At 47.5% G+C, this 71,167-nt stretch overlaps 3 protein-coding genes and 1 long non-coding RNA gene across 5 annotated transcripts; 3 read left to right on the top strand and 1 right to left on the bottom strand.

The window, feature by feature from the left end:
- Positions 1-9,093: 9,093 nt before the first annotated feature.
- LOC119402831 (uncharacterized) lies at positions 9,094-10,647 on the bottom strand. 2 transcript variants are annotated; one of them, XM_037669895.2, is made up of 3 exons: positions 10,414-10,646; positions 10,088-10,353; positions 9,094-9,250 (listed from the first exon to the last, which is right to left on the bottom strand). In XM_037669895.2, exons 1-3 carry the CDS (start codon positions 10,541-10,543, stop codon positions 9,242-9,244), a joined length of 405 nt encoding a protein of 134 aa, XP_037525823.1. In that variant the 5' UTR covers positions 10,544-10,646; the 3' UTR covers positions 9,094-9,241. The 2 variants fall into 2 exon arrangements, with proteins under 2 accessions (XP_037525823.1, XP_037525822.1); XM_037669894.2 differs by having other exon boundaries at positions 10,088-10,647.
- A 19,903-nt stretch (positions 10,648-30,550) lies between these two features.
- On the top strand, positions 30,551-31,956 carry LOC119402830 (cell surface glycoprotein 1). Its single transcript, XM_037669892.2, has 2 exons — positions 30,551-31,590; positions 31,681-31,956. The coding sequence occupies exons 1-2, from the start codon at positions 30,775-30,777 to the stop codon at positions 31,759-31,761; spliced, it is 897 nt and encodes a 298-aa protein (XP_037525820.1). The 5' UTR covers positions 30,551-30,774; the 3' UTR covers positions 31,762-31,956.
- Positions 31,957-45,466: 13,510 nt separating this feature from the next.
- LOC119402125 (uncharacterized) lies at positions 45,467-49,240 on the top strand. Its single transcript, XR_005185636.2, has 4 exons — positions 45,467-45,507; positions 46,405-46,697; positions 48,854-48,980; positions 49,109-49,240. It is a non-coding gene; the product is annotated as an uncharacterized LOC119402125 (long non-coding RNA).
- Positions 49,241-50,011: 771 nt separating this feature from the next.
- On the top strand, positions 50,012-68,579 carry LOC119402124 (zinc finger protein 239). The gene is made up of 5 exons (XM_049418509.1): positions 50,012-50,018; positions 56,113-56,171; positions 57,950-58,064; positions 64,321-64,483; positions 67,886-68,579. The coding sequence occupies exons 2-5, from the start codon at positions 56,151-56,153 to the stop codon at positions 68,412-68,414; spliced, it is 828 nt and encodes a 275-aa protein (XP_049274466.1). The 5' UTR covers positions 50,012-50,018; positions 56,113-56,150; the 3' UTR covers positions 68,415-68,579.
- The last annotated feature ends 2,588 nt before the right edge of the window (positions 68,580-71,167 follow it).

Below are 71,167 nucleotides of genomic sequence, written 5' to 3'. Positions count from 1 at the left end.
CCTAAAAACTGCGTTCGGCAGTGTCACTTTCGCACCGCTGGTCTTTTATTCGCCTCTTGTGCTTCGTGCAGTTCCCCTTCAAACATGCATACCAAGCAGCAAAAACTTCTGTGATGTTGCTCATGCGCTCTATGCATGTAATGCAAATCTTCAACTAAAACTCGTACCTGCCAAGGTGGTCTAGTGGTTATGGTGCCCGTGTTCATCCGTTCGCGTCTTCACTTCGTCCCTGTGCGTTTTGCGCCTCGCCCATATTTGTCAAGTTATGAGCCAAGCAGCTCAACAAGCCCTGTTGCATTGCTGAGCCGAAGGTCGCGGGATCGAATCCCTGCCGCATTTTCGATCTAGGCGAAAATGCTTGAGGCCCGTGCACTTAGATTTAGATGCACGTTACAGAACCCATGGCAGGCTGCCGAAACTTCCGGAGCCCTCCACGTACGGTTTTCCTCATAATAATGTCGCGGTTTTGGGACGTTAAACCCTAACATTTATAACTAAAGCTCTTAGGTGAGAAGGGTGTCCTGTCACCATGTGACAGCCCAGCGAGACATGCACCAGGGAACTAATAGGTCACGGTTACGTCAAGGCATGAACTTGCCCAGCAAAGCTTGAGCCAACTCGAACTGCACATTAGCTGATGAAACGAACAGTTTGTTTCAGTATTACGTGTTCGCTCGCTCTACATTGATCTGACGTGATACCGGCATGCGAAGCGGCCAAATGAATGCGGTGTAGGAATGTATAAGCCGTGAGCGAGCGTGAGCATGTGTCGGACGTCGTGGTCAGCAGGGCTTGCTTCGGACAGCTTCAGCATTCGCATACCTTTGGAACCCTCTACCGTTCGGATAAGTCTGCGGCATTTCCTCCTCAAAGGCGGATGCACACAAGCCTGCACCAATGGTCTCGCACTCCAGACTGACGTCATGAGGCGAATGGCCGCGGTGACCCCGCCTTCGACGAACATTGCCGAGTGCATGTGCAGGATTACTTCTTTGGACGCGGAGGCCATAGGCTGCCACGCTTCGGTCATCTGGACATGTCCAGATGATCTGGACATGTATTCTTGCCAGGCTGCAGGAGTCAAAGTGCTGCTCTGGATGTGTCCATCTGCATGAACATGCAGCTGGACATATCCAGAGGAGCACTTTGACTTCTGCAATCTGCCAAGAATACTTCCTGAAGAACTGATGATGCCAGTGGGACGTTTCCTGCATGCATATCTGGTGAGTACGGCGTAGACAAACGTGTTGATCGCCAGCTCTTGCCACGTGACCGACTTTTGTCTTAATTATGTGCTTACCGCAAGAGGCTCACCCCCATGTTCTAGAACGTGGCTCCACTCAAAGCCCCTCGTTGAGTAGAGAAAGTCAATAACAGCGACGGCCCTCTGCACGAGGCGTTGCTGTGTGCATGGGAGCGACAGACCGTAGCAGTTATTTAGAAGCGGGCTGTCATTTTCATTTGACTTCTATTCGGGGCTTTTTTGGAGATACAGGAGGGCTAGTATCCGCGTAGAGCATTGTTTTTTCAACCTCTGTGGTAGCTTAACGGTTAAAGTGTGCTCTGATAAGGACGCGGGTTCGGTTCTCGACCACGGCGGCCGCATTTCGATGGGGCGAAATGCAAAAGAAAAAGAAACACTGTATTTCTAGTTATCCGCAGATTAAAGTTTACACGGTAAATTGGGGTGTCCTTCCTTACGAAGGACACCCCACTGCGGTGTCCTTCATAATAATATCGCGGTTTTGGTGCGTAAAAGCCTATAGAATTTACTTTAACGGTGTTTGTTTACAAAGTCAGCTGGACATATCGTCTTTTTATAAGGTGCAGCGCGTGAGCCGTGGTCGGGGCAAGGCTCCCGAAAAGGAAGCGCTGCAGGTCTCGCCATTCCGGCTTTCAAATGTAAATATTTCCACGCGTTCTGCTACGAACCGGCTGTCTGTTCCGTATGCTTGCGTGTTTTGATAACGATCCTTTGGTTTTAGTACGGCGTTTCCTTCTGTGATAAACGGGGCACATCGGAATTGTAAGTCTCTAAAATAAAGTAAGCCTCTAAAAATGACACATTACTGAATGTGTGCGTGTCTTTTGTGCGCTGCTTCATGGTCATGGTTCACCAACTAGGTCTTCAGTACATTAAAGTATGCACCAGCTATTAGTTTTCCTCTTGTGGGCATAAGTTCGCTCAAGGACTTTCCATGGTTGCTTCATTACGCTTTGGTGTCTGCTTGACTGCATTTCACCACACTCTAGATAGTTGGCTATCCATGAACACCAAAAGAGTAAGCGCTAAAAATCGGCGAGCACAAAGAAGGTGAGCAGACAATCGACTGGCGCTACTAACAACTGTATTTTCATCACCACTACTACGTGACAATATATACTTACGGAGCATGCAGCGGCGCGCTTAGACTATAAGCACGCTGATCTAGTAGCCAAGACATACCGCGCTACATGAAGGACCATATGGGTATTATCGCTATATACGATGAGTAAGCACGGGGGTATGCAGGTCTCTGGAATGGCGGATCTCTCTCCACCAGTTTTTTTTTTCTTTTTTCGCGAGCTGTGCTGCAGCCATGGAGTACTGCATCCATGATAGCAATTACGATTACGATTATTCTGTTCCCATCATCATTAGGATGGCGCGGCGGTCTCGCTTCACATCGATTCGCGCAGTGCTTCACATCACAATAAGTTGTCCAACTTTCGGCCGCTCTTTTTTTTTTTTTCTTTGGCGAGTCATTCCGAGAAGTCCGGCCGTTCGGCGCCAAAAAATTTGCAACAATCCCGGGGACCCCCCTGCCGTGATGTAATCACGGCGCTGCAGGAATACTTTTGTAAATAAATAAAAATACATAGCCAGTTCCGCGCGCCGTGAGAACCATCGGACGGCGTAGCTGTAATGATTATTATGATGACGAATTTCGGTACAGAAAATCACCATCAACACCGTCACATTTCATTAATTTCTTTATTCACTCCCCACTATGGTCACGTGATCTGTGTGACGACGACTACTACTACTACGACGACGACGACGACGGCACAGGGTAGATTACGACAGTGCAAATTAGTTCAGCGGAATGAAAGGAAAAACAGACAATCCACCCGTTTGTAGCACGAAGCCGCATAGAAAACCATGCGAATTTCTCAGGAAGAAAGCTTCTTAGTTGCGGAAATATTCGTCCTCGTCCGGAGAGCAAACCCAAGACCAATGCCTTACCGGGGCTGTCGCTTTTACTTGTGGCTTCGTGCTACAAACGGGTGGTTGTCAATTTCCCATTCGTAACCCTTCCACCACCTTGCGGGATTCCGCTGAATTGATTTCCAATATATGTGCATAGGCATGCACAGGGTTCCCCTTCATGGGGGTGGGGGGTGGGGCTAAGGTTCGTCGCAGCGCCCCCCCTCCCAATTATGCCAGTGTATGGCGCTGAGATTGCGCCCCCTGTCCGAGTCGCAGCGCCCCCCCCCCTCCCTATTATGTCAATGTGGGGGAAACATAATGAGTGGTTTTCAGCGCAAACGACGAAACAGAGAAGAAGGAGGAACACGAACACCAGCGCTGTCTCACAACTAACTTTATTAGCAACGAAATCGCACATTTTTATAAGCACAACCTATCCCACGTGGGCACACGTCGATGACGCCACGCCAAAGATAAAGTACGAAATCAAAGGTGTAACTGTAAACGTAATGTATCACGAGGCAAAACAGTTCAAGAAAGCAATCTATCTGTCATGGAAGGTGGCAGACGGCACACTTACGCACCTAGGGCCTTTTTTGAATATATAAAACGTCTCCATTATCTCCCTGGTGGCCTGGTCCGCATGCGCCGTGAAGATACATACGGTGTGTTGAAACATCGGTGGGCATGCATGTTCTGTGGAATGCGTAGCCAAATGAGAATACGGATTGCCTACCAGTGAGCGCTTATGTTCCATTAGTCTAATATTAATTTAGGCAACGTACGACACGCTTGGCCTATATATACGTGACCACATGAGAGTGGGATTTGGTAAACAATGCCCACTCTGCATGGGACTACCGGAGAAATGTGTTTCACCTTGCACTTTTTTTTTATTATTTGAACCTGTTCTTTTTTTCAAGCAACTTCCGATCAATGATTCAACAAATGTTCATTTTGTTCGGGGCTGATAGGAGAACTTTAACGTTGAAACGCGTGCAACGTTTTTTAGACCATGTGACAGTCTGTGAGCATAAGGTATTACGACACATTTATCTTTGTTCGTTGGCGCTGGATTTATTTCTATGGTGCGAGTTAATTTCGTTCTTTTTATGAGCTTCTGCACACTCATCCTGAGAGCATTATCTGAAAATCCCGACGCTCTGAGACGCTCAATCTGTGTTAAGCGTCTCAGAGCGTCGGGATTTTAAATTAAAAATATAATTCCTTTTTTTATGGGGCAAAAGCATGCTCGTTGCCGCCGATGTGACGAACGATCTCTCCTTTTCTCCACAATCAAAAAAACTTTTCCCAGCGGTAGTCCCTTTAACAGAACAAGCATTCACTTAACAGAAGCTATCTTGGCGTACGTCTCCTTTTCTTTTATTCAATGTGTTTTCAAAATCATAATTGAATTGTTATCGCAAGTTCTTTCTAAGCTGTCCTTTTCCCTCCCCTACATTACCTATGTCTCTGTATTGCTTTTTTTGGGTCTGCTTATGGCAATATGTCTTTAACGCGCTGGCAACGTAAGCTTTCTGCTTAATTCTTACTGCATAGCTGTCTGCATTATTTCTGCTACTGTTTACAGACTTATATTCTACTTGAGTTTACGGTTACGTCAAGGCGACGTTGAGAACAAATATATGATAACCTGCGCGTGCTTGGAGTATACAGTAACAAAAGTTCTGCTTACTGCTTAGTAATATAGCGAAATTGTGTTTTCGTGATAATAACGTAAATTATTGGGCGCCATCTCAAAGATGTCAGCAAAGCGATTGGAGAAACATTGTCATACAAAATGCTCCGTTTTTCTAATGAGCGTCTCAACGAGTCAGTTTACGCTATTTTACATAGGCACTGAATTTTCTGTGGTCTTACCTTAAATGCCTATTGTCATGGCTATTAAGGGTTACCCGCCGCGGCGGTCTAGTGATTGTGGTGCTTGACTGCTAAACCGTAGGTCTCGGCGGCCGCAATTCGATGCCCGTGTGCTTATATTTATGTTTTATAACACACGTGTTCGAAATTTCCGGAGTCCTCCCCTATGGCGTCTATTATTATCCTGCCGGTGTTCGTGGTACGTTAAACTCAACAATTATATATAATTATTACCTCTTGGGAGTGCCGCCTATATCGTGTTCCTATAATTATTCGCTGTGTTTGATACAGAAGCGCTTTTCAATTTTATTTAGTTATATTTGTTCTTCCTTCTTAGTCTTCTCTAAATATTTTTACTGTTAATAATCGCCAGGTAATCGGAGCTTGAGTGGCAGTGGCGGTGTCCCGCGGCACTTCGTGCAACTATAGAACACCTCTGACAGGTTTTCTGGGCTACGGATGTTCTCTCATGAAAGAGAAATTGTTAGAGGATCGCGCATTACTGAGTACGTCGCTAACGAACGATTTACGCCAGCAGATAAGTAAAATATAAAAGTAAATGCAGTTGTATGTTCTCTACGTAAACAATTAGATGCGTCGTAAAGAATGTCGCTACCAGCGTTCTCGCTGATGTACACCTGTCCGATGATCGGGTATTGCGAAAATCCTGATACGTTTAGGGGTAAAGTAGAACTTAACAACGGTATTTGTACCATTGTGCAGAGGCGTCTTATTAAAGATGGCATCCCGCTAGCTGGCCGGCAAGCTGAGCATCTTAGACCTTTTTCAAGCAATCCCAGAGCGCCCCGCGGGCGCGCGGAGCACTATGGGAAAAGTGTGTACGAGCGAGCCGGCTGTTCGCTCGCCTGGCGCTCGTTGGCGCCGTGATATCGGTGGGACCACGGAACGAAAAGAACACGTCGCCGCTTGACTGTTCTTACGCCGTAAATGCTGCACACATCCGGACGCTTCTGCATGTATCTCTTCGCATGAAATGCGAAAGGGTTAACACAGTGCAGTGTCGGTATTACCGAGCGGATATGCATCGGATGTAGTATAGTTAAGCAGCATGCGTATTATCGCGTGCCGATATCATCAAGTTGTATTAAATATGAGCTGGAACACCGAATTACTTCTAAAAGAAAGGGCGTGCAAACACGGACACAAGAAAGAAGTCAAGGCACCAGAGACGCTGACTAATTCAACTGCAAAGGCCCACAACGGCAAAAAAAAAAGAAACTAAATCTTATCTGCGCATGCCCGTGCAATAGGCGAACCTATCAATACGGTACGCGTGGGGGTTTACATGACATATAACTGTTAAGGCATTTGATTTCTTCTTATGCAAGTTAATCGACGATTAACTCACGCATGTGCTATCACTGCTATCGATATACCATGCCTCAACCATTGAACGCGTTTCTTCATTCCTGTGCCGGTACGAAACTGTGCATTCGTCGAACTTCGACGTGCACTTAGATTCTCGGCAATGTAAAGAAAAATTAAGAGATGAGCCTCCGGTTAGCAATCTCTTATGTTCTAACACAGCGTCTGTCCTACGTGGAAGCGGCCGCAGCTAAAAGGAACCTTATACACCACACCTGTACGGCAATCAGTGAATTTGTGTTTTACGAAACAAATGTGGGTCCACATCTTGTCTATTGCTCGCTCATTCTTTCTCTGCACAACGGCACAAATCTTACCTAGCCTGTGAGATAGGCAATGAATGTAAGGAATACTTATACGACACGTTTCTTCCTATCGAATTTCTACTACCATGCTCGGACTTCACAAAACCGACTTTCAGGGGCGAAGCTCCTTAAGGCGGCACCCGTTCGTCCCTCGTAGTTGTCGTAGTCGTAGTGCGTAACCAGTCGTAACGCTAGTACCAGATCTTGACCTCCAAGGTGGTGCCGGTGGGAGATTTTTCCTGTGCGTTGTTGAACAATAAAAAATTCGCAGCGTGCGCGTTAACTAAAAGCCGAATTCTTCTGTCTCTCATTCCCCATTAGCAGTCGTTGGCATGTTCCAGTAGGAAACGTTAGTAGAAGTAGAAGTGTAAGTGTTAGCTAAAAGCCGACTTCTTCTGTCTCTCATTCCCATTAGCAGCCATTGTTTACCTCCAAGGTAGTGCCTGGTGAGATTTCTCCTGTGCGTGATTAAACAATAAAAATTTTGTTCAAAACGCCGTTGATTGATGAAATAAACCAACGAAAGACGCCAGTTGTTTTCTAAAAGCAAAAAGCAAAACGAAAGAACGCCAGATGTTTCTAAAGCAAAACGAAAAGGCGCCAGCTGCTTAACGAAAGACGCCAGATGTTTTCTAAAGCAATGATTTTCTAAACAATGAAAATTCACAGCGTACATGTAAAATTAAAGTGAGCTGGAAGTCGTCATAACTCTCATCGAACCTTTAGTATAAACGCGCCCGATCTCACGTCGGCGATGATGTACTGGGCAGAATTCACGGAAGATTCACGGTTTACCGATGAACCTCCGCAGCTTCGCCCGCTCATCATCATTCACTCCGTGGATATGCTGTGATTTTTTTGAAACGTTCAGCAGCAGTGGCCACTGCAACACGAGGATAACCTACATCTAAAAGATGTAGATAACGGCCATCTAACCGAGCTCATGCTTATTCAACGATTACTTGTAATGTACTGATATCAGCGAGACGCATCGTATTGCCAGAGCCAGTTTTTCGCTTGAGCATTTATGAACACTCTCGCGCTTGCCTGCTGCACTTAGTCGCTATGGCCTTAAAAAGGTAATTTCGTATTGGTCCCGAGCACGACTAATCATATCCATAGTGGTGGTCACATTTGAGGCAACACGCGACAACGCAACCATCGTTTGTAAAATATAACATTTGCCGTAAGTGTCAAGGAATGGTGAGAAAAGCGTATCTTTTGTTACCTGCGGTACGAGCGATGCGAACGCTGTCTAATCAATTTATCTTACTTTGCTAAGCGCATACTGCCTCGCGCAATCTTTAAATATTAGAGCCTGACATTGTGCTCGTTAACAGTGTCGGTGGGCGTTGATTTCGAATGGATCCACGATTCACGAATTGTAATGACCGCTCGCAGAATTCGTCTAGGAAATCAAGTTGTATCTTTTTGTTTAATTTATGCCGTAGGGCATGCTGAGGCCAAAATAATAATCATCCTAATAACGACGCTTCGGAACCGCTCAGGTGGTCTGACAGTGGCACGCAGGAACACTAGACAGATGGAAATCGTAGAGAGGCCGTCGTAGTTAAGCACAGAATAAGTTCACGACTGATTTACGCAGTAATATGGTACATCTTGTTGCATTCACTTGATCTGACAAGTGCTGGCACGGCGTAAGCGGAAAGCTAAAGTGCGAGGCCCGCGCGCTCGGTGCGGCGACTGCTGCGGCGTACACACTTTTCCCATAAGCACTTGCGCGCCCGTGTGTGGCGCTCATGTGCTTGGAAAGGGTCTATTACGAAAGCGACAAGCAAAAACCGTTATCAGCGAAGTGATTAAAGAGCTGTCATGGTAAGCAGCTAAAGGAACCCCAATAAGCTGTTTCGGAACAAAATATACCTTCAGCAAGAAATACAAAACTTTGGAGCTACTAACAGACATTTCATTCAAATGAAACAAAAGTGGTCGCAGTGAATAAACTTTCAAGCGAACATTTTTGTGCATCGGCGTTTAGTGCCACATTACCGTATATACAGACATACAATAACATATTTCCGAAAGTATCGAAATATCTTAAGATACAATTGGAATGTATCGTATCGGATATAATCGGCGTTGCGCTACCTTGTTTCTGTATCTCAAATACTTCTTGCCTGAGTATCTTGTATCGTATCGCGATACAATTTCAAAGTATCTTTGCCCAGCCCTGCCCACTGGAGCCGTGTCCACGAGAGCATTTGCAGTTACTTCATATATGCATAATTGCACCCATATGGTGGGGCTAGTGACCTGTAACGTAGCAGAGATGCGTAAGATGAATGCACAACAAGGTAGTTCTACAGAGGTAAAAGGATGGTTTATTTCAAAACATCGTTAAGACTTGTGCAAAGCTTATAAAGGTACAGCAGAGCCCACAGTATAAAAGTGAGTGGATCCAAATGAGGCTCGTTCCTCTGGGCAGGAGAGAATGCTCCTTCAGGTCGGGCAGCAGCGTCTACGGAGGCTGTAAGGAAAGAAGACAGTAAGTGAAAGCTACGCCTGGCGGGTAATGACAGTAACGAAACGCCGCCATATTGTTGCGTATCGGTTTGAAGGCAATATATCGCGGAGTAGAGGGGAAACAAAGTTAACGGTGGCGCGAGCATCGTTAAGATGCTGTTGACCAAGCGGGAAACAGGCAAACAATATCAAAGTCTGACGGAAGCTGGTCTGGTCCGGGAACAAACAGTGAAATAAAATAACAGAAAATGATCGTTTTTTTTTCCTTTTATACAAGGATCTACGCTACGCGTTTGATGCAAATCGCACAGGTGACCAGAATCTACTTTTAATGGCGACACCGCGCATGTCACGCAGATCCGATTGCCAGTGCTGTGGCAGTCGTATTAGAGTATACTGTGTCGAGGGGCTGCGTAAACAAGCTCGAGAGCATGACGGCCCCGACTTGCACAGAAAGCCAGATCAAGGACAGCAACGATGCGGCTAAAAGCGGTTCAAAGCAAACAAAAAAACTGTGCCTGACAAACTTATGCACGGACGTAATCGGCTATGTCAGTACTATTATGGCGGCGTTTTACGTGCCAAAAGTATGATACGATTTGAGGCGCACCGTAGGGGAGGGCTTCGGAAATTTCGAAGCCCATCGGAACCACCGAGGAGGACGCGGTGGATCGAAGTATCGTTTATCTTTAAATAGTTGGGTGCTTTGCTAATACAGTTTGAATTAATTATCTTTAGTGTCCCTTTAGACTCTCTTACAGACGAACTGTAACGCAACTTCCTAGCTTCCCTTTCTATCAGTCCAAAGAGACATATCAACGAACAGAGTGAAAGCCCTCACCGTTTCCGAGTCCTCGCTGGTAGTGTAGTCGGACGGGACGTCGTGCACGACGTGGGTGAACGGCTGAGTACCGCTGGGTCCAGGCTGCGGGGAGTCACTCACGGGTGGCGCCGGCTGCACGACCTGGGAGAAGGTGGTGTCCTTGCTGACCGCCGAAGCCTTGCTGATCGTAGAGGACGAGTAGGACGAAGAGGCCTCGTCGTCGGCCGAGCTGCCCTTGTCGTCCGCAGGGCCTCGAGTAGACGAAGGCTCCTGGGTGACGGCACCTGGATGGAGTGGAAGCAAGGGATGAGCCTCGTCGTATACCGGCGACTCGGCGGGCGGACTTTGCTGCGGCTGCTCCTGTTCCTCTTCGCATTGTGGCTCGCCACCCAGGCACGACGGCAGCCGGGAGCGCAGAGCCTTCTGGCAGTCATCGCACGACTTGCAGCTACACAATCCGCACATCTGAGACATGGCTGTAAGTACACGGCCCTGGTACACTTGGAAGCAGTGGGGACGAGGAAACGTTTCAGTGTACGCTCAAGATGCTGAACTGAGGAGACTACCCCTGTCGTCTCGTTATTTATAAAGTGTGTAACGGGGGAGCGGGTTGATCTGCCAGCTATATCAAAATACTATAGTGCGAGGGCATTATTCGTGATAAGTTAGGTAGAGTGGGGACCACGTGGTGACATGCGCAACGACGATTTAACTACGCATTGTGATCGATGGTTACACGACATATGTGTTGCGATGTGCCCTTGCACTTTATTTTTTTAATAATATCGCGCGAGCGTCGACCCATGGATACGGTAGCTTCTAATATGTGCGAGAAGTAACGAGATCAGCGATACGACGATCAGCGTCATACCGGCGTTCTGAACACGTGATTGCACAGAGAAGGCAGATATTATGCATACATCTCTAAGCAAGGCGGAGGAAGACGAAGTGTCAATATGGTAGAACGGCGAGTGTTTGAGTTCCACGCTTTTTCGTGAATAATTTGAATTTCACCAGTCAAGTGCGGTTTCCTGCTGGCGTGCGATGGAGGTGGAGCCCCCCGCGCGACCATCGGACACCGGAGTGCCCGCGGGTGTTGCTTCCAGGAAGCGCAACAGCGCCGAGAGCGACACTGACAGCGATGACACCGTACACTACTATGTCAGCAGTGAGGAATCTGGCGACGACACCTTCGAGCTGGTGAGGAGCCGCAAGGCAAAGAGACGATTCCTGAGCACGTCAGCCAATTCGAGTGTGTCCACCATGGGATCTTCGCGGAATACCGAGGTATTAACCATCCTCTTCGCGCCAGTTCTCGCCTGTGACAACATGACATGTCTGAACCGGCAAGCCGTGTCTGTACAGCTAGAGGCACTGGCGCCAAACGAAATAAAGGAGGTCAGAGTGAACAGCCGCAAGAACATTCTAGCGATTGACGTCAATCGCGTGACTGCGCTAGACGCATTGCGCGAAGTCACAGAACTTAATGGAATGGAAGTCCGCTATCATATACCATTGGGCAAAGAAATGAGCACTGGGGTAATTTATGATGTTGACGAAGCCATTACCAACACCGACCTACCAGTCCTGATCATGCCTGCATCAGAAGACACCATTATAGCAAGTGTATGTCGTATCGGGACGTCACGATGCGTAAGGATTATACTTAAGGGCGAATCACTCCCATCACACGTAAAAGTGGGCCACTTCCGACACGCAGTTCGCCCTTTTGTACCGAGACCACTTCAGTGTTGGAAGTGCATGAAGTTAGGTCACGTGAGTAGTGTGTGCAGGAACGCTACCGTTTGTTCCCAATGTACTGAGCACCACACCACGGACAAATGCGAGGCCACGATACTCAAATGCTCAAATTGCAACGGGCCCCATGATGCATCTTCGAAGGATTGCCCTGTTATTCGAAGGGAGATAGCAATTCTGAAGAAAAGGGTTAAAGATGACTTGTCACACCGAGAAGCGGCTGCATCTATTACGCGACGACGGTCCCGTCGCCGGCGGTGCACCAAAGCCTCCAAAACCTCGTTGCCACACGAACCACGTTCAAAACCACCTCCAGCTCTTCCACTCAGGACAAGCACTGTCGGGTCTAAGGACAAAGACACTTCTGCTAGCAATGGAGCTGGCGCTTCGTTTCTACCACCCAGGCCAAACGCAGCCGTGTCTATGGACAATGACGCTTCTACCAGCAATGCAGCTGACACTTGGCCTGAACTCCCAAAGCTGCATGCACCTGATGAGCGACATCAGACTTCGACAGAAAGGGACACTTCATCGGTACCTCATGAACTGACGGACGAAGAAAGACAAGTTGTCGGCATGGTCAACACCCTAGTGAGTGCTATTCGTGTGCTGCTGAGCAAGATGCAGACACCGATAGCTCGAAGCGTGTCGCAACTGCTGGACACCATCACTCCAGTTCTCGCAAGCCTTCAGAAGTCTGTTGCATGAGAAAACTAGCAGCACCACCATGGCTTCACCGTCAACAAGATTTTGGTTGCATGGGACCGCGCATACAAGTTGCATAAAGCAACGAATGCGCTGCTCTGGTTTCAGCAATGGGATTGACACATCGCCTGTGATGTCAAGCGCAGAACTGCCGTTACGTCGACGCCAACAGTGACTTTTCTCTCCTCCTATCTCCAACTTTCATTCCCCCTCCCCCTTTCCCCAGTGCAGGGTAGCCTACCGGGCACAGCCCTGGTTAACCTCCCTGCCTTTCTTTCATCCTTATTCTCTCTCTCTCTCTAAGCAAGGAGCGTAGCAGACGGACGTTGCTTACAAGTGTGCTCTTTGCGTTTGTGCATAACGCAGGAAATGTCGTTACTTCTCGCTATACTGCGCTACCGTGGGGTCAAAACCCTTGCAATTAAAAAAATTGCAAGGGTGTTCGCAACGGCTCCGTGTCGCCTAACCATTCTCAATGTTGCCTTGGCGAGGCACGTGCCTTGCCCAAGGACTTGGAACACTTAGCTGGGCAGCGCAAACACACACGGATAAAGAATGGTAGTACACCTAGAATATACACCAAGTGGCCCCAACGAAATCTTTACTGACTTACCTTCCTTTGCCGGTGAAGCAGTGACATGCGGGGAAGCACTGAACATGCTCGAGGGTCTCAGGATCGCCGCATCTGCGGCAGGAAGGAGAGTCGCTGCTGCCCTTGTCAGGTGGGAGGAGACGCGGTGGCCGGAGGCACTTTGTCCCACAGTTCTACGATACTCATCAACCCATCATCATCCGTACGTCTGTCCCAGCACTACCTGCCCCGCGGTTTGTGACAGTGCGGAGTCTCAGCAGGGTGGCTCTGTCGCGCCTGGCGAGGCCCGTCTCCGGCAGCAGCTTTGGTTCCCGGCCGTTTGCCATGCTTGCGTACGGGTGCATTGCTACGAGGAGGAGCTGCTAGCATCGCATGTGATCATCCTGAGAGATGCCAGACGAGAGACCGTCTCCTCGTCCGGTGGACTCTTTATAGCTTGTTGGCTCATTGTTCTGCGGGGAAGGGTCGTCTCCCTCGCAGAGTGACGAATAACCTTTCCCGCGCTCAGGAAAACGAGAAACCTAGCGCTAACTATTGTGTGAAGAGGAAAGGAGAACCTGCTCCCCACAGCTTCTACCTCTCCCTCCTCACTCGTTCGTCCATTTCTTTAGCGTATGACAGCCCTCGCCGGGTGAATGGACGAACACGAAACAAAAGGACAACACAAGGGCTGAACAGTGACTTCGTATTCGTCCTTTTCTGTTCCTCTATTGGACCAGGCTCGACATGTGACCGATGAGCCTATCTCACGGTATCCCAAGAAGCCGCACATGTTAGAATTGCCAGCGCGAGTGCAACCTTTTTCTCCGTTTCGTCGCGGGAACGGTTGAGATTAACTTTTGTGTTGAGTTCGCAGAAGAAAGCCTGTTCCAATTCTCATAAAGAGCCGTGTATTTGGTGACCCACGCGAGGGGTGTACTGAGAGAGCACTGTCATGCTTGCTAACAGTGAATTCGGGTTCTTCCGTCGGCAGCCATAATCCGTGCAGGTGCGTCGTTGAGAGGGCCATGCACCGACCTTGGGACAGTGTACTTCTAGTTCACTGTACCTGCGGAGTTCTTGGTATTTTGTTTTCTCACACGAAAGCCTCGACCACAGACTAGCAGACATGACTATGTTTTCCATTCACCACTAATCCCTGTCTTTCTTTTCTTTCGTTTCCCTTTCTCTCTGTGCCCAAGAGGGAACTTATGAGGCGTGACATTCCTGCAGTATGTTTTGAAAAGTCTCTTGCTGATACCGTCCCTTCGAAGAACGAGAGGTCTTGTGGGAAAAGACTCTTGCTGGAAAGCCAACTTACAAATGTTTGCAAAGTGAGCGCCAAGGGACGCTCACTATTTTGCAAAGTGTCACTTAATAGATATCACCAATGGGTACAATCTAGCGTCTGTCCTCCCACACTTTTTTTTTTTTTTGCTAAGAGACGCTGCAGAAGGGTGTAATGTACCTTCGCGAGCTCTGGATTGCGGAGGCGAGGAATGTCCCAAACACGCGGCCCGCGGACGTTACGCTAGTGGCCCGTGACTTCACATGGAATAAAATGTCTCGTACTTTGCTAAATAGTACTCGCTTTATTTACTCGCCCATTGCGATGAATGACGCTTTGTTCGGGTAAGCTACAGCGATGGGACTGGTATCAAGCATTTTCATCCTCAGGCACCCCATGCCGTCACCATATGTGTTTAAACATAACCGCGGGACACAATCTTTATATTTTGACAATCGATGTTCAGATGTGAGTCATTCTGGAGGTCAATGTCGATGTGTTTCTCGAATGCCGATGCCACATTCCCTTGAGAAATCATCCACGCATGAGATATGGGAAATATGCTTTCTTTCAAATGGCAGCTTTAGGTGACATTTTCTCCCTCGTCCCCGCCCACCCCCGCTTCAACCTTTTGCACTGCCCCGGCCCTTCAGGACTTACGACTGCGGCCCGCTAGCTGACTTACAGTATTCATAATCAAAAATAGGTTCGCCGCGGCTGGGGCGTCTCGTGGTGGGATCTTTGTCTCGTTACCAAGACAGGGCACGTGTCCAACGACCCCAAGGCGTGACGAACCGGTTTTCTGGTGCACGGGAAGAAATTCCCGGTAAATCGCTCCAACAACGCATAGGTCGGTCGATGGCTACATGCCTCTTCGGGGAACACAGACGGCCGGTGCGTGTCCGTGCAGACGTGCGTCCTTCTCCTACGCCGTAAGTAACCACGTAGCAATTTGAAAGAGGGAAATTCCGACGTTATTTGGCAGCTATTCACACGAGAAGGGTGGGAACGTTGACATAGCGCTGTGTTTGTGTACGAGACCTTCGTTCTTTTGATTTTGGTTGACAGAGGCGTAGTTTTCAACGAAGAGGTGGAGTGCTTCCTTTCTGGACTGCTCTGATTCCGGCTCTGATTAACTACCGAAAGAGCAAAAACGAAATAAGGAGGGAGGCATTTTATGACAATTCAACTGGAAGAGCTGTACTGTTGGAAGCGAGGTCAGGTTTCCTTAGAGCGCGGAGTTATAAAGCGAGATTCAGTAAAGAAGAACAATGCACATGCTGTGGGGAAGATAAGGAAACGGCGGAGCATGTTCTGACTGAATGTGGAGATATGCACCCAGGTGCACGTTTGGGCAGGAGCAGCCTTGGGTCTTAGGGACAACAATGGAAAGCTGAAGACACCCGCGATTGAAATAAGTAAGAGACGGTTAGAGGATTGGTGCCGGAAATGTAGAGAGAAGGGTCACCAATGTGACAGTTTGGGCACGTTGGCAATCCATTTTGAATATGCGTGTATAGACCTTTTCACAGACGGCTCCCTGGGCACCGCTATAGGGCTGACGCGCTGGAGATTTGAGTACTGTGGCGGAGCCTGGTGGCGTGCGCCGAAGTTGCTTGGGTAGTCAAAAATGGACGCCGACCGGCGAGTTACGCAGTTCTCAGTTGCTTTAAGCGTTTTACTTAATTTTGCGCCTAGTTTTCAGGCTCGAAAAGTGCTTAAAACGTACGCAGGAACTTGTCCGCTATGCCTGCAGAGTCTCACATGTCTGACGAGCGATCCCTGCTTCAACAAACCGTGCCGAAAGCAGGTGGTCTGGGCGACGGCTCTGAGCAGCGCGCGGTCCCGAAGCGCGGTCGCCGCCGTTATTGTTGCGTGGTTAATTGCCTCGAACATGGGGGTAAGGATCCTAATGTGCGGTTTTACTGGTTCCCCTGAAAGCCGTACGAAATGGAGCGACGGAACCACTGGATACGTGCCGTCCGACGCGTGAAGTGAGTACACTCTAAAAAGTAAAGGAGGAAATGGGGGGTCGAGGTTACTCCTTCAGGGGTGTAACTAACCTGCCACACCCATTACTCCTTTTTGGGGGTAACTGCGACGGGACGAACCGTTACTCCCCGTAGAACTTGCTCCTTCAGGGAGTAACTGACTGGAGCAACGGATGCTCTTTGTGAAAACTCCCACGGGAGCAACGGTTACTCTTTCTCGATACTCCTCAAAGGAGGAATGGATAGTCTTTTTCGATACTCCCACGGGAGGGACGGTTACTCTTTCCCAATACTCCTGAAGGGAGGAACAGATAGTCTTCTTCAATACCCCCAAGGGAGCGACAGTTACTCTTTTCAATTACTCCTCTAAAGAGCAGCCGTTGCTCCTTTCCTAAACTCCAAAAGGGAGGAACGGATGCTCTTGGTCAATACTCCTATGGGAGTGACACTTGCTCCTTACAAATACTCCCGAGGGAGGAAGAGATAGTCTTTTTCAATACTCCCAGGGGAGCGACGGTTTCTCTTTACAAGGAGGAATGGATGCTCTCTGTCAATACTCCCACGGCAGCAATGCTTGCTCTTTCTGGACGTCTAAATGGAGTAACAATTACTCTTTCCCATTAGTCCCGCAGGGAGAAATGGACATTATCTCTCAATACCCTCATGGGAGCGACAGTTACTCTTTCACAACATTCCTCATCGGAGCAGCATGCAGTTAATCATCCTCAATGCCTCTCGATGGAGTAACGTTTGCTTGTATTGAGTGCTCCTCAAGAAACCAGCAGTCCAGCTCTCCCATCGGCAAATGAAAAAAAGTTTTGAGGAACATGATTTTCATCGGGTTGCGCCAAGTCTGACACAAATGCTCCAGGAGAGGGCAGAAATCCAGATCTATTTGTGAGAAAAATACTTTATTGAAATCAGTCTGGCTGTTCACTGGCTCAAGATGGTTAGAGCCACACGGACGAGTGACGTCGGCCGCAAGACGCTCTGAACTTTCAGAACTTGACACAGGAGATCGAAGGTCCACTGAGCTTTCTTGCTGAAAACAATGTTCAGCGCCCAGTATAGCGCGATTTGTGTGGCAATGGCTGCCAAAAGGCTAGTCTCCTTAATAGCAAGGCCCTCCAGGCGCACAATAAATTCCCTTGAAGTCAACAAGCTTCCATTGTATGTCACTGTCGGCACATGATGCGTCTTGGTGGGGTCCTACAAAACAAAAGGCACATTTTAACACAAGGCTTGTTGCTTCATTATTACAGCAGCTGCTTCATGTAGCAACAGATAAAACTTAATGCTTTACGACACACTGACAAATAAATGAAATTGCAACTTATTTGCAAAACATGGTTCGACACTGGTAAGAACATTCTTAACAAGTCAAAGCACTTGCAGTAAGGCTACAGGTTTATCCACAGGTTAGAGACTGGTCTCGTTTACACGGAAGCCAATTAATTGGTTCTGAAAAAAAAAAAACAGGGGCATTTGCTGTTCGCAGGCAGCACGTCATGCTAGCATACTTTATAAAGTAGAACCCTGCTGATACATTTTTCAAGGCCATGTGCAAAAAGAATGTAGGAGCCAGGAAATGGGGAAAAAAGTAAAAGTGAGAGTCGTAGTGAAATCGACAATCATATCTCAGTGGTTATTGATGAAAAACAAAAAAAAAATGTGCAGCGTTGGCTCCTGTACCTTTTTTCCATGTGATCAGCACAATGCGAGCAAATTCGTTGTGGTAGGTGGGAGTTGAGCTGTTAGAATGAATTATCGACTTGAGAGACTTACTTTCCTGCACTAATTAGATACCCATTGTGCCACGTGGCTCCTACCATGATAACTTGAGTGTACATTTTTTCCGAATAAACCCAGTGTCTTTGGGTGGCCAGCAAGCGACCTTCCGTCGTGATCCTTTCACATCCATAAACAAGATTATCGCTGGATGCACCGGCGGTAATGCAACGAGCAATGACGTTCTCAGCTCATTTGCTCAGCATTTTCGGCATAGTGCCAGGTTGGTGTGGCTTGTAAATGGCCGCATGTCTCGCAACAGTGAAAGACCAAAAACACAGCCCTTTCTCCCAAACTTCACCACCACTGCACGCATTGGCACACTCGGCCATGATCTCATCAATCCACAGAATTGTGGAGTTAAGAGCTGCATTATCGACGAAAACATTATTGTAAGCGATTCCATTGGAGGCATAAAAGAGCCGAGCATGCACAGCAAGCTAGCATGACTACATCAATGACTTGCAAGTAAACAGAGTGCGAGAAGACCATGCCGTCTCTGGTCTTGGTGGCCTTAATTTTGCCAACACCTTGCACAAAAAACATTTTAGAACTATGTGACCTTACAGATGGCTGTAAATTGCAAAAGATTATTGAATAATTGATGATTGAATAAATGTTTAGGGGTAAAATAGACTTCAAATATTCCCGAAAAAAATTGTGAAGTTAGAGAAAATAAGCGATTTGTCGCATGTTTGACCGTATTTTTCATACTGATGCGGTCCAAGTAAAAATACTCGTCATGCGGCGTTTGATAGAAGACTTGTCGTTAAGTAATGAAGAAAGTCTAATGAAATCATTTTTTGTTTTAAGGAAGAAAATAATTTTTGAATTTGGCGCTCCATAAGTGCCCGGCATTCTTTTTGTAGCCACTTCGCCGCAAAACACGTGGTCGCCCTTGCAGCTAAAACTCGTCACAGTCAGCGGCAAGATGCGACATGTATGTCAGTGGCTCGTGAGTGCTCGAAAGTCTTGTCGCGTTGATCTCAGGGCGACGAGTAATCAATTCGCGTTACAATGTGAGCTTGCCTGGCGGGCCCAATGGGAAGTATGGACGCCCGAGAGCAGCCTATGGCGTCGTTGGCACAATGTGCTAGAGGCCGTCTGCACAACTAGCATACACATACTGAAAGAAATAATGCACATTGTATACACGTTTTTTCGGGGTATACGTGTTGTGCAGACGGCCTCTAGCACATTGTGCCAACGACGCCATAGGCTGCTCTCGGGCGTCCATACTTCCCATTGGGCCCGCCAGGCAAGCTCACATTGTAACGCGAATTGATTACTCGTCGCCCTGAGATCAACGCGACAAGACTTTCGAGCACTCACGAGCCACTGACATACATGTCGCATCTTGCCGCTGACTGTGACGAGTTTTAGCTGCAAGGGCGACCACGTGTTTTGCGGCGAAGTGGCTACAAAAAGAATGCCGGGCACTTATGGAGCGCCAAATTCAAAAATTATTTTCTTCCTTAAAACAAAAAATGATTTCATTAGACTTTCTTCATTACTTAACGACAAGTCTTCTATCAAACGCCGCATGACGAGTATTTTTACTTGGACCGCATCAGTATGAAAAATACGGTCAAACATGCGACAAATCGCTTAAGTTCACAATTTTTTTCGGGAAGATTTGAAGTCTCTTTTACCCCTAAACATTTTTGTACTATAACACACTTTCCTGAAAATCATACTACTATTAAGATTGGTTAGAGGGAGTTCGAGATAACACAAGAAAAAATCACGAACATTGAAGAGTTTTGTAGTTTTTGAAGATACGTAGCTGGTAGTGAAACACAAAAATTTCGGAATTAGTGAATAGGACATCTAAACAGAACCTCTGCGATAGCGCCAGCGTGGTTTCAAAGCTGAACACAGAAAAATAGATTTTATATACATTTTTCTATTAGGCGCGGTTTAACAAATACAAGCGTACTTCGCGGGGGCGCCATGATCGTCAAAATTTTTATCGAGCAAAAATGTTTTGCCACAATACTCTATGTGGCATAGGAAAAAGGCACAAATTTTATCAGCAAAATCTGCGATGTGCGCGCGCCACGTCTGGGACACTTGGCATGGAATGACCCAATAATAATATCTGGGGTTTAACGTCCCAAAACCACGATATGATTATGAGAGACACCGTAGTGGAGGGCTCCGGAAATTTCGACCACCTGGGGTTTAACGTGCACCTAAATCTAAGTGCACGGGCCTCAAACATTTTCGCCTCCATCGAAAATGCAGCCGCTGCAGTCGAGATTCTATCCCGCGACCCGAAGGTCGCGAGATCGAATGACAGGGTCAGCAGTTGAGTGCCATCCATAACCGCTATACCACCGTGGCGGGGCTTATCCATTGAAGTTGCAACTAGCAACTGAGCAAAGAGGCTTATCCATTTGAGAGGCCTGTTTTATAAAGAAACTGACTACGAGCAAGACTTCGATTTGGGCGAGTTGGTACATGCTTAGCTGGGGAAAAACAGCGCAAAAAAGGACGAGGACGCAGGAACACAATACACTGTACGAGCGCTGAACTTACAACTGACATCTTTATTGCACCAACCGCTCGTTTTTACAGCGCATCAAGCCGAGCACGCCATTCCAATCAAACCGCCAATCAAAATCATCAGGTATGCAAACTACATTGTCACTGAAAGCTATCACATGTGCATGAATTACACCGTGCGCATGCATCTTCCACACTCAGATAAAATGAACAAACCAGCTCCTAACAAGGATGAACAAGCAACAACAACAACAACAAAAAAAACAGCAATATCTTCCACGTTTTCTATGATGAAAGAAGTGAGGGCTAAATTCGGTGCAACAATGTTGTCATCAAGGCTTAGATGGGACCAAATTTGGCAATAACGTAAAATTTAGCGCTGCCGGATTTTTATAGAGTATGGACGAGGCTCAAAAATGTAACCCAACGCTGCAGTAATCGATGACAAACGCTGCTGCAACCGCTAAAACATGAAGATCAAGCACTCACCGTTAAACCGATGGTGGAGACGTCAACTTCAGAGAACATGTCCAACTCCTTTATATGTTCCATTGAATCCCGCCCCGTCCACGGCTCGTCGAAAGTGACGACGGCATTTCTGTCGCCGTATGTAACGAGGCACTTCGATGACATTGGGCGACAACGGCGCAAGACAAAGAACAGTTCTCAAGCCTGCCGCGGTACATGCATTCGCTCACACATACACGGTGTAGTGTCTCTACGACTCGATTGCTCTAGTCCTGAAACACCCAAAAGTGAAACGAAGCCAGTGATTAAAACAAAACGAACTTATTTACTGATACACCAAAATAGGAAACGTCCATGCAGCTCAAAAGGTTCGCTGGCGACTGATGTTTTCCCGGTCCGCTGGGCCTGGATTCTCCTCCTTGCACCACAAACACACGCACACAAAAACAACCACCGACACTGGCATGGGCGTCAACAGGATTTTGCCTTGGGGGGTGCAAACCCTTGTTACATCGCGTCTGGGGGAGGAGGGGAGAGAGAGAGAGAGAGCTGGCATAGCTTGGGGTGGGGGGGGGGGGGGCAAGTGCCGGTGTGGCTTGAGGGGGGCAAGTGCCCCTTTTGCACACGTGTCCCCCGTTTTATGGCCCACTTCGAAGGGGAGAACAGTAGCGGTTTCAGTCAGGCGCGCTTTCAATGTTCCAAGGCCACGGTCGCGGGGGCCGTATGCTAGACGCGTGGCTTCCCAGCACTCCGAAACAAACTGTCCGCGCCACACGGAACGTATCCACGTGCGGTCCTCGCTGCCATGACCGCTGATTTATCAGTAGCTCTACTGATGTTTGTAATTTCTGCTGATTCAGTGAAAAGGCGACGGAATCTACTGCTTTTTGGTCTTTTTACAAAAATGAAAGGAACCTCTACGTTTTTTTTAGTAAAGTTTACATTGATGCGATATCACCAGACAAACAAGAAATTTCCTTCTTTGCGATGTTCTCAAACGCAGCACTACTTTTGACTGACGAGCCATAGACACCATAGAGTTTCATAGAGTAAGTATTACAGGAAGCTCTATGTTATGAGAAAATACCAGCAAGTCGTGAGACAGAAATGTGAATGCACAACGCGCCCCACAGCACAGGTCCTACCTTTACCGTTCAATAAAGGTCATCCTGTCATCTCTCTTAACAATTTTATTTTAGTTATTTATTAATCCACTTATTGCTTACAAGAAACGAACGAGCATTGTTACGGCCACTGATATACATTTTCCAGGAACTGACACTTCGCAATGCACTTAACGTGAAAATATGCTCAGTAGTGAAAGGAGATCTACCCGCTCACCCCCTCACCCCCGCGTCCCTCCCTCTCCTCGAGGCATGCGGGAGTAAGTGTTGCCATTCGTCCTCCCGTTCCTCTCATTTTGACAAAGGACCAAGCAGTTACCCTCCGAACTTTGCGCACGGCACGCATGCTTCTGCAGTTCGTCCTTCGAGGGAGTAAAGCGCCCTTTTTCGGATGAAGTGCGCAGTTGCTCCCGAAAACTTTTTAGAGTGTACGCGAGCAAAACGTGGTTTGCAACGTAACGTGCTGATTACTTTTCGTACGCGCGTGCACGCGTTTATGTATGTATATATTCCCTGTGTTCAGTCCAGACGGCACGCCGTGGCTGCCGACGGCGATCACGAGGATATGCAGCCGGCATTTCGTGCGAAACGAGAAAAACGATGCCATGAGTCACCCTGCGTATGTGCCTACGATTTTTCCGGCAGCTTACAGCCGGCTGCTTCCAGCGGCCGGCTGTAAACATTGCGCGCCGTCGCTTCTCGACCGCCACCGCACGCTGACAGAATTTGACGAATTCCCTAGAAGCAAATGTTGAAAATTACGACCGTGCATGGGGAAAAAGTGTGTTTGCGACTGAATGCTGCAGAAAACGGCACACGACGCGAATGCGCTCATTCGGGCCGCCGACGGCTAGCCTTCGTCACTGGACCTTTCTTGATTCCGTTTCGTCGTGTAATGCAAATCATGTCGGCTTTCTTAACAGCAATCTTTTCGTTTATGCACTGTCGTTAATCGCGCGAGCATGTCTCGTAAAACTTAACTCGAGTTCAACGTCCTATGAGATTCGCTGTACTTGCGAGTTGCAGCGCGCCGAAATGGTTCCTTCAATCTCCTGCACGTCGTAAACATACTTGACGTTGACGAGCTTCTTGCGTTTACGCAGATTGCTTGGCCTGAAGAACTCAGCCACGCCAGAAACTGGCCGAGATCCAAAGCGCAGCACAACCGACAGCGGCGGCTCCATTGCGCATCTGCGCTTAGTGCTGCATGCGGCCGCCTGTCTGACTACTCGAAACCAAAGAACTTGTCGTAGGGGGCGCTTTTTAGCACCGTTTTCGCAGCGCCGCCTGGACAGCCAGTCAGGCCTATAATCCTCGCTGGGCTGCGCCCCACAATGCACTGCAAATAGTGGGACAAATAAGCTGATTCTGCCGTAAGGGGCAGAGGGCTGGGCTGTGAATTTATGTTTTCTTTCCCTATAGTAAGATCGATTTAATCGAAGTAGACAAGGCATTAAGCCATCTTTAAAAGAAAATGTGTGTTTTTTTTTTTTTTGTCGAGCCTCGTCGCGCACATGTCATCGCTCCGTTATAAAGGGGACGCTCACGGCATCCATCCATCCAACCTACAGCATAAGAGTGCAAAGGTTGACTCACATTGACATCGCTGCTTCGGCAGTGCAGTATTATTGGGGGGGCGGGGGGTCACGTGTATTTACACAGCCCAGATGGGATTATGACGGCACTCAGGAAGCCTTCGTTGAAAAGGTGTACTCCTTTTCACAGAAGGTTCCCTGGGCGCCACCATAATTCCCTCTGGGCTGTAGTAAATAGGCGGGACCCTCGAAAAACTCACTGCCAAGGCAGTGAAGTCAGCATCTGTCACAGGCGTGCGCAGGGTTCCCCATGAGGAGGGGGCGTTGGTTGCGTTCGAAAAAAGCAAGCTTCCAAATTTCACAGTGCTTGCAAAAATGAAAATGAAGCGATGGCGTGCTCCCTTCATTAGCCTGCCTTTGGTCCCCGACTTTCCGGAGGTGAACATGGAAACCATAGTGAACTAAACACTATAGTTAATTATAATGGGAACTAAACAGCTCCTGGAATGCTTGCCCGTGTCTATTATATCGTCCGTATTCCTGGCTTGCGCCTATGAATTCCTTCCTAGCAACATCAGTGGTTTTTGGCCGCCATTATTAAGGCGAAAGCCTTATATGCCTTACTAAACACGCAATAGACCCTCGGCGTCAACCGTAACCGAAAGACCACGGGTATACGGCCCTCCGTCTACTGCCAGGGCTTGCTACAATAAGCCTCTGCAAACCTCGTACGTGCGTACGCAGTGCATCTCGGGCATGCTCGTCCCTGAATAAGCTGGTCAGGCCTTAAAACGTCGGGTGTTTTAAAGGACCCCTGAGATCGAAAGTTTTGTTTGCGACTTTTTTACCGTAATTTGTAGCTTTGTGTCTGCTAATCCCGAAATTGAATCGTAAATGATCAAACACATCGTATAATTAATGCTAGCGTCGTTAATTGAGAACGATTTTGCGTCAGTTCGAAGAGGCCGCCTAAATGGATGGATGGATGGATGCTATGAGCGTCCCCTTTATAACGGGGCGGTGACATGTCTGCCACCATGCTCGAAGAAAAGGAAAAACTTCCTTGTTTCATGCTGGCCTAATACCTTGTCTACATTGATTAAATCTATCTTATTATACCAAAAATATTTATAAATTCACGGTCTATCTCTCTGCCTCTTAAGGCAGAATGACCTTATCCCCCCCCCCCCCCCCATTATTTATTTTTGTACTTTATCTCTACTCTTCTGCCACCAATACTCTAACCGTCTCTTACTTATTTCTATCGCGGACGTGTTCAGCTTTCCATTGTTGTCCCTAAAACCCAAGGCTTCCTGTAGACTCGTGCCCACACGTATACCTGGGTGAATATCGCCACATTCAATCAGTACATGTTCCATCGTTTCCCTAGTTCCCCCGCAGCATGTACAGTGTTCGTCTTCGTTACTGAATCTCGCTTTATAGCTTCGCGTTCTAAGGCAGCCCGATCTTGCTTCAAACAGTAAAGCGCTTCCCCTTGAATTATCATAAAACCTTTCCCTCCTTATTTCGTTTTTTCCCTTTCGGTAGTTACTCAGAGCCGGCTTCTTTCCCATCGCTGTCATCCAATAAGTCCTCTCCGCCTCCCTGACCTTCCGCTTAATGCTCCCTGTTGCCATATCGCCCGCACTGCTAGCCGTATATTTACTGGTGAGCCTCCTAGTTCTCTTTCTCCACTGCGTGTCAACGCTTTTTCTATACAAATACCTGAAAACCTTGTCTGCCCATCTACTCTTCTTCATTTTCCTCAGCCTCTCTTCGAATCTCATTTTGCTCTGAGCTTCCCTCACTTCAAAGCCTGTCCATCCCATATCACCCTTTACAGCCTCAATTGTCGTCTTCCCGTGAGCGCCCAACGCGAGGCGGCCCACCGTCCTTTGATTTACATCCAATCCTGATTGTACCTCTGACTTCATGCAAACCACTGAGTTCCCAAATGTAAGCCCCGGGACCATCACACCCTTCCACAGCCCTCGAAGCACCTCGTACCTATTGTATCCCCATAAAGCTCTGTGCTTCATAATTGCAGCATTCCTCTTTCCCTTTGCTACCACTGCTTTCTCTTGTACCTCCATATATCTATCCCCCTCATTTACCCATACTCCGAGGTACTTGTACTTGCTTACCCTCGGTATTTTTTGGCCCTGTATGAAGACCGCATGGTCTTCGTGATCATTGAATACCATCAATCCACATTTGGTTGCACTAAATCCTAGTCCTAGAGCCTCACATTCCCTTCCGCATATATCTGCCAGTCGCTGTATATCATCTTGACTGTCCGCAAATAAGACAATATCATCAGCATAAAATAGACCTGGAAGCTTCTGCTCAACCATCGTGCCGACCTGTTTGTGTGACAAATTAAATCCAATGTTGCTACCTTCTAGCGCTTTTTCCATCCTCACCATGTACAGCATGAATAACAGCGGGGACAAAGGACATCCCTGTCTCAGCCCCTTGCTAATTTCAACGCTGTCCTTGCTACTTATTCCTTCCCATTCTATACAAACTGTATTTTCTCGGTACATTTCCCTCAAAAGCTGTATACAGTCGTCCCCTATGCCCACTTCTTTCAATATATCCCACAAAATTTCCTGATTAACGTTGTCATACGCTCCGGTGATATCTAGATAAGCTATGTATAAGGGCCTCTTTTCTATTTTCGATATTTCTATACACTGGGTAAGAACAAACAGATTATCGTCTAACCGCCTGTCGATTCGAAATCCATTCTGAAGTTCTCCCAGAATATCATTTTGTTCTACCCACGCTTCTATTTTTAATTTTACTGCCTGCATCGCCAACCTGTATAGCACGGATGTAATGGTTAGCGGTCTATACGAGCGAATGTTATCCTTTTCTCCCCTGCCTTTATAGATTAAGTTCATTCTACTTTTTCGCCAACTGTCTGGTATTTCCCGCTCCTGTAAGCACTTTTCTACGGCTTTCAGCAGTGCTTCTTTAGTGTTATGTCCGAGTTCGTTAATGAGGCTGACGGGAACCCCATCTAAGCCCGGAGTAGTGCGCTTAGGAATTTTTCCTTCGGCCTTCTTCCAATTGAAATTCTCTAGTACTACACCTTCGTCAGTTGCACTCCTTTGCGTACTATTACCTACCGGGGGAATCCCCTGGGTGACCTTTTTAAACGAATCGGCTGTTATCTTTCGGATGTAACCTAGCGCTTTATGCCCTTCCAATTGATTTCCTCCTTCCTCTACCAAACGTTGTTGCATTGTGACAGACTTCCTACCTAGCGCTTTTAGGTGGCTCCAAAATATCCTAGGCGCGGCCTTCTTCTTTTCGCGAATCTCTGTCATCCAGCGTTCACTTTCACCTTTAATTTTTGCCTCGACTAATTTCTGCACGATGGATTTTTGCTCTAAATATATTTCCCATATTTGGTTGACTTCGTCCTGTGGCCGCTTCTCTTTTTTTGCCTGTCTGTGCTCCCGCGATGCCTCACGTCGCTTCTCGATCGCCTCCCGGATTTCTTTGTTCCACCAACTTTTTGGCTTTCTCTTTCCTTTCCAACAAATAGTTTTCTCCTCTTTTTCCATTTCTTTTGTGATTATATGTAGCAGCTCACTATACTTCCAGTCTTTGCCTGGCAGTTCGTCTACTTTTTCTTCGACTCTTGCGGCTACATTCGTTATTTGTTTGTCATTTAGATACAAGCTGCCAAATTTTGATTCTATGTTCTTATTTTCAGTTTTATATCCCATTTGTAATATTATGCGTTTATGATCACTACCCAAGCTGTTAATGCCTTCCTCGTCTATTCTCATCTCTCTAAGTTTGTCATATATTCCTTCTGTCATGAGGCGCTAATACCTTAAGGTATTAGCGCCCCACGGCGGGGGAGCACCCAAGATCACGTGAACTCAAGCTTTGGTGTCGTTGAAAGCGCTTTTCTTTTTTCAAATCGGAGCTCCGCGCGCGGTAAAGAAACGATGCAGGTGCTTCGGTGTGTTAAAGGGGCCCTGCAACACTTTTCTAAATAGCCATGAAATAGTGAAGCCATTCACTAAAGCTTCACTAAGGGAACTTATTGCCTCACGAATCGAATGCCGCAAAAATGTTTAGAATCCGTCCAGTACGAGCGGAGTTACAAAGATTTGTCGCACGGTGTAAATGCTTTCTCTCCACTTCCCCCGACGAAAGCACTGGAAGCTAAGCAGGGGAGGATGGCACGGGGGAAGAAGGTGCGTCACGCGCGCCTCCTGATGTTGAGCAGATTTTTTTTTTTTTTTTTGAGCGAGTGGCGTCCTTTCAGTGCGATCACGTGCGCGCGAACGTGGGCGAGTGGCGGTCTCTTGCGGTGGCCGCAGTAACTACCGAGCGTACCATGTTCAAATCAGCCAATGGCGTGGAACCTGCCTGTGACGCCGTAGGCATCATTTTTTGTCGAGAGAAGAGGAAGCGCTTTTTGGCTGACTTTGCAAATTTATTGTAAATCCCGGGCCGTGTGCTGTGCTATAATGTTTGGCTCGCGTGTTCTCGGGAGCCTCGACTACCGATCGGCAGCGTTTTCTGACCATGCTGAAAATGTGTTGCAGGGTCCCTTGAAGCGCCCCCCCCCCCCCCCTTCATCTTCCACCTCAGGAAAAAGAAAAAAGTATTCCTGTCCGAAGCAGCTACAACTACATTAAGAGCAGCCCGACAACATACTAGTTGTCGTCATACATACTCCGTCATACTAGTGGCGATGTCGCGAGGTGCTGGAATGATGAGCACTCACGCTTGCTTTAAAACCAAATTAAAATATCTTAAAGGGAACGTTCGATGCTCATAATCGGTCAGGAGTGCCCACGCATGCAGGACTATCAAACAGCACAAGTATCTCGAGTTTCCAAATTTGGTGTCTCTTGTCTTCGCTACACTGCACGTAACAATTCTAGTGTGGAGGAGAGGCACCTCCATCGTGCACGAATTTTTGTTGTGCAGGTAAGCTGCCATGCAGTTTTGTGCAAATCGTCCATTGTCGCTAGTTTCGCCGTAATAGGCTCACTATTAGAATGAAAAAAAAAAGACGAAGTTTCACTTTCGAATTTCATGCCCTAATTTTAGCACCTGAGCTTCAGTGTGACGTCAGGAATTTCGAAGTCGCTTTTCGTATTTTGGCCACATTGACTTAATGAGATTTCCTTAAACTTGCTATGTTAAGTTTCTGGTTCCCTTACACCGCAATCTGTAATTAATTATCGCCTATAGGCGATTTTACGTAACACATATGGGCGCTGCCACCTTGGGCTGTTAAACAAATGTTTTCTTAATTTTGTATCTCGTGACGTCAATTGATAAGGTCAGGAGACGTCAAATGCACTAGCCCAACTGTTTTCATGAGTATATGCCCACCGTAACAGTGCTCGTTTAGTTGTTCAAGATACAAAAAAGGCGAGATTAACAGCCCAGTATGGCGCCACCCCGTCAACATCAGTGACGTCACGGTGAGTTGGCTCAGAAATCTCAAGGTGGCCTGGCCGCCTGAATTTTCTTTTTTTCGCGCATTCTCCCTCACGAACCGTCTCTCTGCGGCAAGAGCTGTGTTTTGGCGTTGTGACAGCGTGATTTCTTCACACGTGAAAAACGGGAGCTGGATATATAAAGACCTCACACTCTTCGCTCCGGACCAAAAAAAAAAAGTCTCTTCTCTCTCTCTTTGGTGCTTGAGGGACACTATAAAGGGAAACAATGAGTCAATGTAGACTGATCTATTATTCTTTGAAAACTATACTGTCATTCATTTGGCCGTTAGAGGTTTGTTGTAGAATTGAAAGTGAAAATCACAGTTTTTATTCTTGAATTTCGAGCCGTAATGTCTGCACATGAATGTGAGCTTGACGTCACAGATTTCAATGTGTCTGTTTTCGCATTTTGGTCACGTTGGCTCAGCAAGAACTACTGAAGCTTGGTAGGTTAAGTTTCTGGCTCCCAATGAGGACAACACACTTCATTTTTACCGAGTGAGAACTATATGTAGGCGCAGAAGGCGCCGTCAAAGTCTGACGTCACAGCAAATTGGTGCGCGATCATCAAGGTGTCGTCACCACGTGCATTTTCTTTTCCCGCGTTTTATAGCAGCAAGAGCTAGAGGCCCGGCCCTAACATGACTGTCTTCGTCTCATTCTTTTTTTTTTCTTAGTATGTCCGTGAGCTACACAGACGAGTCCTGTCTCAAATTTTTTTTTTTTTTTTTTTGTGTGTGTGAGGCACCCCATGCGGTTCCCATGTTTAAAATGTAACCACGGAGGAAAAATTCGGTATTTCAGAATCGGCGTCCAGATTTCACTCATTCTAGAGATCAGTGTCAGCATGTTTCTCGAATCCTGACGTTCCATCCCCTTCAGAAATGATCCATATAAGAGATATGGGAAAAAGGCCTTATGGCAACGTTAGCTGACATTCGCCCCCACTCCCACCTTCTTCACTGTTCCGGCCTTTGCGGGAGTCTAATTTCGTGACTGCTAGCTGAGGCTAGTTTGAGGCCCCTGTAAAAAAACAACGTTCTACTTGTTCTGCCAAACTGTGACGCAACCGCAGTGGCGGAGCCGTTGCATGACATGAGTCCGCTGCATAAAAAGATCGTTTGATAGGAATAAAGATTTTGCACGCGCTTAGACGACGGATAACACAGCTAAAGATGGACCGCGAAACGTCATCGTCGCCAGCACAAGTGTACAATTCGATGATACGCCACGTTACGGCATGTCAGAGTGCCATTCGCGCGATGCGCCACGTGTTTCTCTTTTTGGTCCTATAGTAAGTCACCGCGTGAGACGTGTCGATTTTCGCACCGCCCATAAACGTTTAAAACACCTCCGGAAAGTGACAGCTGTTCCCACTTAGTGGTCACCCTGCGAAAGCCATCCGCGAGCTTGCGTTTCCGCGCAAAAGGAGCATTTCGTGTCGACGAAAGAGCGTGCGCCATCGAAGTCCACCCGCCAGCGTATAATGTCGGAGGAGGCAAGCGGTGAGCGGCCACCCATGGACGAGTCATCGCCGAGCAAAGAGGACCCGCCTTCTAAAGACGACGTCTCGCCTGGAGAGGAGACGCCGCGACTCACGGCGTCTCCGAGTGGTGACGGTACGCCCAAAACTACTTCTTCGAGCAGCCTGACGACTGCTCGTAGCATTTCCCTCGGCGGAGAGCTGTCGTACACGAGCGGCGATCCGTCGACGTCCAAGAGCGGCGGCGACAGGAGCAGCGACACGTCGCCCACGAGCCAGGGCAGCATCAGCCCCAAGAGCCCCGAGAGCAAGCGGCAGCGACGTAGCAGCGTTGCGTTCGCGAAGCAGCCCATCATCTACCCAGTGCCGGCCAGAAGCCGAAGCGCTCCCGTTTCCCCTCCAGGGCCCATCGACAAATTGAAGAGCGCTATGGACCGCATGGCCACCAATGTAAAAAAGTTCGCGACTAAACAGAAGCCGACACCCCCCGTGAACACTTGGATGAAGGAGGTGAGGACAAGGCGCTACCGATGCGTTTGCGGCCGGCTTTTCAACCGGGGCGAGTGCCCGAGCTCTTCGAGCGAAGCCGCACCCAGCGGCGCGTGCAACGACTGTGGCACGGTGCCAGATCCTACCAAGTCTGCACCGCTCGCCGAAACCGAAGACCTGAGCTCCCCGGAAGACGAAGCGTCGGAACAGCAGGAGCAGGTCTCTATCGTCGTGGAGCCTCCGTCTGATGAAGAGTCATCGCCGGAAAAAGGTTCCCCAAGTCAAGCCGACCCAGAGGGCACTTTAATCGAAGAGCTTGGCCCGGACGAAGTTGACCCAGAGGGCCCTTTGCCCGAAGAACCTTGTCGGGATGAAGCTGAGCCAGAGGACTCTCTACCTGAAGACCGTTGCCCGGACAAGGTTGAGCCAGAGGACACGCCGCCTGAAAAGCCTTCCCCTGAAGAAGGCACCTCGGAGCCGCCTTCCGACGAGAAGGCTTAAGTTTCTTGTCCGCGGGGAACCAGTGAAGGCATCAGCAAGGCGTTGAGAGACCGTATCTTCGTCTTCAGTTGAGACGCGGCGAACGAAAGCGGTCACGAGATCTGCTTTTTCGAACTTTTAATTCATGTCTGGGTTAGATAGCTATGTGACCCGAGAAAATTGTTCTGGCCTTTTTATCGCCATTTTACGTACTCCGCCCCCCCCCCCCCGCCCCCCGCTCTTACATTGAGACTGCACGCCTTCATTGTAGTGAGCGCGCAATCTGTCATTTTTTCGCTTTGAAGTTCACTTCTATCCGTACTCATCTTTTACAAAATTTGCACTCTTTATCAGTCTTGCCCTTACATTACGTGTATCTTCGTCGGATCGTGAACACGCGTCATATCATTTGCTATCTCGTTGTCTCGTTTATTGTCGCCGTCCTTAGAGGACGTCTATGCTTTGAAGTGTCCTCGCGCTTTGTCTGTTCGTCTTCGTAATAAAAAAACATCAGAACTGTACCTCTTGCTGAAATAGCCTTTCTTGTGCCACTTTAAAGGAGTCCTGACACAAATTTTCACCCCGCGTTTTTTTGCTACAATGTGTTGCTGGGGGCCTGTTAGTCATAACACGGCACACCGTTTGCTGCAGCGCGCGACCGTCAATTACAAGCTCCTCATTAGCGACACAACCTCAGTTTCCGTTTGACAGAGCTCCAAAAACGACAAGCCGCTGGGTTATAGTGTTCTAGAATTTCTAGAACACTTTAGCTGGGTGCAACTATCACCACCTGGCGAGTGAAACGCTCGGTCACGTGAGCACACAGACCAGTGACGCATTTCCGCGCGGTCTGTCGTAGTCGGGCTCATTGTCGTCTGATGGCGACGATTTTCTTGCGGCGGGGATAGAAGGAATTTTCGACGTGGCGAATCACTTCAGGTTTGACCCGCTGGCGAGGAGCGATTCGTCGGGAAGCGCGTCAAAACAGAAATGGCGGCTACGACGTCATCATAACTTGTACCGGCTGAAACGTTTACGTAGGGGAAGTTTACGTAGGGGGGTCACCTCCGAGGGTGTGAATAGAGTCTTTAGCAAGTTACGGAAATACGGTAAGGCAGTACGTACGGTACCGCTCCTCCTTTCCTGGTCGTTGAGCGGATTGCGCTCGCGAACTTCGAAATTCATATACAATACCTTCCAAGCTTTATTCGCTGTCGATATTTTGCAGATGGTACACGCACGTACACGGGAATCGATCCAGCAGGCTATCTCGGCCGCGAAATAGTGTCAGTACCCATTTAATTTGCTTTCTGAATACTTAAAAAACGCTTTGAAATGACATACTTCATTAGTGCGATGACATATAGTAACGCCTATACGTTCAGCATTGAGATGGCCGACACAGCAGTCTGTACACTGTGGCAATGAAGAAACCGTTGCACCTGTCTTTCGCGACTGCCCACAATACAGTGCACAGCCAGCGACTATCCCTTTGCAACGCGCTGAATAAATTAGACGACCAACCTCTGTCGAAAAAGATAATTCTACGACATCGACATGACCCAACTTCGCAGAAGGCCCTGCAAGCGCTACTGCGCTTCATGCGATCGACCGGTCTTTCTGAACGACTGTAATCAGGACGCCCGTCCTGCTTAGTTATTTTCCTTTATCCTGTGTTTGCGCGTATTTTTTAATCACGAAATGTTTTATGCTCGGGTCCATAAGACTTCTGACTTATTTCCGTGACTGATGTGGCGTTGGTAAAATGCACACTAACGAAATAGAAAGAAAAAACAAAACTAGAAGTGTTCCGCCGCCGGTAATCGAACTCACAACCCCTCGGTCCACGACGATAGGCGCAAGGCGCTCTGCCGACTAATTTACCAAAGCATACGCACTATCGTTCCCCAAATATGCCTTATACCTCTCACGCATCATTATCTCTCTCGCATGGTGCTTTTTGTTGGCGAGGCTAGGCAGGGCAGGGTGGCAACGCCGTGTGTGAGCGGAGAAGTACTGCGTCATGACACTAACGAGCGCCGATAGGGAGCCATTTGGCAACGACATAGTCAGAGCGTCTCGATACTAGCGAGGAACGCTCGCCGCGCTGGCATCGAGATGAAACTCTTTATTTGGCCGAACTTGTGGCCGGGAAACTGAAAGTCAAACTACATCAATACACTGATAGCGGCGAACAGAGCGTCGACCGTCGATCAACTGACAAGCGGTCAAGCGCGTCGGCTTTTATACAGGCGCTATCGAACTTTCCAGCGATATCGCGGGTGGCGGCGTTATCTCTCGACAAAGCTAGAACATTCGCGTGCGGCGCGCAATCTTAACAAAACGATGTACTACAATCGCGAAGCTTCTCGAACATTGCTTCGCGGACAGCGTCGAGCGTTGATAACCGTCCTTGCTGGTCAAACCCGAATACTTCAAAATAAAACTTCAAGTGGGCGTGGCAATATAGACCGAACATCGATTCTTAGCCAATCAATGAACAACGCACGCGGGCCAATGCATACAGACGACCTTATGCATATCCACCTAAGTATCCACCTAACTAGTACAATAAGAAAGTTGCCGCACAATTGCCGCGAGCAACTGCGCGGCGGACCGCAGCGTTATGCCGTGGCAGCAGACGACGCGCCGATAGTGGCGCAAGACGGAACTGCAGCGCTGCTAGTTCTCGCGACCGCCGTTCGGACCACCCTCCTCCGCTGGCGGAGATACGGAGCTTTGAAACTGAGTTTGTTCTAGTAACGTTGGTCCAGGGAGCCTGTGAAGCGATCGGGAGCCTTTGGCCCCCGACCCCTTTGCGGGCGATGCCCTCCGCGGGTTTTTAGGAACCCTCGTCCCAGGACACAATAAAGTTCCTCTGTCTGTCTGTCTGTCTGTCTGTCGTCAAAGATATAACGCTCCTGCAGGAAGAAGCTTTCTCTTTTGCTCCGTAGATGTGTAGATAAATCTCATGAAGATGAAGGTAATTTTGCCTTCATCAAACACGTAAACATTGGTTCATTCGAAGTAACACTTCATCGAAGAATGGTTTCATTAAGGAGGCTCGAATTATGCCTGGTTGTTGGCTGCCGAAAGCTTCGCACTAATGCCGTGATCCTTGAGTGAGACAAAAGTGTATTGGCAATTCGTAAAAAATGTTTATGTTTATAAAGCTCTTTCACTGGCGAAAATCTAGCAACGACCGACGCGAGTGCATGGTCGTTGGCAGGGGGTATTTCCCCCGCCTCCCTGAAGCCACACCAGCATTCCCCTACTCCACCATACGCGATGCAGCACGGGTTTGCACCCCTGAAGACAAAATCCTGCCGACGCCCATGCGCGAGTGCATTACCAGCATTACCACAGCGCAAGCTGGCAGCGCCTCCGACTACAGCGCCACCGCTGCGGGATCGCGAATGGGGCCCAACTTAGAGCGGCCGGTTTTCACACCTCCCAATTCTAGCCACCCTACTGTGGCAGACGACACATCGCGTTTTGCTGACGTCACCGCTTTGGTACCTCACATCATGTCGCCATCACGCGATACTGGTTCGTCACTCGGAGGTTTATTACCTCTGGCGGGAATTTTCAAATCGTGACACGCTTCATGTAAATTGCGTCAGGCATGTAGCCCCCCCCCCCCCCGAAATTCGCCCATTTTATATTTCCGGGCAACTTTTTTCTTTTTGCCATGGGAAGACTTTTTCTTGGAACAATTAGGCCTTGCCCCCTCCCCCCCCCCCCTCCCCCGAAAGAAATCCTGGCTACGTGCCTGAATTGCGTAATATTAAAATACTGGGGCACACTGTCGTGCACTTGTCGGCTATTATCAGGATCCCCTATAAACGGCCTTCCAAATAAGATATTAACTCATTATGAAATATTTTGGTGTCGAGAAGCCGCCAGGGTTCAAGGACTCCTGGCCGTCTCCTAGGCGGGGCCATAGGCCCGCCCCAACAACTCGCAGGACTCGGAATAAAGTTATTTCCTCCTCCTCCTACCCTCCTTTAGTTGTAGCATGCTCACGATAAAGAACGGCTTCGTTTGAATTCAATGTATGCCGCACTCACGCGCTCCTCGTCGTCTCTATTCATCCTCTGTGGCGTCCCTCTGGCGGCATTCCCATAATGCCCAAAAATCCTAAAAAATAAGGGAAAGGGAGTTCGCTGCCTTCGTAATTATTTATTTGTGTAGCGGCAGACATCTCAAGATGGCTAAAGACATAAATCGGGGCAGTAATTATTTATTATTTTGTTGAGGTATACATTTTAATACGGCTAGAGACATCAATTATTGTACTAATTAAACAAGTGAAATAATTTATTTGTGTCTTGCCTCTTCGCCGCGAGGCGGTGAAGAGGCAAGACCTCGACGTCCCCACGTGGGAGGCCTAGGCCAAGGAACTTAAATTGCTAGTTCATAATAAAGTTTATTCCTCCTCCTCCTTAATTAATAGAGATAGACGCTCGGGTCGAATTGGATAATTGGAGTTCTTTCTGCGAAAAGCCCATTGCCGCTTTTTAGATTTCCGAAAACTGGCCGCTGGTAATTTTACTAGAGCGATTAAATCTGATCACTGTCGCCGGCGATACCGAAACACGGAAGAGCGCAACTGCCATATTCTTCCGATACCCTCAGATGAGCGAGAGTCATATCAACGATCGATCGACTTCGCTTCGTGCGTGTGTAGTCTGCATTTGGGATTATAGGACACATGGCGCACATAGGTTAAATAATGCAGACTAACACCACTGCGTTTGTTGTCTTCCTCCGTAGTTAACGTGAACAGTGACGTCATTTCGGTCGTCTGTTGTTTTCGCACACTGGCGCTTCAGTTTCGCTTTCGCTGGTGAATTTGGTTGAATTTTATTACTCCGCAATGATTACTAGAGGCCGGTTTTTCGGGATACCAAAGCGGGAATGGACTCTTCGCAGGAGGGTCTTCGATTCTCCCATTTGATCCGACCACCTGCGTCCACTAATTATAAAGTTAATATTATAAAGTTAATTATTTCACTTGTTTAATTAGAACAATAATTGATGTCTCTAGCAATATTAAAATGTATACCTCAACAAAATAATAATTACGAAGGCAGCGAGCAAATATTTCATTTCCCTTATTTCTGAGGATTTCCGGACACATTTCCTGAAAAACCCTGTATGCTATCCAGGGATGTGTACGCAATCCCCCACACGCTGCCAGGAGGTTCCCGACCCCCCAAAAAAGAAAAACCCCTCCTCCTCCAATATCTTAGACAGGCACCCCCCCCCCCCCTCAATCCATATCAAAATTTGGTATAAACATCTGGTACTATCTTGTTCTGTGTTGTTGCCCATGGGCGTGCGCTGCAATGTTTTTCATTAGGTGGGGCCAATTATCGCCACGATGCATACGTAACACAAAAGAAGCTATTTGCCGTCTAAAAGACGTCTTGAACGGCTACCAAAAAGGGCTAATAGACGTCTTGGTCAAGACATTCCCGTAGCCGTAGACGTCTTTTCGACGTCTGATAGCTGTGCTAATGTCCCGCTAGTTAATTGACGTCTTTAAAAGACGTTTTGAGGAAACCAAGTTAAAACGTTTTCTAGACGTTTTTGTTTTTTCGGCGTTTTCGAAATTTTGGACTTCCGAAACATAAAACAAACTATTGTAACTGTCTTTGCAGCATGTTTGGTCGGCAAACAGATGGCTACCATAGGAAAAGAGATTGAAGGGACCGAAAGAGCTCCCGCGAGAGCACTTTCCTATTTTTTCTCCCACTTCCTATGTCAGTCGTCGAGCAAGTGACCAAACAATCAAGCAAGATCACTAACATACGTACATACCTGTTCACCCACGCATGTCCTCACTGTTGCATATATAAATTTTCGACGCTGAGTTTACTCGCGTTTATTGCGGACCGAATCAAGTTGTTGCGGTCACTCATATATGCCGCGTGAATTATTGGCTACTTCAGCACACCATACATATCCAATTTTCATATAAAAGACATCGGTTTATAATAAATTTGAACACGTACGCAGGGGATCAACACGTATACTGTACTACATAAATGACGTTTAGCGGATGGCGCGCAAATAAATAATCGTGCTTCTCAGCAACAATAAATTATCCCATGATGTTATCAAATCGGCTTTATTAATGAACAAAGCACAACCAAATGTGGCACAAAACACGTCGGAAGGTGACCGCACAAGGTGAAGCTGAGTGGCACGGCAGCAACGTAAATAAAATTCTGCATGAATGCACTCCAAGTCTCGTCAAAGAAACTGCACTGGCTTCCGCATTAGCTGGCGTGGTCTCAGGCCCAATATCTTGCACAAACAGCAGTGAAGAAAAGCTGCATACAGAGAAAGCAAGTAAGCTACGCAGGTTTTACAACAAATAACAGATCATCAAGTCACTCTAAAGAAACATTTCCAATTACAGATATGATAAAATGCTGTCATGTATTAAGAAACGACAATCAATCATAACCACACCCACAGGCGAGGCGCCTATACGGTAGAAGCTTTGCACTTTGTCAGCGACAGGCCGGTTTAGTTGTAAGCATGCTTGCTTAAACTATGTCGGCCTGTCACTAGCGTGCGTGCGTGGAGCCACGAGCTGTAACGCGCAAAACATAATTACTCAAAATAGGGCGAGTCGCACCGGCGCGTATAGTTTCGCGTTCGACCACGCGGTTCAACCTAGCAAAGAACTGTTCACATTTTAATCACAATTCTAAAACCTTTCAGTAAAAACGACGAAAAGTCAGGTGCACTTACCGAAAAAAGCACTCTATCCGAACGAGCACACGTTCTTAGCTGTTTGTATGGCTGCAACGAAGGTGGTGAGCAGAACAATCGCTTCTTGAAACGAACGTACCGACGAACGTACCGTCGCAAACACACAGTAAAGCTTGTTTCACGAAACACTGATGGAAAATATGCGACATACAGTATGTATGATCACCGTTACTTGATGCCAAACAGCCCGTAATCCGTTCATCCGTTCACAAACAAAAGCTGACAACGCTACACAAAACGCAAGTGACCGCCGGCCGTCGCCTAGCTCTGCTGCCGATCGAGCCGCCGCTGCCGCCGCGAACTGGCGGCTGGCGCGAACTAGTGGAGGAAGAGGGGAAAGGGGGAGGAAGGAACAAGTATTCTGAAACAAGTCTCACCCTTCACTTGACCGAGCTGAGCACAGCGTCACCACACAACAGAAAAGACACAACGGTTTTCACAAAGTGATCCCGGCTATTGTTCAATACTTAGTGAACATTCCTGCCAATAGGTGTATCTGCCATCGATATTGAGTCAAGGTGGAGCACCGAGTGAAAAGATGTTTTCCAATGCAGGGGTAAACCACTGATCTCCGCTAGGAGCATGCGCTGGCATGCGCGCTTCGACAACACCCGCTTCGAGCCTCTGACTGCGTAGCATCAGTAGCATGCTTGCCTGGCTTGCCTGCGTTTGCTTCTGTTGTCGTTCGCTGTTGCGTGAGCGTTGCGGGGCCTTAGCCGCCTGCTCATAGAAATCCGCGTTGCGGAGCGAAACCAATTATTTTGAGGGCTTTGTTTTCTGCGTCTCTTCTTTCACTAAAGCGACAGTCACCGCTCTTTAGACATGCCGTTTTGGCGTCTTTGCGCTCGTGGACAAAACTCTCTCTCTCTCTTGGTGGTTCGGGAGGAAAAGGAAAAAGGCACCTAATTTCTGTCTGCCTTTAGGCGACACGACGCAGTGCCTTATAGGGGTGGGGTAAGGGGGGATAAAAGAAAAGTAGAAAGAAATAGGGAAGGAAGTGATCGAAAGTCGACACGTGCGACGAAGTGAGAAGAGGACAGGAAAGATTGGGGAGCAGGTCACAAGAGTTAACGGACGGGACCACGATTCAGCCAGGGGCACGATGCGTGTCGGTGACGAGGCGGCGAAGGCCCCGCCGATGAGAGGCGCACGGCATGGCGGTCGAGGCAGCCGTCACGGAGCGCCGACGGCGAGAGGCACGAGCGCGTCCTGAACGGGCGAGTGGGGCATCACGGGCGACACGTCCGCTTCGCGTGAAATACTCCGAGCAACTTGACAAAACATTTGAAGGATCATTTAAATAGTCGTTGCGCGCGCACTTTCCCCCACAATGTCTAAAAATGTCTCAAAGTAGACGTTGTGGACTTCTTTGGCAGAATACACTCTGGCTATGTCGTAGCTCTTGAAAACGGTAATAAACAGTACGCAGGCATATTTGAGAGGCGAGTGCTTTATTTTGCAAAAATGTCTATTCTTGATCTTCTCGTAAACCAAGGCGTCTATAGCCGTCCGTAGCCGTTTCGAGACGTCTTTTAGAGGTTTTGTGTTACATGGGCACCCTCCCCCCCCCTCCCCCCTTTGGTCAAATCCGCAAGAAAGCAGCTTCGCAATGGAAGCAAGAAATGAAACCTGAAGTCACTAGATTTTTCCCTTTTTGCCAAAGTACGGACAACTGCCTCCTCTCCCGGCTCTCTCTCTCTCTCTCTCTCTCACGCGCAGCCGGCGTCTGCCGCCATGTTCTTCCTAACTTGAAATATTTTCAAAGCCACCGTGCATCTAAGTACATTAACCACGTACCTTTCAGTGAACAGTATGCGAACGCGCCTTTATCCTCCCGCTAATCCTCCGTCATTAGTGAGCGGGGGACGCGTTTCACCAGGCGCTGGAAAAGCGTTAGAAAGAACATGGCTACCGAAAACGAGCGCTAGCCAATGAGATTCGTCGGTGGTGCTTCAATGGTTGTCGGAACCAAGGAAGAGAAAAAAATCTAGGGGTTTTGATGAAAACAAGCGGTGACGGGCTTCCCCCAACGGCCGGGGGTAAAGGCGCGAAGTAACAGATCTTCAAATGCAATATCGCGAAATCGGTCTCCATTATCGTAAAAACCGGCATGGGCGTGTCCGACTGAGTATAAAGTTATGTATACATAACTTGCAACTACGTCACGTCGCGGAACTCTGGGATACGATCTCGGCATGCGCCGCCATTTCGGAGCACATGACAGCAGACGACATATGGTTGCATAATGTCCTGAACGATTTTTCTTCGTCATAAGCTCAAGCGATCAAACCACGGGCACTACGCCAAACGATCCGCCGCGCGAGTGTAAACACGGCGCGGTCATTGAAACGTAAATGTGGCTCGGTGATGGTCAGAGTAATCTAAAAACGGTGGTGATGGCGCACGGAAGATAGAAACTGACGTCACGTGCAAGTTATGTATACAAACACAAAAGCTCTATAAAACGTCTTTAAAACGTTTAAAACCTCTATAAACCTCTATAAAACGTTGTATAGAGGTTTTGTGTTTCGTGGGTGGGGGAAGTGCGCGCGCAACGACTATCTAAATGGTTCTTCAAATGTTTTGTCCACGAGCGCAAAAACGCCAAAACGGCATGTCTAAAGAGCGGTGACTGTCGCTTTAGTGAAAGAAGAGACGCAGAAAACAAAGCCCTCAAAATAATTGGTTTCGCTCCGCAACGCGGGTTTCTATCAGCAGTTTGGTAAGTATATTCTTTTCAAGCCAAGGCGGCTAAGGCCGTGCAACGCTCGCGCAACAGCGAACGACAACAGAAGCAAGCCAGGCAAGCATGCTACTGATGCTACGCAGTCGGAGGCTCGAAGCGGGTGTTGTCGAAACGCGCATGTTTACCACTGCATTCAAGAACATCTCTTCACTCGGCGCTCCACCTTGACTCAATGTCGATGGCAGACACCTATTTGCAGGAATGCTCACTAAATATTGAGCAATAGGCGGAATCATTTTGTGAGAACCGTTGTTGGTCAAGTGAAGGGTAAGGCTTGTTTCAGAATACTTGTTCCTTCCTCCCCCTTTCCCCTCTTCCTACACTAGTTCGCGCCAGCCGCCCGTTCGCGGCGGCCCGATCGGCAGCAGAGCTAGGCGACGGCCGGCGGTCATTTGCGTTTTGTGTAGCGTTGTCAGCTTTTGTTTGTGAACGTATGGACGGATTACGGGCTGTTTGGCATCAATTAACGGTGATCATACTGTCTGTCGCATATTTTCCATCAGTGTTTCGTGAAACAAGCTTTACTGTGCTTTTTGCGACGGTACGTTCGTCGGTACGTTCGTTTCAAGAAGCGATTGTTCTGCTCACCACCTTCGTTGCAGCCAGACAAACAGCTAAGAACTTGTGCACGTTCGGATAGAGTGCTTTTTTCGTAAGTGCACCTGACTTTTCGTCGTTTTTACTGAAAGGTTTTAGAATTGTGATTAAAATGTGAACAGTTCTTTGCTAGGTTGAACCGCGTTGTCGAACGCGAAACTATACGCGCCGGTGCGACTCGCCCTATTTTTAGTAATTATATTTTGCGCGTTACAGCTCGTGGTTCCACGCACGCACGCTAGTGACAGGCCGACATAGTTTCAGCAAGCATGCTTACAACTACGCCGGCCTGTCGCCGACAAAGTGCAAAGCTTCTACTGTAGGCGCCTCGCCTGTAGGTGCGGTTATGATTGATTTTCGTTTCTTAATACATGACAGCATTTTATCATATCTGTAATTGGAAATGTTTCTTTAGAGTGACTTGATGATCTGTTATTTGTTGTAAATGCTGCGTAGCTTACTTGCTTTCTCTGTATGCAGCTTTTCTTCACTGCTGTTTGTGCAAGATATTGGGCCTGAGACCACGCCAGCTAATGCGGAAGCCAGTGCAGTTTCTTTGACGAGACTTAGAGTGCATTCATGCAGAATTTTATTTACGTTGCTGCCGTGCCACTCAGCTTCACCTTGTGCGGTCACCTTCCGACGTGTTTTGTGCCACATTTGGTTGTGCTTTATTCATTAATAAAGCCAATTTGACATCATGGGATAATTTATTGTTGCTGAGAAGCGCGATTATTTATTTGCGTGCCATCCGCTAAACGTCATTTATGTAATACAGTATACGTGTTGATCCGGATCAACACGTATACTCTATTACATCCCCTGCGTACGTGTTCAAATTTATTATAAACCGATGTCTTTTATATGAAAATTGGATATGTATGGTGTGCTGAAGTAGCCAATAATTCACGCGGCATATATGAGCGACCGCAACGACTTGATTCGGTCCGCAATAAACGCGAGTAAACTCAGCGTCGAAAATTTATATATGCAACAGTGAGGACATGCGTGGGTGAACAGGTATGTACGTATGTTAGTGATCTTGCTTGACTGTTTGGTCACTTGCTCGACGACTGACATAGGAAGTGGGAGAAAAACAGGAAAGAGCTCTTGCGGGAGCTCTTTCGGTCCCTTCAATCTCTATCTTCCTATGGTAGCCGTCAGGCTGCCGACCAAACATGCTGCAAAGACAGTTCTATTAGTTTATTTTATATTTCGAAAGTCCAAAATTTCGAAAACAGCGAAAAAACAAGAACGTCTATAAAACGGCTCATCTTGGTCTTTTCAAAACGTGTTTTAAAGACGTCAACTAGCGGGACATTAGCACAGCTATCAGACGTCGAAAAGACGTCTACGGCTACGAGAATGTCTTGACCAACACGTCTATTAGCCCTTTTTGTAGCCGTTCAAGACGTCTTTTAGACGGCAAATAGCTTCTTTTGTGTTACGTGGGTAGTTATAAGGTACACAGCGCCCCCCCCCCCCTTGCCCCATGTGCGCACGCCCACGCTATTGCCATTCTGAGGAATGACACACGTGAACTAAATTTATAATAACATAAAATGTTAATTGAATTAACATTTTTTTCCGAATCGTCTAGTTATCATACGGGTCGATTTGGAAAAATTACACCATTTCCCGCTAAAGGGGAGCATGAGGCGATGCGAAGCCGGAGCACTTGCACGATCGCGTTCCGTTGGCGTTCTTTGGGCATGCTACCGACCTCTCGTCGTGGAAACCGAAGAGGAACGCTACGCGCGTCTTGTCTTCCCTCTAGCCTGGCCGTTAAAGGGGTACTGACACAAAATTTCGCGGCCGAGATAGCCTGCTAGATCGATTCCCGTGTACGTGCGTGTACCATCTGCAAAATATCGACAGCGAATAAAGCTTGCAAGGTATTTTGTATGAATTTTGAAGTTCGCGAGCGCGATCCAGCATTATAGGCCGCACCTAGCGCATTGACACCCTCGGACAGGGGCGTAGCCAGAATTTTTTTTCGGGGGGGGGGGGGGGGTTCAACCATACTTTATGTATGTTCGTGCGTGTGTTTGTATGTGTGCATGCCTATATACGCAAGCAAAACTGAAAAATTTCGGGGGGGGTTTGAACCCCCCCAACCCCCCCTCCCCCCCTTGGCTACGCCCCTGCCCTCGGAGGTGACCCGAGGTGACCCCACTACTTCCCCTACGTAATCGTTGCAGCCGGTACAAGTTATGGTGACGTAGCCGCCATTTCGGTTTTGACGCGCTTCCCGACGAATCGCTCCTCGCGAGCGGGTCAAACCTGAAGTGATTCGCCACGTCGAAAATTCCTTCCATTCCCGCCGCAAGAAAATCGTCACCGTCAGACGACAATGAGCCCGACGACGACAGACCGCGCGGAAATGCGTCACTGTTATGTGTGCTCACGTGACCGAGCGTTTCACTCGCTAGGTGGTGATAGTTGCACCAGGCGGCTTGTCGTTTTTGGAGCTCTGTCAAACCGAAACTGAGGCTGTGTCGGCAATGAGGAGCTTGTAATTAATTATCTGTCGCGCGCTGCAGCAAACGATGTGCCGTGTTATGACTAGCAGGCCCCCAGCAACACATTGCAGCAAAAAAACGCGGGGCGAAAATTTGTGTGTCAGGACTCCTTTAATTCTCACAGGGCGAGCGGGGAACGCAGCCGGCAGGCGTGCGAGAGGGGGGTAGCGTAGGAGAGGAGAGAGAGAAGGGGAAGGGACGGGCATGCGCTGGTGCTCATCGCGGCGTTGCGCAGGAGAGAATTTCGGCATTAGAGTGCCTCGATGTCCTCCTCGCCCCCCCCCCTCAGCGGTGGGCGAGGAGGACATCGAGGCACTCTATTCGGCATGTCTAGCCAACGCCACCTAGAAGTTTGTCTAGGTGGCGTTGGTCTAGCCCGCGTTTCAGAGGAAGAGTGGAAAGGGGGAGGGGAGAGGGGGAAATGGGAGAGGGAATGTGAAGAGGGGGAGAGGAGATCTCCTCTCCCCCTCTAGGGTATGCGCATGCGCAGTAAGGGTGGTCACGCCGCACACCACCACCACCGGATTGAACTCCGCCATAAGATACTTCGCATCTAAAAAATATTTTGGTCAAACTTTCCCTAGCTTATGGAACCTTACAGAAATTTCGACAGGGCCTGGTGATGAGCCGTTGAATTACTAAGAGCCTTCGTATGTAGCGTGCACATTCTCAAAAGCCGTTTAACCGTTGTGACATCTCCACCAAATGTTCTGCCTGCGCTGCCGCGATATTCGGTCGTAAGCGACCAAAACGCGCTCTTTCGTTCGCCTTTTCGCAAGGTATGCCGGCTTGATTTCGGTTAGTTTATGGTTTAAGTCATCTTTGACAACCACGTCCTCTGTAGCTTTCTCTCGCGAAACCGACCCAGCCAAGTTTCGTTTCCCCATGACTGCACGTGGCATCGCCTGTCGACTTGTCTAGGGAATTTCTGGGTACATGAAGGCGCTAGTTTTATAGCACAGGGTATCCACCATGAAACGTCCGTAGACCGCTAACAATGGGCGCGTACACCACGTACTGTTCGGGCTGTCTTTTCCAACGCGAGTCGGTCCGAGCCAAACCAGGCAAAGTCGGTTTGAGCCCCACCTTGTAGACGCTGACGCTGTTGCGTGTGTTGGCAGCCATAGAGTTTCCTACAATACTTACTAGAGGGAACTCTGGCGCTAGTGTCTATGGGAGCTGCAACGCATGACGCTTCAGCCAGCATGGGAATGATGGGTAGTACACAAATTTGTCTGAACTTCGTTCTTTCGGCTCCGTTTGGCTCCGCGTCGGCTACATCCGCTTTGTCGCAAAACGAAGTTCAGCAAAAGTCAGCAGTTCCACTTCACCACTTTAACTTTTTTAGGCTCACCAAATCAAACCTGGTCACGAAGTTCACAACGGTCTATTCTTTTATCCGAAACGAACGCCAAAACACAGTAATAAACAAAGCCACAAGTACATTTGAAGCCGCAAGCACGAAGACTAGGCAAATTTGTGTACTACCCATCATAGAGTTTCCTACAATACTTACTAGAGGGAACTCTGGCGCTAGTGTCTATGGGAGCTGCAACGCATGACGCTTCAGCCAGCATGGGAATGATGGGTAGTACACAAATTTGTCTAAACTTCGTACTTTCGGCTCCGTTTGGCTCCGCGTCGGCTGCGTCTGCTTTGTCGAAAAACGAAGTTCAGCAAAAGTCAGCAGTTTCACTTCGCCACTTTAACTTCTTTAGGCTCAGCAATTCAAATCTGGTCACAAAGTTCACAACGATCCATTCTTTTATCCGAAAGAAAGCCAAAACATAGCAATAAACAAAGCCACAAGTACGTTTGAAGCCGCAAGCACGAAGACTAGGCAAATTTGTGTACTACCCATCATTCCCATGGTAGCTGAACGATCGCAGCGCCAGAGTCCCCTCTAGTTAATTTTAGGAAACTCTATGCTACCCATCATTCCCATGGTAGCTGAACGATCGCAGCGCCAGAGTCCCCTCTAGTTAATTTTAGGAAACTCTATGTTGGCAGCCTTGCAGCGCTTGCAGCCCTACTTTATAGCTGGCCTCCGTTAACCCTACCCATGGTTACGTTGCTCTGTGTAAAAAGTTCGCCTTAGTTGTGTCGCCGTTTGCATTCAAAGTGCCCGAAGCTTTAGTAAAGAGGACGCTGTGAGAAGGCCTGCAAACAGCCGCGTTCTATGATCCTTGTGCCGATACTGTTGTCGCCTCGTCCCCCAGGAAGCGAGGCCTCTGTGAAGCGAGGCTAGCGGGACCAGTAAATCGGTCAGTTTACCTCCTGGCAGCCAGGACCGCTAGCTAGAAGTGAGTTTGTTTCTGTTTCACTGCCTGACTGCCTTGAAAGTTGTGTTCGTGCTTTGATTGTTGTTGGTAGGTGTTGAAGCTCTGATTGGTGTTGTTGCCACTCAACAATACGAGAAGCGCGCCAGCGATCGGTAACTTGAAGCGTGTGTGTTCGATTTGTGCACTCGCCGCTACCCGCCGATTTTTTTTTTTTTTTTCGTTCGCATAATTATTCCATCAACAGGTAGATACATGAGCGAGTTGTTTCACCGTAAGTTGACCCCGTAAGCAGCGTGGGAAATGAGTGTTCTCTGTAATTTCTTTTATCTAAGAGCCAGCAACTTCAGGTAGTTATGACGGCAGCATCGTTGTGCCAAAGAGGCAAGGCCGAAATAGAGATTTAAAAAATGCGAAACACGAAAGCTGCATCGCAACTGCTTTTCTGGAACATGAGTTACAAAGGGACGCTGGTAGAGTGTCATGCTAAGATGCGTTTCCAGGAGACGCATGTTTGCGAAAATCAGTTGCGAAGACTTCATCTCGACTGCTGGTGCTAACGTATTTCATATTTCCGCTCAGAAAGCCTATTGCGGGACATTCACTCTTATTAAAACCTTAATTCGTTACATGAAATGATAGCATTTAGGCGCACGTTAAACAAGACGAGGTGGTCGAATTTTTACGAGCCCTCCACTACGGCGTCCCTCACAAATAGCATTGCATCGACATTTGCCTCGTGGTTTGTCCCTATGTCAAGATCTTTTACCGCCTGATCACTCATAACAGAATCTGCGCTAGTTTTGCTTTGAGAGTTGAATGCGCGTAGAATGAATGTGCTTGTCTTGGATAAGTTTGGCTCGTTGAGTGTATGTGAGCTATTTACGTTGCCTGTGTGGCAAACATTGTGCCCTGAGTTTTAAAGTGACTGTGAAATCCTGCTTAGAATTTTTAGATTTGACTTGGTCTCGCCTTATCTTACATTAACAGAGCTGGAAATCCAGCCCCTCTGTAACATTACTAGGGAGTGCATCTGTAATATCCCTACGACACGAAAAACTTGTCATTTGTACGTAATAACATTTACATTTAATGTGGTTAACTGGCTGCCACAAGGGGACTTCTAATGTCATTAAACAAAAATGACTTGCACAAACAAAATGAGTTTTCTGAACTCATTCAAATGCGTTTCTGTCATAAATGAGTACTCTCGCCAAAGAGGTGCCGCGGACGAATATATATTAAAAGGTAAATAGTTCATTATAACAGTTAATTATCTTTATTTTCAAGTGGATTGTTTTTATTTTCTGCCATACAGTTAATTAATTAGTTCCCGAAAGTTTCATTATCCGAGTTTCCAGCCACACTGTCAAAGTGCAGTCTGCATAACACTAATGGCGTCAACGCAGTCTCACAGACATCTACAGTAAACAATTTTTATTAAGACTTGATATATATGACATTTTTTACACATGCCGTGACTTTTTTTACATCAAATCGTACATCAAGCCTTCGCTTGACATACGATCCAATGCTCATGAGCAGCAGTTGTTAGCAGAGCGTCTAGCAGCAACTGCCAGCAAATTGAGGTATCAGGAGCGCATGGCTTGCGAGGGTAAAGAGACTACACTTGATGACGAGTGTTCGGAAAACTTATTGTACCTGCTTTTTATATTAAAAAACGGTTGAAAATGTCAAAATGAAGGTAGTAAACCACAGTGGCACTCACTCTAGTGAAAGCAGAACATACAGCGTAATGAACAGTTTGCAAGGAAGACTATCAGCAGCGCTATCGCTTCTCAGCGTTGCTGGAAGAGGGACTGTAGCTTTTATAGTGGCTTCTCAGGTCGAAAAATTCGGCCTACAAGATAGCCACATGCTTTTGGAATCAACTGCTGCAGGTTTAACCACTGCCGAAGAGGAGCTCTTCGTAGCGCCGTAAAAAACCAGTTCAAGAAAAATCGGTTGTCAGTCCCTTTAAACTTTATGCTGTACCAGCTCGCACAACTGATACTCAAGATATTAACCTTTCACTTGATTTTGCCCTTCAAATCATGAAAGTATGGCCGTAAAAGTAATGCGAGTAATGCTACGAGACAATAATTTATTGATATAAAACAGGTTCGTTATTTCTCTTCACTGTTGCTTTAAGTTCCAAAATGCATGCTTGTCTTTTGCAGAGGAGAAGGTGTAACCCTTTCAGCAGCAGCTGCGGGAAAGGGCAACTATGCAAGACTCGTCAGACTGCGATGTCTTGCAGCTGTGCAAGCAGCTGCAGGAGATACGTGCCCAGCTTGCCAAGGCCAGGTGCGTGCTTTTGGGACTCTCTTGCAGTGTTATTGGTTGCTAGTGTGATCAGAGGTTTGTTCTGGACACTCTTTTGCTTTTCTAACTACAACAGCGCACTCACTGGTCATGCATCCTCTTTCAATCAGGGCCAAGGCGCAAGTCGACGGCACTGTCCAGGACAAAGCAGCTGCGAAATTGGACGAAGTGTGCGAGTTATTGCAGCTAGAAAACCAGGGGGACGGTTCTAGTATTCCAAAAGGTGCAACTGAAAACAGTAATGCGAAAGACTGAGCACAAGGCCCTGGATGCAGGTGCTGATGGTCATGAGGCCCTGGATGCAGTTGCCGATGAGGTAGCTTGCGGTCCGGCTGTGTGCGCGGCGAACGAAACGGTGGGGTACATTGACGAGCCCAACCCGCTGCAGCTCATCATCGATGCTGCGAACCTCGACTTAGCCTGCGAGACCGTCTCAACCACTGAAGACTTGGGCAGCGACACCACAGATAGGAAGCCGCCCGCAGGAATTGACAGAGTGAGTGACGGCGTAACGATAAGCTCCCCGCACAACGAAGACCACTGCTACGCGGTAGACTCGGCCAGCAGCGGAAAGTCCACCGGCCAGGGATCTCCCGAAAGCGTCCGTGATCCTGAGTTCGGAAAAGAGGCCTGCTCCCGCCAGCACCGAGAGCCCGGAATCGAAGAAGGTGGAAGATCGTTTGTCCGGCACCTCTTCCGAAGCAACACCCAAGGGCCAAGTGATTGTGGGCTGGATCCCGTGTGCCGTCGGGGACGGCGGGTCCCGTGATTGTGCGCAGGTGCATCCTGCAGCCCACCGGGGAGCGCCATGTCGCAGGGGCTTCAAAACTCGCCGCTGCCCGTTGCTAGCCACTCTAGACTCACCATGCTGGTGAAAGCCAAGGATGTGGGCAAGCCGCTCCGCATGCCAGTCCACATGTTCAACCAGCAGATTGGTGGGCCCATTTCAGAAGCAGCGGGGCCGCAGAAACTGACGATCGTGCACATGAAGGTCTTGCAGCAGTCACCCACAAAGTCCTAGTGAGTTTTCTTTTTTGTCAAAGCATTGGGAGTGTCGAAATGCTCTTAATGGCTGCATGCATGCTACCACATCAGATTGGGGTACTAGTATGCAGGTAATGTACTTAGATAAGTGTAAAATAACATAAATGATATGAAGTAATTCGTGAATACGGAGTGTTGCTGGGGCCAATGTTTCGACAAGTAGACTTGTCTTCATCAAGGGTGCATCAAGGCTGCTTATCGAAACGTTGGCTCCAGCGACACCGCATGTTCACCAATTTTTTCATCTCTTCAAGCTTCCATCTTCCCTTGAACTTTTGACTCTCTTATGAAGTAATTCAGGCATTCTAATTGAAAGTGCAGGCCAGTAGTCAGTCAACCAAAAGCGGTTAATACTATTGGGTACCATGGGTACCATTGGTCGACATGAGGGCCAGAAGTTTATATGAGTGCATAATGATGTAAAAGGGCAGCGCTATAAAGAATACTAAAGACAAGATGAAGGACAGGACAGCGCATGTCCTGTCTTCATATCGTCCTTGTATTCGTTCTAGCGCTGCCCTTTTACATCATTATGAACCCAAACCAACTCGCTCGCCTTTTTGTTAATCTTTATAGCACCCATGTCACACGGGCATTTGGAAGGCCTTCCAACCGATAGTCTATTGACTCAGTGGCCAAGCACGAACTGCCACATGGGTGGTTTCGAACGATATCGAGTCAACGGAGCACCCCACAACTCCATCGAAACTTTGATGGCCATTGAGGGACAGAAGAGGGAAACAGTGCGTACGTGCCCTCTAGTTCACAGTGTGCTTGTAAGAACGATTAGAAACAAGGAATCTAACCAGTACGCTTCATAGCAGTATATGTTAGCATTAAGAATTATATAATAAATTATTTTTGCCACTTGAAATGTGCGAACTGCACATATTCTTGACAACAGCAACGTGCTTGTCTTCATCATGCTGTCTTGCTGTGTATCGCTCGCCACAGTTTCACTGCTCAACAACTTAAACACTAAATATGTATTCGTTACTACAAATAAACAATTTATTAAAATGTTTAAACAAGAACAACAGAGATATTTTGTGTTTTTAAGCAGATTTGTATTATTTAACTTTCGTTGGCATGAATACGAAAGTAAAGATTCTCAGCGCCACACAATTTTTGCGAGAGACGCCTGAACCACTCAACAGCCGTTCAGAACTTCCGTGTAGCAGTGCTACAACTCCATCAGTCGATAGAGTTGTGGTGTTTCATTTGAGTGGATGGCCATTCAAAAGTGCCTGCGTGACACAACGGGCCGTCCAGAGGGCCCGCGACGTGGCGGTCAGGCGTGCCTGCCCGTCCCGACGTGGGAGTTGCCCACGGTGGCTCCTCCCCCGTAAAGGGCCTTTCCGAGTCGCCCTCAGGATGACAATAAAGTTCATAGTCTATCTATCTGTCTGACACAGGTATAAGAGTGGTTTAGTGTACCTGGAAGCAGCGTGGTACGGAATGGTGTTCCAGGAACTAGTTCCTTTTGAGAGGAACGGAGGAACGCCACCGTTCCATTTAGGATCGGTGGAACTGTAACGGTAACTCGTTACCTTACGAGGGGAACGGCGTTACTTCTGTAATTGTTCCACGTATTCAACAGGCACACGCATGCAGCGCATCGTGCAGAACAGGGCGGATGGGCGACCGCGTGAGGCACAAAGATATACCGCTCGCCTGTCCCGTGACTATGAAGCACCCTGGTTTTCACTTGAAGGCCCTCGCTGGGGCGCAGGGAAACGCGCGACACCGAGATCGACCACGTACGGGAGCAACTGCGTCCGACAACGTTAAGAAGGACACGCAACGGTATGGGATTAGCATCGTCTTCTTGGCGCCTTACAAACTAAAAAAGTGTGCCCACTTCTGACAAGAACAAAACAAGAGATGTCGTGCAAGAAGCACCATCAGACGAAGTTCACCAGTTGTGGTTCTGACGTCATATACATACGCGATGCCCTTTTCGTGCAGTCGGTGTCTTACATAGACCAAACAGGCCAATGTTTCAATGAGCGTGCACAGGAGCACAACCGATCTTTGCACACCGGCACGGACAGCAATTCTGGCCTAGGTGCATTGCAAGAAATGCGATAGTAAAAGCTGTTTGCCTGATCTAGAGTATAGAGCTGAAAGAGGAGTCATCAAGGTGTTTTACATCGCAAAAAGCCGCGACAGCTGTGTCAGCTCTCCTTCCATATAACTATAAAGAGATGAAATGGATCCTTAGATGGACACATCAGGTCACTCCCGCGTACGTGATGAGCACGTGTTCTTGTTATTTTTCTTAACATTGTCACTGCGCTATTGTTCCTTGCTCTTATCTTTTGTTATTTTGAAGAAACACATAACTGACATGCTTTCCGTAAATAAAGTTAGTGGGAAGTTCTGCGCTTGTGCGTGCGTATGTGTTCCTGTTTTCGTTCGGTCTTCTTCACGCAGTTTAATCCTTGTTGAAGGTATTCCTTCAAACATTCGAGTTATTCTCGCGGCTATCGGTCTACAATATTATTAGAGGTTCGACAGCCGTCATACTGGTAGCGTCTCTGTCTTGCAATAAACAATACGCGTACATACAGTGCTATATTCTTGTTGTGCCCGCTGACCCTGCCCTCGCCCCTACGACCTCGGTTGACTTTCTGATTTGTGTACAACACGGTAGTACCCTCAAGCAATTTCCATGGAATGGCTCCTCAAAATTATCGACGAAGTGCTGACGAGATGTTGGTATCCGTCTGACGGATACCAACATCGAAATGCAACTGTTGCTGAGTGCGAACAAGGGACTTTACTAAGTTGCAATATGTATCGTGGACATTATTTTCTACTCGCACTGCAATATTGAATCAGAACTCATTAAACGCCTGTATATTGTCCCTTTTGATGACGTTTCCCGCGCAATAATTTATGTTTGGGCATCTGTGGCAATTTCTATTTAATATCTCAAGCGCAGTATTCTAACTGTGCACTTGTAGACCTATAGACCAGAACACAGCGAATTCCATGCGCATCGCCATATTTGCATCGCGCGTCGCGCCATCTATTGCACACGCGACGAAACAACATGCGCGGGCTGCCACGCCAGCAGACGCTACACAGAGCAAACCGTGAAACTTCCGAAACTCAGCCCTTTGGAGAGCATGTTTCGCGGTCCTTTTCTAGCTGGACATTTTCACTGATTTTATTGGAACATTAGGAACATGTTCCTCATGCAAGTGGGCTGCGGAAGCAACCTCGTCAGATACGTACGCTGTTACATTTGTAAAAAAAACGTTTTCGCTGTAGTACGCGTGAATCGTAATTGCAGTGCAGCTCGCGAAAGAGTGAAACGATGTTTTCTGCCCCATATTACAAGTTGTGCACAAAGTTTTGTGAAAGCTCATCATTTCAGCATGCCATCGCGTAATAATTATAGTTTCGCGGGAACGTAATTTTTGTTTCACGGGCGCTCTTACAATAATGCGTCTTGCTCACAAAAGCGTGCTATCAGAGAGTATAACCTGAAGTATCGTTCAGCGATCCCTATTGGAAGCTAGCTGCACTATTTTATTCTTGTAACGATGGTGCCTACAAGCGAAACTGTGCTACTCTTAGTTAAGCCGGTTAGCTACGCCTGCACGTAAAGGACACTGGCGCGAGTACTGTTTACTTACGTGCCAATATATGTATTATGTGCAGCTGAATGCCTCGTGTCCAAATTTGGGGACATCAAACACTGAAATGAAAGCACGAAATTCTGGCCAGCTGTTGAGGAGCACCGTGCCATTTATTACCTTTTGAAGACAAAATCTCGAAGGCGGTGAATGCCGTCAAAAGCACTAAAGCTTAATACTACGTTTGAAAGTGGCAAAGCATGCTGATGCTTGTGCTCGAAAGCACTACCTTGCACTAGATTTTCGTCAAAGGAAAGGGTTAAAGGTATGAAATTCACGCTCACACAAAGCTCGCGCCTGCCTTCAACCCAGCTGCGTGTCACGCAAATTAGGTTCGCAAAATAAAATAGGTGGGCATCACACTGCAGAATACACGCTGTAGTGTACTTACTCGCGCATTTTCACTCGGCTCCTAATTTTTTTTGCTTGAATCACGGTTATCCACTCGCGGCGAAGCTGAAAACACCGCACCGGCACTATTTCCGTGGCGCGTCGTAATCGTCGCAGACACGCTAATATCCTCTTGTTGCGCGGCTTGTTTTGGCCTCCAAAGACGACGCAGTAGTGGCCCAGACGAGCTCTTATACGCTGAAGCGGCGTGAACGGGTACTTTTTCGCACTTTAAAGCCTCAGAACTGCAGCTTGCCCTGTTACTTGGTGCAGCCCGCGCGCGCCTTGGCAGCCCCGGTCAGCCCGGCGTCTGGGTGCGAGAGCATCCGCTCGGCTCGCCAGAAGCCTGGGTGCGAGACAGGCGTGCTCTGGTGTATACGTGGAAAGTGCGACATGTGTTGCACTTTTAATAGACGAGCACGGAAGTTGCAGTTAGACTGTGTGTAGTACGGCCGGTGGTCCCTAAAGAAATTCGTCTAGGAGCGTTTCATTATATTCTTTTTATGTACATATAACCTGCTTCCGGCGATGTCAATTCGTACTGATGTGTACTTCGATGTGAGCTACATGTTGTTAACTTTATTTCACCTCAGGGTTATCCGCACTATATTTTGATTAAAAAGTCATATGTAACGACACGTTCCAATTTTCGAAATGTACTGGAACGCATTCCTTTCACATTAGGGGAACTTGTATGGGACTCGTTTCAAAATTGGGAAGGAACGAGGAACAAGCTGTCGTTCCTGTTTAGATGAACGTGTACAACACTGCCTGGAAGTGACATCAAATAGCCCCGCCACGGTGGTCTAGTGGTTATGGTGCTCGACTGCTGACACGAAGGTCGCGAGATTGAATCCCGGCAGCGGCGGCTGCATTTTCGATGGAGGTGAAGTGTTTGAGGCCCGTGTACTTAGATTTGGGTGCACGTTAAAGAACCGCAGGTGGTCGAAATTTCAGGGGCCCTCCGCTACAGCGTCCCTCATAATCATATCGTGGTTTTGGGACGTTAACCCCAGATATATTGTTATTAAGTGACATCAAATAGGAGAGGGAAGTTGAAGTGGGTGTAACAGAAGCCTGCAAGGAACTGCAAGATGATCTGGCTCGTGTGAGTCTTCCCCTGCCCAGTCTAGTCAAAATCGTACAAGGACACGCATATTTCACCTAAGACCTCAGAAGAATGTCTTGCACTTACAGTTGGTCCGTTCTGCTCAATTTTCACGGAAAATAGCAATACTGATCATTCAGTGTAGCACTCTGCATGGTGCTCGAAAAAAAATAAAAGAAACGCTTTTTCCACCTTTAGGAGAGCTAGCTGCCACAAGGATTTCACTCAGAGTTCTTCAATCTTACAGTTGCGAAACTCCATTCCGAAACGCAGGACATGCCTGTGGACGAAATTGTGGGAGGTCTGGAAACCGTTGCGGGGGCCAGCGACTGAAACTACACGATATCACCACAGTCACTGAAGTCTTCGCTGTTATTGTGCGAGTTGCTGCAAGAATCGGATGTACTTTCAAGAAAGGTTGATGAGTTCTATGGATGCAGTATCATCTACAAAATGTAAACCTCAAGCGCACCGCACTTGCTAGCCTCATCAGTGCGGCATCCCTTGTGGGCTTTAGCACCGAACACACGAAAAGGCCATTTAGTAGCTTATTTTTTTCACCTACAAATGGTGCCACAATCAGCTGACCTCCGCGATTTCAACCAGTGGTTTGTCCGGATTTTGCAAGTGGAGCCTAAGGGAGTTTCGCAACTCGTATGATTGAACTTTCGGTGGCTCTGGCATAAACTGCATGGCCGTCTACTGGCAGCTAGATAAAGAAGCCGTTTCAGTAGAGGTGCTGTTTCCCGCCTTCCTTGAACACGTGGGAACTCTCCCATTGCGGCTGCTTTTCGTGGCTGCTGGCAGACGGCCAATACGTTGTTTTAGGCCATGTGTGTGACTGTGTGTTTATGTAGCATGTTTTATATGAAAGCTTTGTTTCCTAATGCATTTGTTGGTAGAGTGAAACTATCTACCTTTTCAGAAGCAGAGCCTACAGACAAACTACAGAAAACACAGAGTATGACCTCCAAGGCATGCCAGGTATGATGGCTATGTCTTGCATTTTTTTTTGTTTATTTTCTTACCGTAGCGCCATTACTTCGTTACTGTGGCGTTGTGCTGCTAAGTGCGTGAGCATGCATTTGATTCTTGAGCATGGTGGCGGGCATCTTGATTGGGTCAAAATACAAGTACCACCCCAACAGCAAAAAGTTTTCGGGACATTGGTTCCACAACAATGCGCTGCTCTGTCAGTGCATAATGCATCTAACCCAGCTGGTGACTGTATAGGTTGCAATACCTACTACAGGCTGGAACATTTATTCAAGGTTATGTTCCCAGACAAAGCGTGAATATACCTTTTTCAAACATTTCCTGTCCCGCATGCTTTGCTGTTGGTGAGCATCCATGTACTTAGATTTAGGTGCAGGATAAAGAAAGGTTGTCAAAGTTTACCCGAAGTTTCCCCACTACAGATGCCGTATATTGATATGTTGTATGTCCTTGTCTTCCCATTGACAAGGGAAAAGGTCTGTTTACAGGGGCACTGACACGAAAATTTTCTTGCGTCAAATGAAAGGCCAAGCCCTCAAAGCCTAGAAAATGTACTGCTATGCGTGAGTGCACCCTGAAAAAGTCATTACAGTATGTTTTTAAAAGCTAGTTCAGGTTCCTACTGTACCCTGACGTCACGACACAGTATGAGCTTCTCATCACATGCTCACGCAAGATATCGTGACGTATCCATGGCCGTTCCACCTCGTGGCTCCGTTGGTGACGCGCAAGCGGCCATTTGGAAGTTTTTGGCACCTGACGTCATTACAACTAGCCAGACTGCTGCGCGAAGACACCAGAATTAGTACTGTGGGCTGACGTCAAAGTAGTGCCGATGTCGATAGGTGCGCCATGGGAAAATCGACTATAATATCAATAAAATATTGTATCAGCATTTGCTGAGCTTCGCACCTGCTCAGAGCTGTCTCTGTATAGTGCAGGAGATTTGTATGGCAGTGTAAACTCACCTTCCAAAAAAGGTGTCAGTGCCCCCTTTAAAGCCCTCCCACCTCACAGTGATTCAGCGGCTCAGTGCTCTGCGCAAGGGACAGTAGAGAGAAAAATTAGTTGAGCTGTAGCAACACACTAGACTCCTGCAACGCCAGAAAAGTTCATCATAATTCTCAGCAGTTTATGTCTACTGCAAGGTGAAGGCATCTCCCAATCGTCTCTAGTTTTACCCTATCCTGTTCGATCTGATTCTATTTTATCCCTGCAAGCTTCTTAATTTTCTCGCTCTAACTTGCTGCAGAAAAGTTATTGTTAACGAAATCAGATGTCCTGCTGTACATGCTCTTACAGAAAGCAGTGCAGCAAGGGTGCATTGCTGTTGAATTGGGTTAGCAATTGTTTGCTTGTGCAATAAAAGCAGCTGAGGCCAGAGACATTCTGCAAAGCTGTTAATCAAAGTGCTGATAGCTTTAGTTATTTCTACACATTCCATAATTTTTGTGTGTTCCTAAACCTAGTTAAAACAGCTTTAGCTGTGATAATAGCTTACAGTAGCACGATAAAAGCAGATTCAACGTTTCTTCTTTATGGGGCTACTTTGTGGCTACATTACTGCTCTTTGGCCAAAGTTGGCTACTTTTCTGGCTACTTTTGAAGGATTTTTCACATTTAGACCTGGCAAACCTTGGTTGCGACACCTTTTGACAGATGAATTTTCATTGTTGCCCATGTACAGGCAACCAGAGTTCATCAGACCCAAGGCCAAAAAAAGGCCAAGTTTTGACTGATTGAATTTTCGTTGTCGCCGTGTGCAGACGACCAGAATCTACAGGACGCAAGGCCGGAAAAATGCCGAGGAAGTGGAGCAAGAGCCCTGCACTGCACTCGTGAAGACATTCCCACAGCCGGAGAAGAAGGGGCGCAGGAGACGTGAGTGCGGGTGTTTAGCAAGAGATCGTTCTTGGCGCACACTTTTGGCATTTCAGACAAGCAAAAGAGCAGGTCTCGCTTTAAAGGGCCCCGAAGCACCTCCGATAATTTTTCAACCTTTCAAGTAAACGCACGCCTCGAGTTCACAACGCCATCACGATACAGCAATGCCAACTGCTGCAGCGCCATGAGCCGTGGGCACTAGAGCACTGCACGGGCCTGATTTTTCGGCCAGGGCCCGACCCGGGCCCGCTTTATGAAGCCTGTGGTCCCAAGCGCGGGCCTGGCCCGGGCCTGGACGTTAGAGCACTGCACGGGCCGGGCGGCCCGAAAGCCCGGGCCCGGCCCGGCCGCGGGCCGGGCCGGGCGGGTAAGGGATCGTTGGATCGGGCCCGGGCCGGGCTCGGGCCCGTGATCTTCGGGCTCGGGTCGGGCTCGGGGCCTGAGCCAGGCCCGTATTAGGCCCGGGTCTCATACGTATCTGTATAATCACGCTCCGGACCCGACACGTCACGTCGACGGGGATCGCTAAGAGGCCGCAGAGGGTGTGCCTCGCTTGACAGATCTATGGCACTGCGGTGGCGGTGACTCGGGGAAGAAGGGTGGGACAAAGAACGTTCTTGTTTTGAACACGAAAGCGTTGTGTACGTTGGGTGCAGTTGCCTGGAGGAGTAAACACGACAACTTTAATTTACGTAACGCTGCCCAGCCCGGTGCATTCCTATCAAATCAGCTAGAGCACGTTTTTTTTTTTCATTGCATTGTGCAATAGCTGAAGTTTGCAGACTTGCTACTTTTACTCAACAGCCCTAGCTCGTATGCAATTGATGTAAAACTTAAACTAAAAATGTCTGCCATGTTTTTTTTTAGTTTATGAAGGTATATTTTGTAGTCGTTCTTTGAAATGCAAAAATAAGATTGCGTAGTTAGCACTGCGTGCGTACATGAAACAGCCAGCTATGACTCCAATTATATTTATATTGCCCTGCAATTATTTAGCAAGAGTGTTACGGGCGTAATTAACCGAAAGTATACACAGTACCACTGAAAGTCGTGACACTGAAAGAATGCCCAAAACAATCTCTAGAAAATATCTTGTGTGTGGCAGGTATCTTCACAATAACCGAAGGTTAGACAGTGCCTCCCCAGGTGAAAATGATTCCCATTCCCAGCTGGGTTATGAAACCTGGAAATCTTTCCAGGCTGGAAATTTTCCCAGCTGGAAATGGAAAAATTTCCAGCCTGGAAAAATTTCCAGGTTCCATAACCCAGCTGGGAATGGAAATATTTCCAGCAAATATTTCCAGCAGGAAATGGCAAAATTTCCAGTTGGAATCCTTCATTACCAGCTGGAAATGGAAGAATTTCCAGATTTGACCTCGCGGCTATCGCATGCGCTTTAGCATAGTTATTCTACAGGACCTGTTCGTCCAGTGAACTGCACACAGTCAAAGAACATGGTGGTGAAATTAACAGCATTTATTTTAACAGCATTTATCTGAACGCTTGTAGCAAGTGTTGGAACAAATCTCGAGATGAAGAATGAGTTTGCTCATATCCTCGTACACCACCTGAAAAAAATATTTATACATAGTGAGCGAACATCAAATCCATAATGATCCATAAACGCAATTCTACCAAAAGTATAGTTTTACCAAATCACATGAACAGCATCAATACAGCTTTCAAAAGAAGTACCACAATACAAAGTCAATGCAGTGCAAAGCAAAGGGGAGCAAGATCTGATGAGCACTGCGGTGCCATGTAACGATTATTTATATCGACCTTAAACTACTCTGAATGGGCGTCTAATGAGTTCACTCGAACATATGTAATTACTCACGTTTGCTGCATAGACGCATGCGCAACAGTAGGCGCAAGCATTGCACGGCACAGGGCTATTGGAGACAAAGGCTGCTTACACAAACCGGCCTGTAGCGTACTTCGCGAATATAAACATTACACACAGCCAGGTAACGCGACACCGTGATAACGAAGCCCACAAACATTCGGGACAAACGTTCACTTATACTTGAAAATATAAGTGCAACTTACCTCCAAATGGAACACTCAGAGCTGAGAAAATCGCTGTCCTTTGATCGGCGCTGGTGTATCCAAGACATCGCACACAGTACAGAAATAAAAACCACTCGAACATGCTGGTCATCACTCGTAACACTTTCCAGAGATAAACCTGACCAAAAATAACTATTCCATGTAACTGTCGCACAGATATTCATCAAGGAAACCAAGAATAACGAACACCGAGCACACACACGTACAGATATCACCAATATCACGACTAGCCGCCATGTGCTGTACGAAACTGTGGTTGACTGCGGCGACATAATGATTCATGCGGTCTATTGGACCTCTGTCTTTAATGGTGTTAACCTTAAAAAAGAAATGCAACTTTTGTACGCTGCATTTATATTACAGAGTAGGTTATTATTTAGCATTAACGTCATAAGTCACCAAGAAATGATACGAGAATAGAGCTACTGAGATGCCAAAAAACATCGCGCCAGTGCGGCGGCGCGTGCGGCGTTTTTCATGGCCGCGGCGTCGGGAGAGAGCAAGTTGTGGGATTCAAAGAACTTTTTTTTCTTTTTTTTTGCAAGCTTGGCTTTTGCAGACCTCGAAAAATGACCTCGCGGACCCCCATTTGAGAACCACTGTTTTAAGTCCTGTCTAAATGCACGGTATGCATTATACACTTAATCTGCTATCGCTTGTATGCAGATCAATCTTTGGGCAGCTGGAATTCCTTTGTCAACTATACCACTTCCTCGCTCAAACAGGAAAATTTCATGCTGAGCAAATTATTTTCCAACTGAAGCTGGAAAAATTTCCAGCTGGAAATATAACTTCCCAACTGGAACTGGAAACTTCAAGCTGGAAATAGCTTTCCAGTCTGGAATTATTCCATATCCATGCTGGAAATACGATTTCCAGCCTGGAATGGTTTTCATTACCAGCTGGAAATACAATTTCCAGCTGGGAATGGAAAATTTCCAGCCTGAAGAGCCGTTTCCAGCTGAAAACCAGGCTGGAAACCCGATTTCCAGCTGGGAATTCACATGCCATTATGCTCAAGGCATAACTAGCTGAAACGGGTCGGGTCGGGCCGGGCCGGGCGGGCCCAAACCTTTCGGGCCCGGGCCGGGTACGGGCCACATTTAAGAACACCGGGCCGGGCTCGGGCGGGCCGGAGCATGGCGTTTTCGGGCCGGGCCGGGCCCGGGCCGGAAAAATCGGCCCGTGCAGTGCTCACTGGACGTACACCACCGAACCGAGCCCAGCCCAGGCCCGTAGTTCCAAGCCCGGTCGTTTATTACTAAACTTATCCAGGGCACGCTTGTTCATGACCAGCCTCGGCCCAGGCCCGCTAGAGGATGTTACTTGTTGATGATGATTATTAATGATGTCTTGCGCTTCGTAGTAGGCAATCGGACGGAAAATCCGGAGTGTACATGCATCGAAATGTTGCTTTGGCGGCGGTGGTAGCTCAACGGTTAAGCTGTTTCGCTGTTAAGTCCGAGGATGCGGGTGTGATTGTCGCGGCCACGGCGGCCGCATTTTGATGGAGGTGAAATGCAAGAACACCCGCATACTTATCTTTAGGTGCACGTTAAAGAAATCCAGGTGGTCAAAATTAATCCGGTCCCCACTACAGCGTGCCTCGTAATCATATCGTAGTTTGGGCACATAATACCAAATGAATGTTGCCTATATGGCACATGGCAAGTCATTGCAATAACAGTATAGTGAAAATAAAACATAGCAGCAAAATTTATTTAAAAGAAGTGTACAACTAACACACTGCAGGCCGGCCCGAGTCCGGCCCGGCCTGCATCCTCAAGCCCGGGCCCGGCCCGCACTTTCAAGCATGGCCCGTGCCCGCCGGAAAACGCTTCGGATGGCCCGGCCCGGGCTTTTAGGTCGGCCCGGGCCCGTGCAGTGCTCTAGCGGGCACCCACGAATTCCAAGAAACAGTCCCTTCTCCTCTCCGTGCCTTTCGGCAGTCCTGAGCCCTCAGCGTTCGCCGTGACGTCAACATTCCAGTCTGCTTCCACAGAGGGAATGTGTCATCCACAGTACCTCTTTGTCTGCTTGCATGTACGTGCGCTCGCTGCTCTTCCTCCTCACATGGTGAGGAGGAACACTCATTCAGGAGGAGAGACAAGCCAATGAACGGAGCATAGCGAAGGAAAGAGCGAAATGAACGAGAGCCTTTTTTGTATCATCAAACATGTAACTCCGCTATTATGGCACCGTTTTGAAGAATTTTCACAGCTACATGTTCGTTGTAGACTCATGCACAGCTGCAACATCACAACCCAATTTTGACCTGTGGGTGGTTTAGGGGCTTATAGGGACACTAAAGTGAAACAATGAATTGGGTTAGATTGACTTTAATGTAGGTGAGGACTCTAATGTAGTTAATTTCACCATCATAGGCTTCTTCATAGAGCAGAAAATCAAGGTCGAAGTTTCGTTATTAACTTGTGTGCCAAAATTTTGGCACGAATTAAATTGTGAAGTCCATGGCTCCCTCAGAGTACAATGTACTTCATTTTTACTGATCAGAAGCTGCGTAGGGTCTAGTAGAAGCCATCAAAATGTATGACGTCACAGCACTTAGTGCAGGAATCCCAAGGTGGTGTCGCCACCCGCACTTTCTTTTTGTGCGATTTTCTTGCTTACCAAGCTGCTGCTTGTGGTAAGCTTGGTGATTTTTAACTGGGAAAGAGTGAGTTACGAACATTAAAAAAATCTATTTTTCTTTGTATCCCTTTCAAAGGGCCCCTAAAATCCCCCCATCTAGAAATTTAGATGTGTAGTTGCAGTTGTGCACGAGTCTACAGTGAACACACAGCCGTGAGAATTTTTCGAAATGGTGCCTTACTAGCGGAATTGCACTCGTTTGATGATCGTAACACGGCCCTTGCTCGTTTCGCTTTTTCCTCTGCTACTCTTCGTTCGGGCTTCTTCTCTCTCCTTGCAGTGGGCTCCTCGCCGTGCAAGGAGTAAGAGCAGAGAACGCACGTATATCTGCTGCAGACATTAAGGTTCTTGCTGCTGCTGATGCATGACTAGATGCGGGTGCTTACATCACGACCAACGCCGGGGAAACCGAAAGGCCCGGAGAGGACTACGAGACTGTTTGAGCGGCGGAGCTGTTTAGGCCGAGCATTGGTTCGTGGCGGGTGAACAGAAATTGTCATCATCAGGAACCGGCACATGCTCTCTTCGTCCTCTTGAATTCTGTAGTCACGGCTGTATTTCAACCTGCAGTTACAAAATATTTCTAAGGCTGTAGTTGCTGCTGTATACAAGCTTGCCTCAGTTTACAAAATTGTTTTCTTTTTGTTTTTGTCAGTTAAAAGTAACAGCAATGTTCCTTTGTTAAAGCTAGTGAATATTTGTTTCAAATAAAATGTTGTGAAATTCTTGAACTGTTTCGAAAATGGTTACATTGCCATTCTAGAGCTGCATTGAAAATGGTTGCCTTACCATTTAAAAACTATTCGAATAGTATTCAATTCGTATTCGATTCATTGTCATCGCTATTCGATTCCATTCTGAAATTCACTTCACACTCTCCTACTTGATACCCGTCATGTCACCACCCACACATAACATAAATTCTAGCGACAGCAGTGCGTAGCACCGAACACTAACTCATGATCGTTGTACTCAACGCTGCCGTTTGCTTTCATTGTCTACTATTCATACCCAGCGTGCTTGTTTACATGCATATATTTCCTACACATTGTAGCCGATAAATGTTGTAATGGTTTAAGGTAATCAATTATTTTTTTTATCATTTACGGACCACAAATGGGAAGAGGAGGGTGCAGCAACCCAACATGGCCGCAGCGGTTCGTTGTCGAGCAGTGCTGGACAAGCTCTTTTGTGGTTGATTCACCAACGCGTTTTCTCACTGCATTGTGCCCCATGTTTAAAAAAAAATAGGTAAACCAAGTTTACTTGAGTTTGTTTTTACTTTCGGACTGTAACGGATGGAAAGTTGGTAAAGATTTCGGACTGCAAAGGGTTAATATGTGCATTTCTCAAGCCTGTTGTATTGCATAAATTACAGAAGTGCCTTGCATGTTTGGTTTAGATGCATTGACATTGGAAGATCGCTAGATTTGGCCGTAGTATGCTGCTTCATTACTCTGGCGATAAAGTGCGGGTCATGAAAAATAAGTGGCACCCGTAAAGGTATTGCTGATGTTGTTTGCCGCAGGCAAGAATGCTGTAACCACCCAGTGCGTCGTGTTCTGCTGCGAGGCATGCGGCGACGCGTTCTCGGCGGCCAAGCACCTGCACCGGCACTGGCAGACAACGCATCGGAAGAGGCCTCAGGGCAAACACACGTGCTCCTACTGCACCTACAGCAGCGACAGAAAGTATGTCCTTCCTCATTCGGCGATTTCGTTTGCAGCCTTCACAGCAATCACATGTTTGTAGGGATGGGCGAATATTGTAATCTCGTTGATACGTTTTTCACGTGAACCGGAAAATAAAACGTATTATGCAAAAATCTTAACAACCAAAGAGGTTTAAAAAAGGAGGAAAATATGCATGCTCCGTCAGCAGGTTGCTCTTATTGAGCAACATTGAAGTAGCTGATCAGCTTGCGCTGCACTTTCTTTTCAACGTCTAGGAGTACAATCTTCTGAAAAGTAAAAAAGCTGCTGCGGCCTCGGCAGCATGCTGATGGCTTATTGGAACGCAGTTTGAGCTAGTATACCAATGAAAAGACGTAGGATTTGTAGATATATCGGTCAACGGGCACTTTTCACGGTCGTATTATCCAATCTCGGGCAAAAATGTGATTGTATTAAATGCATGGAAATGTATTATTTCCATGGGACATTGGCCGGGACTAAAAAGAAAAACTTATTAGGCCAAAAAAACGTATTATGCAGAATCATATCAACGAGACTCCACTGTATTCGAGCGTTTCGAATATTCAAATAGCACAGTATTCGAATTTGCTTCGACAAGAATTTAAACTATTCAAAATTTCAAAGTATTTGAAATGGAACGAATAAACGTACAGGCTTTTTCACACTTAGGGGAAATCTCGGAGCACATAGCATCACAATGTGCCGAGCACTGCAGTCGCGCGCCAGCAGCTCTCGTAGGAGCAGACGCTCGAAGGACGTAGTGTTGAAACGCGTAGTTTGCTTCGGCCATGCGCTGGCCACATTGTTGGGAAGTTTGTGCTACTTTCAGAGGCAGTGCTTGGAGACTGAACGCATTGTGCGCACATTTGGTGCCTCTTGTTGCTGCGTATTACAGTAGCACACACTGTGAAGAATATATGTGCACGCTCCAGTACCTTGGCTTTTCAGGCAAACAAACAAAGCATACTGTCAAAAGAGGTTGTAGAACCCCACTTTTGCCAATGAAGGCTTTGGTGTCGCACAACTTTCAGTAAATGTTATCGGCTCAGTTCCCGCAGTAACGATGAAATCAGTGCGGATTCCCACCTATCCAGTTGAAATCCGCACTGCTGTGAAGCAACACTTCAGTGCTAAAACGTACAGTACTCACGGATTCAAACGCGACATCAAATTTTTTAGTATAACGTGTGGTATGCGCAAATGCTTGAGATAACTGTGTCATGTTGTGACAAATCTAGTCTCTAATAAAGATAATGTTGGCTCTGATCTATGCGTTCGAGTCGAAATTGCGTCGATATGGCCTGAACTGAAGACGGTGGAAACAGAAGTATGTGTGCTACTTAGCCCTAAATTGTCCTGTTTCAATTCGTGAGCCTGCACCTCAATTAACCTTTTTTTTTTAAGTTTGAAAGCGTGTTATGAGGGGTTATGTGCAAAAAGTAATAGCAAATTTTAAAACCACGTAGTCTACAGCTTGTAACTTGAGCACTATTACTATTAAAATCTTGCCACTATTCGAATTCGCTTCCACTTCACTTCAAACCTTCAAAAAAGTGACACTCGCACACGCCTGGTTCCAATTTTTAAAAATATTGTGCAAGTTAGTTGGGTCATGACAAAAGTGTTCATTTTCCTTTATCGTATGATTCGAACTACTCTATGCGAAATTATTCGATGAAATCACTATTCGCTTCGATTTCGCTCTGAACCTCAAGTTTACTATTTGCCCATCTGTACACTTTTGTTTTGACTTGGTTTGCAATGCCTATGTGCCTTTGCGTATGCATGTTTGCCACCCACAATTGTGCTGACACTGGCACTGGATGGAGTGCAAATAATGCAACTAATGGATTTCTTTTTAAAAAATGATGGCTATTCTCTAGGGGTGAGCGAAATGCTTGAGGAATGGTTTTCAGCCAAACGCAGCCAGCAGTGTGTCGTTTTCCTGTGTCGTTGTCTGTGCATTTGGCTGGAAACCCTGCTCACGATGTGCGACCAACTGTCTTAGGCAAACGCTATTGCGTTACGAAATAATGAAAAAGTTAAGCAACAATCTGTTCACTGAAACTTTGCTAAGATTGCGTCAGTAGGAAGTCGTACTCTTTCACAGCCAATTCTGCCGGAGTTGAGTTGTCATTGTAATCGGGCTCACGGAAATGGGCTTACGGTACGCATTAAATAATCAGTAACTATAGATTGCAGACACATTGAAAGGCTGATAAAAATTGTACTACTGGATAGGTGCAGAAACTGGATAGCAATTAGTGGAACACATGACACAAGTGCTGAATTTGTTATGGAAAGTATTCAGCACTAGAGGTGTGCACGGGCTCCGGGTAGCCCGAAACCCTGACCCGGCCCGTGGGCCGGGCTTGGCGGGCCGATGTATTTTCCTCGGCCCGGGTCGGGCTCGGGCTACCTGGAGTTTTATCGGGCCGGGCTCGGGCCCGGCGCAAAGCCTGACTCAAGCCCGAAATATAGAGAATGAGCGGGAATTGTTTTCCAGCACGCATACAGCGCCTTTTCCACGACCGCCCTTTACCGCTTTTCCTTTCCATTCGCTACTTTAAACAAAAGGGGAGCAGGTAAAGCACTGCCTCTGTTGCACTCCGACAAACAGAGAAGTGACACCACCTGAGCTGGTGACGGCGCCACGCGACTGTTCGCGTTAGATTTAGGGCCAAATCCCATATGAGTGAAAATGCACGCGACAGCAACGAGCGACCCGACGTAGATCGCCATCGTGCGAGCTGACGCTTGCATGGGCATACCCCATGCACGTGACGGCTTTGGCGAGCGAACTCCATTGTTGCTGGAATGAGGCCGTCTACTTGTAATTTGTAATCTGCGTAATAGAGACTGTTCGTCGTGTGTCGTTTGATCATATTTGATATGCTCAATAAAATGCCAAATTACCGGAAAACGATGTTTTTTTCGCAGCGAACCTTCAAAAAGCCGGGCCGGCCCGGGATTGTGTTTTCGTACGTCGAGCCGGGCCGGACGGGCTCGCAGCCCTTTGCCGTCGGGCTCGGCGGGCCTTCGACAAAGTCAGCGGCCGGGCCGGGCTCGGGCTCGGAATACGGCCCGTGCACAGCTCTATTCAGCACACACACAACAAACAAAGACATACGTCTTTGTTGTGGGTGCACTGAATACTTTTCTTAGTGAATTCCTGCGAACTCATCCAGTTTCCTATATTATTGCATTGGTGAATTTGCGTTTCCGTAATCTCTGTCTGATTTTGGCACTCTGACCGTCAAGCCTGGCTGAGCAACATTTTGAACTGACAAAGTATTCACAAACCTCCATTTGTCAAGGCCATGGATATGGTTATCAATCTTAGTGTTCTCAGGCTGTCACGTACGCTGACGACTTTCCTTCGCATCTCTCCACACTCAGGGCCCACGTCAAAATGCACGAGCGGACCCACACCGGCGAGCGCCCGTTCTCCTGCTACATCTGCCAGAAGGGATTCTACCGGGCCGACGACGTCGAGACGCACATGCGCGTGCACACCAAGGAGAAGCCCTACGAGTGCGAAGAGTGCGGCCAGCGCTTCAACGTCTCGTCCAACCTGAACCGCCACAAGAAGCTCCACACTGACGATGCTGAAATGCACGCCTGTCCCGACTGCGGCAAGACGTTCAACCAGAAGGTGCACCTCAAGTCGCACATGCGAACGCATACGGGCGAGCGTCCCTACCAGTGCAGCCAGTGCAACCAGCGCTTCACCGAGCTCGGGAGCGTCAGGAAGCACGAGCGCATGCTGCACGCGGGCGAGTACCCACACTACTGCCCACACTGCGGCAAGGGACTCGCCAACAACTTCAAGCTGAAGAAGCACCTCCGCGCCCGCCACTTCGAGTTCAAAATGGTGGACAGCGACGAGGAAGGCGGGAAGGTGACACAGACAGTGAAGTTGGAGTAAGAGGGGTCGGAGATGCACAATGTTTGGCGACTGAATGGGTGTGGTAAGCAGTGCCCGGTGTTGCGAGCGCACAAAGTGAAAGGCCGAGTCAGACTAGACTGTCCAGTGTTCACAGGCTGTAAGCTGGCAATTTGGCGAGCGCTTGACCAGGGCCTTCGAGCCAGAGTTCTTTTGAACTGCAAATGCCTGTGACAGTGATGCTCAGAGAGCATTTGAGTGGACGTTCTTTCTCTAGTGCCTAAGCTGGCAAAAGGGCTCGGCAAGCAGTTTAAAGAACCACTATGCAAACTTCATCTGGTGAATGAAGTTTCTGCTCTAGAGGAACAGCAGCAGAGGCTTAGAGCATGAAGGACTGCAAGTGGGACCTCAAAAATAATAAAGGCAGTGGTGGCGGGGTTGTGCTAGTGCAAAACGTCCCGCCAAATTTGAATTTCTGAAGCAAAAGCAGATGGCTTGTTAAATGCAGCGGCATGATTGATGCCTTGAGCCAAAGAAACACCTGCAGAGGTAGTATTGGTTGCATAATCACTCAAGTCAGTGCCCAATGTATTAACCACGAAAGAGTACACATGGAGGAAACAATGGTTTATAAAATAGGAAAGAAATATACCATGTCACCATGTTGAATCATGTGTGTCTGCCCTGCACTCCAGCAAGTCCAGCAACCTGAATGTGGCCTGTATTTTCAGACAAACTTTGTGAAAGACTTGTCGAAGGAACACTTGTGTATACGGAAATAGGCTTCACCACCAGCAACAGTAAAAACCGATTTTGGTGGAAACTGTCGAGGCTGTGCTAAGGGTAGGGGGAGTGAAATCGCAGAGTTAACCACCGAGCCAGAAAATTTTAGCTGAGCTCTTGCGGGCTTTAGTGTTGTGTGAGGTAATCCATGAACTGAAAAGAAGTTACACGTGGATGAGGAGAAACTTTTACCCGACTATTGCATATAACAAAGTGTAAGTAGGTAAGCTATCTATTTCAAACTGCATCTCAAGGTACAAAAGTTAACGTCGAGGTTTCCGTTGACTATACAGTTGGCAACCGATAGTCCAGACACCATAACAGCACTAACACTGGCCCCACGGGCCTAGTGTATGACCATGACTGCAATATTGAGACACTTTAAAGCACCCCAAGTGGTAATTCGAAGTTGAGCTGCAGATCTGTGTGCTAGTTTGGCTGCAGAGTTTCAAAGAAATGGCAATATTAAATGCGAAGCATTTCTTAGCGAACTTCTGCGACTTTGAGCGTATCTATCTATCTATCTATCTATAATCTATCTATCTATCTATCTATCTATCTATATCTAGCCGCCTACGACTTTGTGCTCTCCTGGCCGTTTCGTTAATCAGATATATACCAAAATTGGTGTGTCATAACATGGCCTTATTACGAACATAAATGACAGGTCATATCATGAAAATCATGACACGCATGTCACGAACAGCATGATTTACATTCCACGGCCTTTGGGCTCCTGGCTGTTCCGTTAATCGGATGTATACCAAAACTGGTGTGTCATAACATGGCCTTATCACGAACATAAATGACAGGTCATATCATGAAAATCATGACACGCATGTCGTGAACAGCATGATTTACATTCCATGGCCTTTGGGCTCTTGCGGCCGTTCCGTTAATTCATATACCAAAATTGGCCCGGCGTGGCAAGAGTTCATGACGAACATAATGACAGGTCCTAACATGCAAATCATGACGCGCATGTCATGTGCAGCATGATTTACAGACATGGTCTCGGGGCACTCGCGGCCGTTTAAATGAAGGGATGCATACGAAAACTGGTATGACGAGACATTTCTGTATGACGAACATAACTGACACGTGGTAACATGAAAACCATGACATCCGTGACATGTATGTGGTGATTTACATGCCACGCTCATGGTGCATTCGCGTCCGTTTCGCTTGCGTGATATACACCAAAATTGGGGTTACGCGACACGACTGTATGACGAACGTAAGTGAGACGTGGTAGCATGAAAATCATGACATGCAAGTCATGTACGACCTGATTTACATGCCACGCTCATGATGCGCTAGCGGCAGTTCAGTAGATTGATATACACCAGAATTGGTTGCGCGATGGACTGTATGAAGAACATGAATGACAGTTGGTAAGATGAAAACCATGACATGCATGTCATGTATGTCATGATTTAATTGTCACGCTCATGCTGCATTCGCGGCCGGCTTCGCTAGCTTCAATGTACACAAAAATTGGTATTGGTAAAGCGACTGTATGACGAAGGTAAATGAGACGTGGTAACTGAAATCATGACATGCACGACATGATTACATGTCATGCTCATGACGCACTCGTGCCATTTCGCTTGCTGACATACACCAAAATTGGTATTGCGCGACGTGACTGCATGACGAACGTAAATGAGAGTTGGGTAACATGAAAATCAGACATGCGGTTAGTGTGCATGATTACATGCCGCGCTCATTGTGCATTCCCGGCCGTTTCGCTAGCCTTGGTATACACCAAAATATGGTATTGCGCGACGCCCACTGTATGACGAACGTAATGAAAGGTGGTACCATGATAATCATGACATGCATGAAATGTACAACATGATTTACATGCCATGCTCATGGCACACTCGTGGCCCCCGTTTCGCTAGGACTGATATGCACCAAAATTGGTATGCGCGATGTGACTGTATGAAGAACATGAAAAACAGGTGGTAACATGAAAACTATGACATGCATGCCATGTATGTCATGAC

This window comes from Rhipicephalus sanguineus, chromosome 8, assembly GCF_013339695.2.
Source record: "Rhipicephalus sanguineus isolate Rsan-2018 chromosome 8, BIME_Rsan_1.4, whole genome shotgun sequence".
NCBI lineage: Eukaryota > Metazoa > Arthropoda > Arachnida > Ixodida > Ixodidae > Rhipicephalus > Rhipicephalus sanguineus.
The sequence above is the reverse complement of the archived record's forward strand: the minus strand, read 5'-3'. Positions and strand labels throughout refer to the sequence as shown.

Bases quoted from the DNA above. Each gene is read 5' to 3' on its own strand.
- LOC119402831 (XM_037669894.2), bottom strand. From the start codon at position 10,543: ATGTCTCAGATGTGCGGATTGTGTAGCTGCAAGTCGTGCGATGACTGC.
- LOC119402830 (XM_037669892.2), top strand. From the start codon at position 30,775: ATGTCGGAGGAGGCAAGCGGTGAGCGGCCACCCATGGACGAGTCATCG. The intron at 31,591-31,680 runs GTTGACCCAGAG...TGCCCGGACAAG, and splicing joins AAGAGCTTGGCCCGGACGAA to GTTGAGCCAGAGGACACGCC.
- LOC119402124 (XM_049418509.1), top strand. From the start codon at position 56,151: ATGACCTCCAAGGCATGCCAG. The intron at 56,172-57,949 runs GTATGATGGCTA...CGCCGTGTGCAG, and splicing joins TGACCTCCAAGGCATGCCAG to ACGACCAGAATCTACAGGAC. The intron at 58,065-64,320 runs GTGAGTGCGGGT...TGTTTGCCGCAG, and splicing joins GAAGAAGGGGCGCAGGAGAC to GCAAGAATGCTGTAACCACC.